Here is a 72,089-nt window from a genome sequence, read left to right as displayed (position 1 = left end):
CTGCATCCTCATGTCGTTGATCATTTCTGATTCTTCCGCCTTTAGGGGCAATTTCCCACTCCTAGGACAAGAGAGTGCCCTGAACCTCTATCCGCTCCTCCGCCCTCTTTGACAAGGCCGTTGGCAGAATGAGGCTGACTTCTTATGTTGGCTGATTATTTATCAGAGTGTAGGCAGTGGTGGGGATCGATCCCGGGACCGAAGACGTTTTGATTATGAATCAAAGACGCTACCCCTTTTTTTTTTTAATCTCATTTTGTTCGTTTTCGTTCGTTGTATCTGCTCTAGGCGGACGTGGAAAGACACCCGTTTTAGTTCGTTGTTGATCGATTAACTCAGTTTTTTTATTACAGGGAGCAGCTGGCCCTCTGACCGAACACGCTGAGCTACCGTGCCGGGTCCCCTAGACCACGGGTCCACGTTATATGAAACTATAAATTCCACAAAGGCTACACACTGAAACCTTATACGTGCGGCTTGTATCACATACAACCTAAAAAGTGACCAGTTCATCAAATGCCGAAAAAATATTTACGTCCGAAAGTAGGAACTCTGAATAATGGACACACGGAAAGTAGCGGCTATTTCAACTATTTGGTACCGCTACCAGAACCATCAACTTCGTCCCGAAAACACTCACACACACATAGTATAAGGTGAAGTTCATGGGAGGGATCAAGACTGGCGTGCGTCACGGGGACGGTCTGTCACAAGGAATGTCATAAGAGAATGGCGCACGGAGCTGGCATTGGCGGACCATGGCGTGTCGATGGGAAAAGGAAACAGGAAAGAAGTCCAGATCTGCTGTTCGACATTCGCTGATGATTTTGTCATACTCTCCAAAAACTGCGTTCACCCATATCGAAATCCTGAAGAAATGTGCATAAAAAAAAGGAATCGGATTGCAGATCTCCTTCAAAAAGACAGAATTCATGACCGACAAAATACTATCATCATTGACCATTAATTTGACTCCATCAAACAAGTTCCAGAATTTAAACACCTTGGTGAAATTACTACAGAGAAAGTGCAGAAAAAGAGACAACCAAGGGTGACACTGCTAAACTAGAGACAGCATGCAGAAATGTCAGAACTGTCACTGAACTCCATATCAAGAAAAATACTAGCAGAAACGCCACTACAGTTATCAGGTCTCTGGTGCTTTATGCTGAAGTGACACTCACATTAGACCACGAAGTCCTACTCAACCCAGTGGTGCTCAGAGGATGCTGATTTTTCATAAACTTATCAGGAGACAGAGAGTGCTATAACGGCCATTGGAAAATCAGAATCAAAGTGGAAATGTATCAACACATTGAACACCTAAACGACGTCATATGGAACTGACGCGTGAAAACTTACAGTCCGTATAAAACACATGAGCTCCAGCAGATCGAAAAAGAGTATACTCATGTAATATGAGGAGCTCCATCCGAAACATTTCTGTATCCGATACGTCGACCAAATTAGAGAAGACCTACTCCAGTCTGGCGACACGGGACACTACACAAGATACGACCATATACAGAACTAATACTGAGAAAGGGCTGACAGAGAGCACGGAAAATAAGAAGAAATCTCCAAAGAACAGAGACAGTAGGTAAGTTAGCACAGGAAAATTTCTGGCAAAAGCAGAGGAAAGGATAGTCTGTTCCACAGTAAGCTGACTACTATTACAACTGTTTAAATAAAAACCAGTTTTAATCCCATGTATTTAAATCAGACTAAAAAGTACAAAATAATTTCTTCTAGCCTCATATGAATTCCTAATCCACACGGACAAACAGCACTGAAAATCTATGATTGCGAACTTTTAATAGCTATGGATATATTTGTATAGCTTGAAATGAAAACTTAGGGTGGATGCAACAGATAATACTAAGGATGTGAACTATTCATGCATCGGTTAATAACTGCTATAACAGCAACTGGTGAAATAAACATGCATCGGTTATATACTGTATGCTTATGTACTGCACGCACCCGAAGTTTATCTTACAAGTATTCTCATAGCTGTTAGGCTCTAAATCGCAGATTTTCAAGACTATCTGTATGATCTCAGGAATCTGTATGGGGCTAGCAGAAATTATTTTATATATTCCAGTCTGATTTACAATGGTGATTTATTAAGAATTAATTTTATTTAAATAATTATTTTCTTGTTTTTAGTGTTTGGAAAACTTTTCAACCGATTTCAAACATTCTGAATAGATTACAAGATAGATATGTGGTTAATTTTACGCGTAATTCAGTTTTCCTTCAGCTGATTCGACAAATAAATCTCTTCCTCCTATGTGTATCTCGCAGAAAGATTTAAGGTAATAATTAGAGGTATTTGATATCACATGGAGGCTTGCCAAGCATTCCTGTGAACTATTTGCAAGTGGAACAGGAAAACTGTGATATGGCAGTGGTACACAAAGTACTCTCTACCACAAACCGGGCAAGAAAGCGGGTTAATACTGCATTGCCATCTGGTTCTGAGCTACTTTGAATGTTTCAGGACTGGAGCTCTTTGGGAAATGACAGTGGTAAGCGAAGAATGATCAGCCACAGCACTAAAGCAAATCAGCTAAATTTCTATTACGCGATAAGTCACACAAATCTGAGGGCTGTAAATTCAGCTAAATGCTTATGGATTACAATTACTAATACCCTAAATTGGAACGATCACATAGATAATATTGTGGGTAGAGCACACCGAAGACTGCGATACATTGGCAGAACACTTAGAAGGTGCAACAGGTCTACCAAAGAGACTGCTTACACTACGCTTGTCCACCCTATTCTGGAGGATTGCTGTGAGGTGTGGGATTCGCATCAGGCGGGACTGACGGACGACATCGAAAAAGTACAAAGAAGGGCATCTCGTTTTGTATTATCGCGAAATAGGGGAGATAGTCTCACAGACACGATAGCTGAATTGGAGTGGCAATCATTAAAGCAAAGGTGTTTTTCGTTGCGACGGGATCTTCTCATAAAATTTCAATCACCAGTTCTCTCCTCCGATTGCGAAAACATTCTGTTGGCACCCACCTACATGGGGAGAAATAATCATCACTATAAAATAAGAGAAATCAGGGCTCGCACAAAAAAATTTAAGTACTCGTTTTTCCTGAGTGCCGTTCGAGAGTGGAACGGTAGAGAGACAGCATGAAGGTGGTTCATTGAACCCTCTGCCAGGCACTTTATTGTCAATAGCAGAGTTATCACGCAGATGTAGATGTAGACATAAGAGAGAGAGTTAATATTGCATTGTCATCCAGTTCTGAGCTACTATTAAGATTTCAAGTCTCTAGCTCATCATGAAGTTACTTTAAAACCAATTTTAGAATTTGGACCAATCACACTGACAGACAGGAATGAGTAATCCATCTCTTCCTCCTCCCACGCCGGCCGCTGTGGCCGAGCGGTTCTAGGCGCTTCAGTCTGGAACCGCGCGACCTCTACAGTCGCAGGTTCGAATCCTGCCTCGGGCATGGATGTGTGTGATGTCCTTAGGTTAGTCAGGTTTAAGTAGTTCTAAGTTCTAGGGGACTGATGACCTCAGATGTTAAGTCCCATAGTGCTCAGAACCATTTGAACCTCCTCCCACTCTGTGTTGATCCATGCCAGCCCGCTTACATGCCGCCTGGATCGCATTCCAATACTACCCCCGTAACACGGCAGTAGTGAAGGTGACCCTAGATGACGGGCGTTACGTATTTATTCAATCCCACCCATATCTAATAGAATGAGGAGAAAGCGAGTTAAAATTGCTATATTCAAAACCTTCAGGTCTCTGCTTCATTGGGAAGTTAGTTTAAAATCAAATACAAAAGCTGTACTGAAGAGATAGACAAGAAAGATACCTAATAAAAACTTGGTAATCAATAAGTATTACAGTCAAAGTAGACACTCATCCAATAAACTTGTACACTACATCATCTAGCACTCCCATTATGTTACTGTTTGTAAAGCGTCTACAGCGACCGAACTGTGACCGTAAGTTGAACACAAAGTCAAGTGTCGTCCTTCCTCGCCTGCTGATCGATATGGACGCGCTATTATAATTAGCTGCTCCACATGAGGCTTCATGTGCAGCAGTGTTTTCTACACAGCTAATGACGACATAGTAGAGCTGGTATTACTAACCACTGACCGCTGAAAAATGGTACGTAATCCAGTCATCCGACAATCAGTTCGGGAGAGGGGGTACAAAATTGCTGCAGTGGTTAACGAGCCTCCACGGGCTAAAAAACAAAAGAGGAATTGAAGGGGACTGAGAGCATCAGCGATGCTAATTACACAGGTTCGCCGACAGCGGGGTGCATTGAACGGGAAGTTCATGATAAAAGGGAAAACAAAATCCACCCTGCACGCTCTCTCTCTCTCTCTCTAAATATGAATGTCAATAAGCTTAAAAGCATGTCAAACAAAAACACATCTAATAGCTGTCAAATCTGGTCGTGTAGGCGCGGCCATTCGGGCGGTGAACGAAGTACCGCGGTGGCGGCACCATCGCGAAAACAGTGTTGCGGTGGCGGGGCCGTCCCGGCGCGCCCGCAATGGATTCGCCAGTTTTAAATACTAATAACTCCGGAGCGGCTGCAGGGGGCCGCACGGGTAAACTGCGCTGCAGCAGCGGGCGGCGCTGGGTGCGGTGCGGCGTGCGGAAGGTTATTACGCGGCCGGTGGCCGGCGAGGGCCGGAAATTGGTGGCGCAGCACGGCCGCCACCACCTCGGCCCCAGACGTCAATAATGGATTAGGCGAGCGTCAGCTGCCAAGTGGCCAGCGCGGCCCCCGCGGACGCGTCTACCTGTTGCGGTGAGGTGGTGCCGGCGGAGCTGCGCGGCAGGGGTACGATTCGACCCTCTGCGACTCGCCGTCCATTCAATTTTTATTTTTCTCCTTGTAGCACCGTAAAAGGCGTTTGACTGTGGCCTACGGAATACAGAGCCTGAGGTAATTGACTGGTAGCCCATGTGACGTCACGAAGTCGGTGCCGCACCAGGGCAAGCTCTTTTACGTTGATGCTTTCGCATGCTGCTATTCTTGTTATTAATGGGGGAAAACTGATAGCAGCCGACCTCGGGGAAGATGAGTTTGGATTCCGTAGAAATGTTAGTACACGTGAGGCAATACTGATCCTACGACGTATCTTAGAATATAGATTAAGGAAAGGCAAACCTACGTTTCTAGCATTTGTAGACTTAGAGAAAGCTTTTGACAATGTTAACTGGAATGAATTTGAAATGAAGTCCCATCCTTCTTTACAGAGCGTAGGGGAACGATGCGGGAGACCCGCACCGCCTTACTAGGCAAGGTCCTAATGGAGGTGGTTTGCCGATGCCTTCCTCCGACCGTAATGGAGATGAATGATGATGAAGACAACACAACAACACCCAGCCATCTCGAGGCAGGAAAAATCCCTGACCCACCGGGAATCGAACCCGGGACCCCGTGATCGGGGAAGCGAGAACGCTACCGCGAGACCACGAGGGGCGGACGTTAATTGGAATACTCTCTTTCAAATTCTGAAGGTGGCAAGGGTAAAATACAGGGAGCGAAAGGCTATTTACAATTTGTATGGAAAGCAGATGGCAGTTATTAGACTTGAGGGGTATGAAAGGGAAGCAATGGTTGGGAAGCGAGTGAGACAGGGTTGTAGCCTATCCCCGATGTTATTCAATCTGTATATTGAGCATGCAGTAAAGGAAACAAAAGACAAATTCGGAGTAGGTATTAAAATCCATGGGGAAGAAATAAAAACTTTGAGGTTCGCCGATGACATTGTAATTCTGTCAGAGACAAAAAAAATGGTTCAAATGGCTCTGAGCAATATGGGACTCAACTGCTGAGGTTATAAGTCCCCTAGAACTTAGAACTACTTAAACCTAACCAACCTAAGGACAACACACACATCCATGCCCGATTCAGGATTCGAACCTGCGACCGTAGCGGTCGCGGGGTTCCAGACTGTAGCGCCAGAACCGCTCGGCCACCAGCGGCCGGCTATCAGAGACAGCAAAGGACTTGGAGGAGCAGTTGAATGGAATGGACAGTGCTTCAAAGGAGGATATAAGATGAACATCAACAGAAGCAAAACGAGGATAGTGGAATGTAGTCGAATTAAGTCGGGTGATGCTGAGAGAATTAGATTAGGAAATGAGACACTTAAAGTAGTAAAGGAGTTTTGCTCTTTGGGGAGCAAAATAACTGATGATGGTCGAAGTAGAGAGGATTTAAAATGTAGACTGGCAATGGCAAGGAAAGCGTTTCTGAAGAAGAGGAATTTGTTAACATCGAGTATAGATTTAAGTGTCAGGAAGTCGTTTCTGAAAGTATTTGTATCTATGGCAGTGAAGCGTGGACGATAAATAGTTTGGAAAAAAAGAGAATAGAAGCTTTCGAAATGTGGTGCTACAGAAGAATGCTGAAGATTAGATGGGTAGATCACATAACTAATGAGGAAGCATTGAATAGAACTGGGGAGAAGAGGAGCTTGTGGCACAACTTGACTAGAAGAAGGGATTGGTTGGTGGGGCATGTTCTGAGGCATCAAGGGATTACCAGTTTAGTATTGGCGGCCAGCGTGGAGGGTAAAAATCGTAGAGGGCGGCCAAGAGATGAATACAGTAAGCAGATTCAGAAGGATGTCGGCTGCAGTAGGTACTGGGAGATGAAGAAGCTTGCACAGGATAGAGTAGCATGGAGAGCTGCATCAAACCAGTCTCAGGACTGAAGACCGCAACAACAACAACAAGGGGGGTAAGACGTCAAACGGGCCGACTTGGAGCAGTAGAGGCACCACAGGACATTTTTGATTTTCACTGTCTATACTTTTACAAATAAATTCATAAAACTTTGTCAGCAAGACCAGGAAGGTTTCAGAATTCACACTCATAACAATGGAAGTTCGAAAACATAAAGAAATATTTTTGTTTTTCTTGTTAAATTTCATCATTTTCTTCAGTTACTGATGGCTGCATTTGTTGCTATAGGTACGCTTTCCGTCATAAGTAAGAGAGATTCTTCGATGAATTTTGCACAGCATACAAACCATACTTAAAAGTGAATGAAACTCTAGCATTTTTAAAATTATTAAAAACTGTGGTAAATATTGAGGTAATTAACTAAAAATGTGTGTTTTTTCTAAACATGAAGTTTAAAATATAACAGCTCATTCATTTTTTCATAAATGAAATAAATTCTAGAGTTTCATACACCTGTAAGTATGGTATGTATGCTGTGCAAAATTCATCGAAGAATCTCTCTAACTTATGAAGAAAAGTGTACCTATAGCAACAAATGCTGCCATTAGCAAGTGAAAAAGATGAGGAAATTTCACACGTAAAATAAGTTATTTCGATATGTTTTCGAACTTCCACTGCAATGAGTGTGAATCCTGAATCCTTCCTGGTGATGCTGACAAAGTTTTATGAATTTATTTGTAAAAGTGTAGACACTGGCAATTAAAATGTCCTGTGAAGCCTCTCCTGCTCCAAGTCGGCCCGTTTGACGTCCTAACCCCCTTAAGGCTTTATTTCTCTATCGTCATTTTTTATTTGTAGTTCACTGTCGCTCTATGAGTTAACGTATTTTCATTTTGTCATTTAGACATAGTGAGTGGAGCAGTGAACGCTAAATTATAAAGTGCCATGTGGAGAAATCGGAACATTTCCGACATATTCTTCCGCTTGAATACAAAAGGGGAGGCAGCCAGAAACATCTGTGCCGTGTATGGGAATAATGCCATAAGACAGAGCACGGCAAGAAAATGGTTTTCTCGTTTCAAGGGGGATCGTTGTGGCATTAGTGACTCTCCACGTTCAGGAACCGCTCTGTGGTTTGATGAAGGTCGTTTAAACGCATTAACCCCTAACTCGCGGGGGTGACTTTTCTGTAATATATACCACAAGGTGGGATCTCTGGGACCCCTATGTTTAAACCGAGATTTAAGCCAAAAACCGTATGAAATTTTTAATTTGCGCTGTATAACATTTATTAACACAATTATTTAAGTGTTGTTTAAATGCTTCTAGTTTATTTTTTGCACTAAACAAAGCCTGCAGCGTTTTACTATTTATCACACGAAAGTCCATAATTTTGTGTGGTTATTTTAAATAGTACACGTAAATGGACTGTTAGAAGCACTTCGTCTTCAGGCCACAAGTGGCCCATCGGGACCATCCGACCACCGTGTCATCCTCAGTTGAGAATGCAGATAGGAGGGGCTTGTGGTCAGCACAACGCTCTCCCGGTCATTATGACGCTTTTCTTTGACTGGAGCCGCTACTAATAGGTCGAGTAGCTTCTCAATTGGCATCTCGAGGCTGAGTGCACCCCGAAAAATGGCAACAGCGCATAGCGGCCCAGATGGTCACCCATCCAAGTGCCGGCCACGCCCGACAGCGCTTGACTTCGGTGATCTGACGGGAACCGGTGTATCCACTGCGTCAAGGCAGTTGCCAAATGGACTGTTAAAGTACTGAATTTTGGATTCTGAAAAATTATGCAATCCCTGTAGCAAATAAATTTCCATATAGAACTAAACTCCACGATTTAAATTTTGGGCATAAAGATTCCACCCGGTAGCTACAAAAAGAATCTATGTCAAATTCACATGGATAACTGGGAACTACATTTTTTTATCACCACTCAGAATACATTCGATTTTAACAGACACTTCAGGTATTTCATTGAAGAAACAGACAGATCCCCATCCCTTCTTTTCTGAAGTTTTTCCTCTGAATGACACTCTTGTTGGATAACACAACTGTGACCACTGGATAATGTAAAATCTTTGTCTCTTTCGTTTGTTTCTTGATATATATCACTGATTCCTTCCTCCACAGACCGACTAACAATTTTATCAAACTCGAAATGTTAAAACTGCCTCATTCGTGTGAACACATTTCGATCTATACGGTACCGTACTGAGGAAAACAGGTACGTAGTTCACGAGGCGCGATCTAGGAGATTCCAACACTTATCGGTAACACTGGTCAACAATAAACGCAGAGCCGGCCGCTGGTGGCCGAGCGGTTCTAGGCCCTTCAGTCTGGAACCGCGCGACCGCCACGGTCGCAGGTTCGAATCCTGCCTCGGGCATGGATGTGTGTGATGTCCTTAGGTTAGTTAGGTTTAAGTAGTTCTAAGTTCTAGGGGACTGATGACCTGAGATGTTAAGTCCCATAGTGCTCAGAGCCATTTTTGAACCAATAAACGCAGAATCCGATAACGCAAGTGACAGTAAAACATCGTAGGCTTGGCAATTTAAGGAGGGTAGGGAGAGTATAGAAGCATTCCACCACAACTGGCCTTGGAGAGCGAGTTCGAAAATTTTCACGCGGTCTGGGGGACCACACCTCGTGATTTGAGGGTTAACCCACAATGATCCACGTCAGTGGCGAAAGTGATGAATTATGACCAGTCCATTATCGTGCAGCATTTGTATGCAACGAGGAAGGTTAAAAAACCGGTTGTATCGGTACCACATACTCTAAGTCAAAATCGCAGACCATTCCTGTTCTGTATCGTGACGAGAAAAGGTGCCTTTATGCTAACTTGAAAAGAAGAAAATGGTTGACACAAAACATAGCAGCAACTCTCAGTATAAAGAACTGCACCCATCGACAAAAGACAATTTTGTGCACTTGGTGGAACAGAGACGGTTTGGTGTACTAAGAATAGATTCCCCGAGGTGTAACGCCGGCCCGCATTCTGCTAGACTGACGAAGAAACGCTATGCTGGAGTTGCATTGGGAAGGCATTGCGCACTGCTTATTCAACTGACCTTACGCTCTCAGATTTTCACCTTTTTTACTGTATCGAACAATCTTCAAGAAACTTTTTTCCCTGATGAATGTGCACTCCCAACATGACTCGACGATTTCTTCGCTTGCACAGTCACAGAATCAAGCAGACTTGTAAACAGAGAAGGAGAATATATTACTGATGACTAAAGTCTTGTTATGTGTATCTGTTGTGTTTATGAAATTTATGGAAAGAAGTTACTAAATTATTCATCAAACCTGCCTCTAGATGACGGAGTGTTTGTGTTGTCCTCCTCATTTCATCATTATTCTTGGAAGTGGCGAGTTTGGACTGAGCAAAGGTTTGGAATTCATACAGGCGCTGATAACGGCGCAGTTGAGCGCCCCACAAACCAAACATCAAAATCATAATCATCATCATCATCTAATTCATCAACCCAGTACATGAAGTTCTGCTGTAATCTCGGAAATATCGTAAGTTAAGACTAGTACTTTGAACGTTCTTTCCGCTAAGCTTGAGAAGCAAGAACTAATACAATGTGCTGATGATATCGACATTCATTACTTGAGAAATTTTTTCAGGTCTGTGGCGCACCGGGATTGCTCACCCATCACTAAACCAGGGATAGTCACCCTTTTCACACCTACTGTTCGCTTTTGTATCCCTGCAAACAGCAGTATTTTCTACCCCCTTCCCTCACTCTCAACGATTACACAGTAATGGTGGTAGAGAAGCAAAATTACTTTATAACATTTGTAAGCAGAGTTACAGCAAGTTAAATCGTATGGCCATAAGTACATACCAAATACTTTATGTCGAACTTCCGATAAGTTTGGCAGAATAAATCTAAGTACAACAACGCACTGTACTTAAATCTATATTTTTATTTACACTCTGCTTATTTGTAAGCATGAAGGCCGCTGAAATTAAATTTAGGGAATTAAATTATTAATGTGAATTCTTAGAATGATGCTCAAAGCTAAATATACCTGGCACAGTTCCGGCAGTGAACAAATGGTGGTCTCCTCTTTCAGAAATATTATGAGGTTTCTCTCTTTGGTCATAACAAACTTAACAGTACCAAAGCCGTATTCCAAAAGACATGAGGCAGGGAAAAATGTCAGTGTACTGAATACCATTTTCCACATTTGATGTAAGACTGACTTTTTTACTTTGGCATAATTTTGCTATCCACCACTATAAAAATTTGTGTTTACTTTTTTCATCATATCTGATTTCTAACTATTCTTCTTGGCGTGTTGTATCAGCCTCTTCAGTGCTTGGAGCAGACAGGTTTTTCATCCAGTCTTGTAACCCTCTATTCCAAAATACATCAGAATCATTTTTGCATGTCTCACTTAAGTTCGTTCGGGTGGCTATTCTGTCTGTCAATATCATATGCATCACATTTTCCTGACCACAAAAGTGATAATACTCTCTCATCAATACATTATAATGAAGTAATTCAAGTTTGCGAATAAATAATAACACAATACTCTGTCAGTCTACAACAGTTTCATTAGATCTTTGAAACTGATAACTGATATCATTGGATCTCTTGAAAACATCTTCCGAATAAAAGGCTGTTTCTGAATGTCTACGTAGAGTAGTTTCATAATTATTTCAAAAAATTGTATAACACTGTGGTAAAATGCAGTCGAGCCATAGGTGTACTCTCTGCCAGTCACCGAACTTCAGCGTGCAAAAGTAACGCAGTTAAATCTTAGTTACTGTCCTGCTTGACTTCGATTTGATCTTGTTTATGGCCTGAATTATTGTAATAAACGATGAAAGGAGACAGTTGTTTTGCTAAAAGATGTTGTCCGTGCACCATACAACGAACACATCGAACATGTGGCACTTCTTCCTTCAAATAAGCAACAAATCTTTGACAGCGACCTATCATTTACGGTGATCCATCTGTAGAAAATGCTTCAATATTATTCAGTGTAATATTATTTGTTATACACTGTGATTACACGGAATTATAAATAATTCTGTTGTATTTGCAATTAGATGCATTGTGAATAGCATATCTAGTCATACTATATTTTTTCATAAAAATAGTGTACATATATGTATGCCGTCAATAAAGCATTATTATCTGCAATGTTAGACTCGTTGAGTTGCGTAGAAAATGAAGAGTTTTGAAGTTAGTCACAACTATTTTTTCCAACTTTAACTGCCAGTTCTTCAATTCGTCACTTGACTAAGTTATCGCTTAGGGCAACGTTTTGAGAATTTCCGGTGTATGACGATGCATTACTATTGAAATAAATTCTTTTCATACAGACTGTTGTTACAGTTTCTCCAACATTATAGCTTTTACTACTTTTAGCAATTAATTGTGAAACGCAGTAAGCAGCAATTCTATCTACATCTACATCGACATGGATACTCTGCAAATCACATTTAAGTGCCTGGCAGAGGGTTCATCGAACCATCTTCTCAATTCTCTACTATTCCAATCCCGTATAGCGCGCGGAAAGAATGAACACCTATATCTTTCCGTACGAGCTCCGATTTCACTTATTTTATTGTGGTGATCGATCCTCCCTATGTAGGTCGGTGGAATCAAAATATTTTCGCATTTGGAGGAGAAAGTTCGTGATTGGAATTTCGTGAGAAGATTCCGTCGCAACGAAAAACACCTTTCTTTCAATGATGTCCAGCCTAAATCCTTTGTCATTTCTGTGACATTCTCTCCCATATTTCGAGATAATACAAAACGTGCTGCCTTTCTTTGAACTTTTTCGATGTACTCCGTCAGTCCTATCTAGTAAGGATCCCACACCGCGCTGCAGTATCCTAAAAGAGGACGGACAAACATAGTGTCCTGCCAATAAAGCGCAGTCCTTGGTTAGCCTTCCCCACAACATTTTCTATGTGTTTCTTCCGATTTAAGTTGTTCGTAATTGTGATGCCTAGGTATTTAGTTGAATTTATGGCTTTTAAATTAGACTGATTTATAGTGTAACCTAATTTTAACGAGTTCCTTTTAGCACTCATGTGGGTGACCTCACGCTGACTTTATTAGTCGATAAAGGACAGCGTCATCTGCAAACAACCGAAGACTGCTGCTCAGATTGTCTCCCAAAATGTTTATATTGATAAGGAACAGCGAAGGACCTATAACACTACCTGGGGGAACGCCAGAAATCACTTCTGTTTTACTCGATGACTTCCCGTCAATTACTGCGAACTGTGACCTCTCTGACAGGAAAAAATCACAAATCCAGTCACATAACTGAGACGATATTCCATAAGCACGCAATTTCACTAAGAACCGTTTGTGTGGTACAGAAATCCAGAAATACGTAATCGACCTGAGATCCCTCGTCAATAGCACTCAACACTTCATGTGAATAAATAGCTAGTTGTGTTTCACAGGAACGATGTTTTCTAAACCCATGTTCACTGTGTGTCAATAGACCGTTTTATTCGACGTAATTCATAATGTTCGAACGCAATATATGTTCCAAAATCCTGCTGCATATCGTCGTTAACGATATGGGCCTGTAATTTAGTGGATTACTCCTATTTCCTTTCTTGAATATTGGTGTGACCTGTGCAACTGTCTTCGATAGTATCTCCGTTGGTATCGTGCAGAGAAGGCACTGATTGTTTCTTGCTGCTAACAGTCTTCACATACAACCAGAATCTTTCTGGATTTTCTGCCAGATTTCGAGACAAAGTTTCGTTGTGAAACTGTAAGCATCTCGCATTGAAGTCCGCGCTAAATTTCGAGCTTCTGTAAAAGATCCCCAATCTGGGGATTTTGCGTCTGTTTAAATTTGGCATGTTTGTATCTTGTTTCTGCAACAGAGCTCTAACCCGTTTTGTGTACCAAGGAGGATCAGCTCCGTCGTTTGTTAATTTATTTGGTATAAATCTCTCAATTGCTGCCGATACTATTTCTTTGACTTTTTCCCACATCTGGTCTACTCTTACAATATTAGTTTGGAATGAGTGAAGATTGCCTCTCAGGAAGGCGTTAAGTGAATTTTTATCTGCTTTTTTGAATAGATATATTTTTCGCTTATTTTTCGAGGATTTGAGGATTACAATATTCAATCCCGCTACGACAACCGTGAGATCACTAATCCCTGATTCGGTTTTGATTATCGTTATTAACTAAGGATTATTTGCTGCTGGGAGGTCAAGTGTGTTTTCACAACCGTTTACTATTCGCGAGGGCTCATGAATTAACTGCTCGAAATTATTTTCAGAGAATGAGTTTAGCACAATTTTGGATGATATTTTAATCCATTTTCTTTCGCTGCATGTAGTCTCTTAAGTGATGTAGCAAATGTTGAAGGATTTTGAAATTTTTTGTATAATCCCTGAAAATATCCAATGGCTCGTCCTTTGCTTTGCAGGAACATGCTCTCGCCATAGATTTGACTGCACTGCCATTTTGGACAAGGCTTTGTGACGCAAAAAACCCAATGGATGCTGTGTGTTTACAATAGATACTATGAAACTGATGTTCGAGTCCAATGCAGTACCTTTTTGGAGACATGGTCCCACAGCATTTCACAGTATTTTGTTTGAAGCTGTAGCCACATGCTCATCGTATAAATCTAAATGCGTACTGACCAATGTGACTTCAAACAACAAACAGTGCCATGTATCGCCTCTTGCGCATCATGGATTGGCTTTCGAGTGGGGGCGGCGCCTGCTGCCTTGTTTTGTTTATAGTCGCGCTATAGCAACTTTTAGTTTCACTTACGTAATGTGAAGTAAACTTACGTGCGGGCGATAAAACTTGTATGTTTTCTGAAAATTTGAGTGTCACAGGGATATTTATGAAAACTTGATGAAAATTTATTTCAAAACCCTACGGTTTTTGGGCGGCAGTAGGCACTAAGCTGATGACCACCGCTGTACAGCTGTGAAAGTACCAGAAAACTTTACATATTTTCTATGCCACGTACGACAACAACACCAACAACAACAGCATATCATTGATTGGAGATGTTTCAGTACTTTATCAGCCAGTAAATATTTGTTATTGGGTACGTTTGATACTGATCCCTTACAATAGTTTCGATGCATGTTACCATGCGTTAGCTTGGCCTGTCTTAGACTCTGAAAAAAAACTGAAAATACTGAGAATATTCGAAATGGGATGTGTGTTGTTTGGCTATTTCTAAGTAGGAGATCTGATAATCATTTCTGTAGAAACACCTTATGAAGAAGCGTCTATTATGTAACTCCACAGGTTACTTATTGAATTTTTAACAAAATTCATGAACAGATCCCATGAAAATAAAACATTTTTACCAGTGGTGATGGGTTAACTGCAAATGGGGTAAGCAGTGGCATTAAGTTTTTTTTTCAATTAGTACTTCCAACTGTCGTTGAAGGATGCATACTGTTTCAACCACTTATGTTGATGACTTTGTAAGCTTGTTCCAAAGCAGTGTAAATCATAGAGAAGTATCCAATAGCTTCCGAAAATGAGAGTCGACCATACTCGGGTTTTTTAAATATATACTTTTGTTAAAAATGCATAGGGAATCTCTTCAAATATATAACACATCTTTGGAAATATTCTCAGTAATAACCATTCAAATAAAGAAAAATGTCTTGCAAACAATGGTAAACAACTAACATTTTGAAAGTAAATGCAGATTACTGTGTCGATGTGTGTATTTTCCTAAGTAGTTTCTGATTCAGAAGTTCTGTTTTTGACAACTGGTGAAGCTCAAACGATATACATTTCTCAAAAGCTCGAAAATGGCACAAGTTATCGCCTTGGACGTAACACGTATTTAATGTAATATTGCTGAAGAGTGCTCATAGTTGGTAATCTGCCATCAACTGTTCATCTACACCCTACAGCTTAATGTTTACTCCTTGAAATTCACAATGTATGACGGTTTATATGTATGTACGAAACTTTCGCACTGTGATTCACACTGTGAACCGCTAGCGCAGTCAACGCTTGTGCCTGTGAGTAGCTCACGGAATGTGATCCCACGAAGGCGAGTGAGTGGTCTCCTTTCACAAAGACCACGACGTGACTATTGGACGTAGAAATGAAATGGCCACCTCATCTTGGTAATCATTTGGCACGGCATCCAGTGTGAAATCCAAAATCGGAGGACAGAATTCCTGTGCGTTAAATCTCGCTACAGAATTACTGACACCGAAAAAGTCGATACTTTTGTTAAATAAGCCACGAAATCTGGATTTTCCAGCGACCTTAGACTTTCACTTTGAGATTTTTACCATATGGACCACATAGAATTTCTTCCAACGAGGACAATAAGAGGGTAGCGTGTCTCAGTTCTTCTGGGGAAGAGCTTAGGCTTACGTTCAGCTTGATACTCCACATAGAGACCGGGTTTTGCGATGTCCACCTTCCCAGGTGTCTTGTATCTACGGTCTGCGTGTGACATTCGATGGCTACTCTAACAGTACAGAAGATGATATCAATCACATCCCCTTTGTAGAGCCACAAACAATCGTTTTTGCGACAGTTATGGGTCTGGAAGTAGTTTGCTACTAGTGGCGCCATTCTAATTTCTTTGAATAATGTTGCATATACTAAAGAGCTCTTTAAATTTATATGCAATTCCAATATACCTTTGTAGTAATCACGCCGCACTGAGAAATGTGGTAACCGTAATTTTATTTCAATGTGTATTTTATATGTGTAGTTATTTCATTTTAGGATCTGAATATTTGTTTTTCCATTGTTCCTAGTCTTCTCGTTTTATTTCTTAAATGTTTGTGCCAGAACTATAAATTCTCTTATACTACGGTGTACAACTTTTCGCAGCGTATCATACATATTTACTATACGTATCCTTGCAAATTTGTTTTTATTTGTACCACAAAACCATTGCTAATCGTTAGTATTGGCATCTCATTCTTCCATATTTTTCTTTAAATTAACGAAAGCTAATGTCAAATATCTAATGTGCACCTCAGTCAACAGCAGGGCTGTAAAGAACTTTGTTAAACTTATATCTGTATGTTCTCATATTACGCCATCAGATTATGTTTCTTACTATATATCAGTTTTTTACCTCTTAGCTGGCTAAGTGACTGTTAACTATCAAAGGCTAAATAAAGAGTGGAAAGCCGGCCGTGGTGGCCGAGCGGTTCTAGGCGCTTCAGTCCGGAACCGCGCGACTGCTACGGTCGCGGGCTCGAATCCTGCCTCGGTCATGGATGTGTGTGATGTCCTTAGGTTAGTTAGGTTTAAGTAGTTCTAAGTTCTAGAGGACTGATGACCTCAGATGTTAAGTCCCATAGTGCTCAGAGCCATTTTTGAAAGAGTGGAAAATAAAGAAGGGCGAGTGGTAGGGCAATGAAACAATACAACGAATGCACAACTGCCGTCATACTAATTTTGTAACACTGTTGATGATAATGATAGAAGCTGAAGAAGTTAATTAAAATTTGTGGTGCAGCCAGCACTTGCAGCCAGGTCTCCTTGCTTATTAGACCGTTGTGCTAGCCATGACACCACAGCAGCAGGGTACGTAACGCAACTGCATGCACTATTATTATCGTAGATAAAGCTGAAACTGAAATGTCTCAAGGAAAATTTAATTATATCAGAACTGTTAATGATGTTTCTATTAGTCTTCGATGTCCAGGCGGGTGCAGTGGTTCAGAAACACGATATTTAGATAGTGCACCACGCTGTCACCCTCAGGTGACACTTGTCTAAATATCGTGTTTTGTAAACGACTGCACCTATATGGGCAGCCGAGAGCACTACGGACGGTATATTAGCCCGGAAATCTTAAAAACGGACCTTCAATCACGTCTGGATGATGTTACTTATGGTGAAAGGATGCGTCATTCGCGCATGTGTAATGGCGTACTGACATATTTTCATGTGGCTGTTTGGGAACAATCTTCCACAATCGGTCGTGGGTCGCCAATACTATAGCGTACCAGGTCTCCTAACCTAAACCCGTTGCTTTTATGTGTGGGGATATTTAAAAGTTTAGGTGTATTCCAGCTATGTTGTTACTGTCGATGAACTCTGGGAACAAGTCAATGCATCCAGAACATGCCAGGGATTTTTGAACTCGGAAGAAGCGCTGAGGCCTGACTTCGCGGTAAATGATGACCATATGGAAGTCTTGTAATATGTCTGTCCTCAAGTGGGTGTCTGCGGTTTGACCTTGGGTGCTTGGGAATTCTGTTAGAAGGCGTTTATGTACTCCGTCGTAATACATCACATCGGGGAAACAGAACCACAGACACACACACACACACACACACACACACACACACACACACACAGATGCTGGTAAGAGCTCACTGTATCTTCATACTACCATATTATATATTTTCAACATCAACCTCAAAATAGTACAGACCTTATGTCTATTGTGCTTCGAATAGGCTAATTATGACTACGTCTACATGTTTACAGCGCGGTTCATACTTAATTGTCTGGCAGAGAGTTAGCAGAACCTCTTTCAGACCAATTCTCTGTCGTTCGACTCTCGACTAACACGTGGGGAAGATACAAAATTCTTTCCGTTCATGCTCTGATTTCTTCTATTTTAATACAATGGTCGTTTCTCCCTAAGCAGGTAATAGGCAATAATACATGTTGTCATTTGGAGAAGAATGCTGATGATTGTAGTTTCGTGGAAGGACACTCTGTAACGAAAGACGTCTATTTTTCCGCTAATTGCCGGCTGCGGTGGTCTCGCGGTTCTAGGCGCGCAGTCCGGAACCGTGCGACTGCTACGATCGCAGGTTCGAATCCTGCCTCGGGCATGGATGTGTGTGATGTCCTTAGGTTAGTTAGGTTTAAGTAGTTCTAAGTTCTAGGGGACTGATGACCACAGCTGTTAAGTCCCATAGTGCTCAGAGCCATTTGAACCATTTTTTTCCGCTAATTGCTACCCCTACTTGCATACTATATATAAAACGAGCTGCATTTCCGTTGACTTGTGCTCCATCACTATTATCTGGTAAGGATCCCATAACGCGTAAAAGTTCTCCAGAAGAGGACGGACAAGTATAGGGTATGGAGTCCCCTTATTACATTTGTTGCATCTTCTAAATGTTTTGCCAATAAAATGCAGTCTTTGCTTTTCTTTCCGCATAAAACGTGCAGGTGATGGTTAAAATGTAGCGTATTTTGCTGTTTGATAACGTTTAAAGTTGAGAGATTTGTTCTGAAATCGTGATTAGAAGGATATTTTTTAGTACTCGTGTGGAGGACTTAACATTTTTGTTGCTCGAGCTCAACTGCCAGTTTTCGCAATTTGCAGACACCTTGTATGAATCAATTTAGAATTTGTTTCAATCAGTTGGTGACTTTACTAGACGCTCAACGACAGCATTATCTGTGAAGAACTGTCTTCTAATCATTTAAATGTGTTACAGCCCCGAGCTGAGGAGTTTTAATATGTCAGAACGACCGAGAGGTATTGTTTGGGATAAAGGGGTGACTTACGCCGAGCGTGTAGAGAAACACCGGCAAATGTGTCACTGACTATATTGCATCGAAGGTACACAGCCGGCCTTACGCTGATCCCGGTGAAGGTGCCGAGTAGCGTGCTTGCATGGGTCAGCGCCAATGCCAATCCCGGAATCTGCTTTGTCGGCGTCCAGTCGCCCAGCCTTGGACACACGGCGCTCCTGCTCACGCCATGGCTAAGTGGCCGCTATGTGTGTTGGCTGCGCCAGTAGCCCGTGACACTGCTCCTTAAAGCACAGCTCGTGGAACCCACGTAGTGCGGTGAAGGAAACAGCCGTCTGCCGTCTTTGTAGTGATCCTAAGGAGCTCCGGCCGTCCGCCCGGGGCAGCTCGCTCAATGCCCACAGACAGCTCTGCACCCGGGAGGCCGCGAGTTCACACCCAGGCCCCGCCCCTGCGGACGGCAGCTTGCAGTCTGCCGGACGTTGTCACCCAGAGAGTGGGGCCCACTCGCTCCTTGCACCGGTGCAGCTCCAAGGTGCAGCCCGCCCCATCCACAACTATGGCGCGTCCGTGCAGCGTATGTTTGTGGTACTTTCAACGGGCCGGTTGGTCGCCGGTATCCATCGCAGATGTCGTAGTGGTTGACCTGCAGCTTAAATAATCGTCATTCTATCCGCTTCTGTACGCTGACAGAATGGCGACACGACTGCCTGATTTGACCCTCCGAGCTCACTTATTTATACGTCTTTGCCATACGCCTCTGAATTAGATCTTCTGGAAGCGAGAAGTGGGATGCTCTTCAATTATTATAACGTCAGCTCTCTTCAGCCCTCTTCAGCCCTTACACACAGCTCACTAGACGCTGTTGTAACTGCTACGTGTGGGTTCCCGACAGCGCCCTGTGCCGCCATGATTACTTCACATTTGTATACAGTGCCAGCGGGGCCGTACATTATCTCCTGCGAGCGGTGTCTTAAGCGTGCCAAGCAGAATCGTTTGCAAAATATCAACAATGCCTACGCCTGCCATCCGATGTGACAGTTGGCCCCTCAGCTACTACCTAGCAGCCATAGTTGCGTCAAAATTTACAAGAATTCCCCAAATCTACACCTGTCCTTATTTGTGGCGCAAGAAATGGATTCACAGAAACATAGGGCCTATACCGCTTCACTGGAGAACGTCAGGTATAATTTAGGTTTTGCTACTTAAGTTACACTCGATTAGAACGAATTGTGACCTTTCTGACATCCAAACCACAAAACTGAGATTGTACGCACGCAGTTTGATTGCCAGAGGAACCGTGTAAAAAACCCTCTAGACGTTGAGAAAATTGTGATCATCCTAAGACTTCCCATCAATATCACTCATTACTTCGTGGGAATAAAGAGCCAATTGTGTTTCACAAACTCAATATCCTTATAATCATTGCTGGTTATGTGGCAGTATATCGGTTTTCTCGGTTACAGTGACGACATCGGTGTGTCTAGTATAGCATTATTAGATGTTATCAAAGGTATTGTATCAAATAAGTTAAAAAGATCATTCTTCTCGCTTTGGAGCGGTGTGTGAGGGGGTAATGAAAAGTAATGCCACTGAATTTTTCATGTAGAAACTGTTAAGGCTTTTAAAATGGAAAAGCGTTATTATCATTCACGTCTTTATGCTTCGTGATTACATACTTATTTCTCAACATAGTCACAGTGGCGACGAACACATTTCATCCGAACGAGAAGACGCTTTCTTTATACCGTTACTGTAGAATGTTCGACTTCCTTAATGGAGCCACAACTTCATCTCTGTTTGCATCGCTTCTCCGCTATCAAAGTCTACGAAGAGGTTCTTTAGGAAACTTGTACTGTACTTGCCAGCGAAAAGCAACGGTCCCGAGATCAAGTCTCGGCCCGGCACACACTTTTAATCTGCCAGGAAATTTCATATCAGCGCACACTCCACTGCTGAGAGAAAATCTCATTCTGGATATTCTTTAGGTTTCGGAAACATGTGGAAAGTGGATGGGGCAAAGTTAGGACTGTATGGAGGATTATCGATGACACTGAACACAAGGCATCGAGTTGTCTTATATGTTGCACGCTCGTGTGTTGTCTGGCATTGTCATGGTGAAGTATAGGGTGTTTTTGTGTGGCCCAACCCTTCAAATTCGTACTTTGTTTTCTGGGGGTCTTGCACTATCGTGCGTAGTTTACGGTAGTACCTTTAGCCACGAATTCCGAATGCACCACGCTTCGAACATCTCAGAACGTTGTGAACTCGAAGGCGTCTGTTGATGGTACGGTCTTGAATATTTCTTACGTCTGCGTCAACCTCTATCACACACTTTGAGGTCAGCACCACCGTCTCCTTCGTTCGAGCATGAACAACCATACGTTTCACATTAATGATGTCGCTACAATCATTATCGTTCATAGAGTTCATCCGTCTGTGGATTTCAATTGGAGGCACGTGTTTGGATATCAGAAACTCGATTACAGCACGCTGTTCCTTACGCACCGACATGGTTACCTTCTACACCGCCATGTTACATGCTACTATTGAGCTCTCTAGCTGCAGAGGGTTGCAGCGAATCGGAAATGTAGTCCGTGTAACATGCATGACATGTAGTACCTCAACTGATATTGAAAACAGAATAAATATTCAAAGTATTTTCTCATGAGCATGCCCTTGTTGATGGTGCTGAACTGGTACCAGGCGGTCACATGACTGTCCACTGCTGACAGAATCCGTGACAGCGAAATGCTGTGTGCAGGTTGACAATATTATCGAACTACATAAAAAAAACGTAAATTAGTTACAAACTACGGCGTGCGTACACTTTATCCAGTATGTAAACGACGCTACAGATATTCTGATTGAGGTTATGACATGTTCGATATGCCTGGCATCATTGGCGATGATGTGGCGCAGACGAATAGCGAAATTCTGCATGAGCAGCTGAAGTGTCCAAATATCGATGCTGTAGATGACCTCCTGAATGGCTGTTTCCACCTCAGGAATCGTTTTGGGATTATTGCTCTACACCTTGTCTTTAATATAACCCCACGAAAAGGAATGGCATGTGCTCAGACCCAGAGAATATGGCGGCCAATCGAGACACATGGCAGTGGTCTCTGGATACCCCAGAGCCAGAATGCGATCTCCAAAGTGGTCCTCCAGGACATCAAACAGTCTCCTCCCTCCTTGGGGTCGAGCTCCGTCTTGCATGAACCACATCTTGTGGAACTCAGGGTCACTTACGATAATGGGAATGAAATCATCTTCCAAAACCTTCACGTACCTTTCGGTAGTCACCGTGCCATCAAGGAATATCGCTCTGATTACTTCGTCACTGGGCATTGCACCCCTCACAGTCACCCGTTGACGGTGAAGAGACTTCTCGATCACGAAATGTTGGTTCTCTCCCGCTCCCCCCCCCCCCCCCCCCCCCAATGCGTTAATTTTGCTTACTGACGAACCCACCCAAATGGAAGTGGGCTTCATCGATAAACCGAACCATATTCATATACTAAGTCTCATGAGGCTCCACGGCTAACGGTGCAGTCTGAGGGTCCTAACGCTAACCGTTCAGACGTTGACGGTGAAGAGACTTCTCGATCGCGAAATGTGGAATCCCATCACCCCCCTCCCCCCCCCCCCACCCAATTGTGCCAATTTTGCTTACTGACGAACCCATCCAAATGGCAGTGGGCTTCATCGATAAACCGAACCATATTCATATACTAATGCTCATCAGGCTCCGCGGCTAACGGTGCAGTCTGAAAGTCCTAACGCCAACCATTCAGAAGTTACGACGATTTTATTTCATACAGTTCAGTAATTGTCACCCTGTATGTGACAGGTGTTTGTATGGGATCGAAGAAGTAGCTTTTGTTGACGTGAAACAACGGAAATAATTAAGCTTTCGTGTTAGGACGTGCCTGTGACTGCACCGTTAACGGAGTTGCACCGTTTGTTGATGCATCACAGCAGACTGCTCGACATGTATGCAAATGGCTTACGATTAGCAGCCATGTAACATGGTGTAACAACAGTGGTCGTAGAAATAAAACTGCTCAGTAACATTTTTCTTGTGTTGCTATCACCAGTTTCTCTTATGTAATAGAAGGGTGATGATCTGAGATCATTTTTTCTGAAAGCTCCAGTCTTTTTGCAATTGAAAAAGTTAGTTTTTTATGTATTTATCATTAAATCATAATGTAGGTGGATAAATATTAAAGTCTCTTGAACTTAGGTTGTAGTATAAATTAAATTAATCACCGATTAAATAGAAACACAGTCTATATCTATTCGGTGGTACGAACGGAAACACACAGCGTCATGAAGAAAGTAACAATCTGACAAAAGCTACTTATGACTAACTAACCCTCCCTGCTGAGGCAGAAATTTTCGTTTAATGCTCTTCCGCTTGTGAACTACTTCAGGGACATCTCGTTTAATATCGCAGCAATAGTTTGCCATCATACATTTTTTCCCATCTCCCTTGTCAGCACTCACGCTTGCTTTGGGGTGCTGGAGGAACCGTTCGCCTTACTGGCCATTGACCTTTCCTAAGATGGCAGAAAATTTATCAAGATGACGGTATAGGAAATGGAGTATGACACTCATATTACACTCGAAGACATGAATACGTCAGTATATCAACTAAGAAAGTTTTATATCTAATGAAGAGTTTTTGATGTTGCTGAGCAACAGTCATACAATAATTTTTAAATGAACCACCACCATTTGACTGTATTGTTTCTTATTTAATTACGACCCAAGTTTCGGCCTTTAATGCCATTTTCAAGTGATTGAGTTTATGCCATTAACATATATTGCAATATGGCGGTGTGCTCATTTAAAAAGCTTTATAGTTAGCAGCTTCTTCATTACCAAGGAAGTTTCGCGTTAGCGCCACGAGTGACATTCATGCAGAACTCTCCTTCATATTCATCTTTGTGATAACTTGAGGATGTTAGGATATGAAACTTCATGTCTGTCTTTCGTACCAGTTCCCTTTGTATTAACGATGCAAAAGTAACAGACACTTGTGTGATGTACTGGTTCTCTCAAGAAAATGGGGATTCCCAAAGGTAAATACTTAGGCTTTCCTTTCGTCCAGTCACACAGCATTTCCTCGTAGTTTTGACACACAATATGTGGGACCCACGCTTCATCTTGGTCGCCAAAACTAAATCCAAAGTATGCTTTACAAGCGTTCCTCACGAAGGACGTTTACTGCGTCTTTCATGAATAATGGTGCAGTGTCCAGAAATGTAACATAAAGTGTCTGTATGATTGTTACATAGACGTCTCTTCATAACCGCGATAAAATGACGTCACATCTGAAAGAAAAAGGATACAATGTCATAACTGAGTAGGTAACTTAAACACGTAATTGACTAATTTAAACGCAAAAGACTGCAATGGAAAAGCTATAATTGCATGAAGACGAGATCATGCAGTGTCCACGGGTACTGACATGACCGACACTGAAAATAAAACAGAGACACGGCAAAAAGAAAATTATGAAGTGATATGTCATACAAAGGAACTGTGGACTGTAATATGTGTTGAGAATTGATTTACCTATGCTTGTCGTCTATCTCTATTTCCTGTCGTGAGCAAAGTAATACTTATATAAGCAGAGAAGGTGACAAACTTATTGCAAGCGGGTGACAATCATAATGAAATGTTTCCACGTGGTTCCATACGTTTTGACACAGTGCATCTAAACTGTCTGAAGCCTTACTAACGATAAATCTAGTGGCTGACTGGGCTGCGTTCTTTCTCTGTCCCACATCATCTAACTGCTCTTGCAACATTCTTTTCGAGATCCATCTTTTGTCCTCGTGTGGACATAAAAATAGATTTGTAGGTCCTGTTTCAGATAGCAGCCACTAAAATACTTAAATACGTATGTAAAAAAGGACTGATCTACTGAAAGCTTCATCAAGAGACCTGTAGGGGAACTTCTGCAAGCGTGAAATGTAGAGGAACTCTTCCCCGATTTGTACTTCTTAAAAATTGTTTCTCCGTCAGGGTTCTTGACATTAGTGACTATCGTACCCGAACTTTTTCTGACAATCAACACCGAAGAGAGATTTCAGACAAAAACCGAGCTGGAAAAACAGGTCTTGAACCTAACCTCAATGTTGACATAGAAAAACATTATGCACATATAAAATAATAATGCAATACTTGGGATATGGACTCCATTGAATAATGCATGAATACTGGGATCTAATTATCCCAATAAATGAACATTTGCAGCTGGAAAATCATGAAAACGCAAGTAACATACAGGAACTGTCTCGCCAGCGAGAAACTTACAGAGGTCACGTTCAGCTCTTCCCCCCCCCCCCCCCTTTCTGTCGTGTTTGAATATTCACAATATTATTTGTTACCCGGGCTGTGAATAGACTCAATGATAAGAGAGAGAGAAGATGCGGAAGTATTCTGCTTTTGTTGTTATTTTATTCCATTTTAGGTAGTATTATTTATCCCGCTTCCCTTGTCAATGAATGTAACAGATGTGGAGGTGTTCTTATAATTCATCTACGTACATTTGGAACTGTGATAGGCAACCTGCACGTCAATATTTTACTTGAACTTGAAATACTTTTTCGAAGGACTGTTGCGGTATTTCGAGTAAACCAGCGCAAAGTGAAATTCACCCATAGGATGCTAAATAAATTATCTTCAGGTCCTGTCCAAGAGATGCCAGCATCAATGGACCCTATCAATTCTCCTATCATCCTGTTATTAAGTCTGATATATCAGACCAATGGCCTCTGTCTTCATACAAAATAACATTCCCTTGTGCACATTTCAAGCTGCAGTGCCAGCCGGGGTGGCCGAGCGGTTCTAGGCGCTACAGTCTGGAACCGCGCGACCGCTACGGTCGCAGGTTAGAATCCTGCCTCTGGCATGGATGTGTGTGATGTCCTTAGGTTATTTAGGTTTAAGTAGTTCTAAGTTCTAGGGGTCTGATGACCTCAGAAGCTAAGTCCCGTAGTGCTCAGAGCCATTTGAACCAAGCCAAGCTGCAGTACCGTTGTATGAATACCATACACGTCCTTTCCTCCTGCTACTTGCCAAGACGCTGGTTGGTTCATATTGGGATTCTGCGCCCTGTTATTCACTGCTGTACACATGCATCTGCTGACCAGGAAATGTCTTTGTCTTGTGTCGAACTCTGCCCTATTTTAGAGTGAATATAGACTTTACGATGCCTAATACGAAGGTTATAAAAAGAAATTTGCTCTGGCCGTTAAACGTAACAGCGTTAGTAAGAAATATTTGTTTCAATAGCTACAGAGACGCACCAACATGAAGGATGCCTGGAAAATAATTTCCGATTGCCGACAAGGGAAACAACGTTGATAAGGAATATTTGGTACATCGCTTCAGAGATGTTCTCGGGGCTACTCGGTTCATCGTACTGGTAATGCGGGTCCATTGTCAATGTCTTGAACCGCAACTTAAGAGTTGTCTGTACCTCACGATCGTCGTGAAAACCTTTTCTGTATGAAAATGCTGTAGGCGATGGAACAGATGTAAGTCATATGGCGTACAGCCAGGGCTGTGGGGTGAATGGTCGATGATCTTCCTTCAAAAACGAAGCAAGTGCTTCCGCCTGATGTGGGATACTTCACTCAGTATTCTACATCACTTTTTCAGGATTTCCTTTGGCAGATTTCATAATTTCCGACAATAAAGATCAACATAAAAGAACAAAAATTCTATCAGGGAGACATATTTTATTTTCGACAGACTTACTGCTTATCCTCCTTAGAAGGAAGGTTTAAGGAGCGGAGTAACGCTACACAAAACAGCAGTTTGTGCGGCAGAGTAAGTCATCGAGGACGTCATCGATGAGTCATCGCATTTCTCTCCCTTCCCTCCCACAGGACTGCCAAAGACCAATTTCCCTATGTTGTACAAAATAGCAGGAAATTCAAATGCAAGATCGTGCATTCATCTACATCTACATGGTTACTCTGCAATTCGCACTTAACTGCCTGGCAGAGGGTTCATTGAACCATTTTCATACTACTTCTCTACCATTCCACTCTCGAATGGCGCGTGGGAAAAAGGAACTCCTAAATCTTTCCGTTCGAGCTCTGACTTCTCTTATTTTGCTATGATGATCATTCCTCTCTACGTAGGTGGGTGTCAACAAAATATTTACGCATTCGGAAGAGAAAGTTGATGATTGAACTTTCGTAAATAGATCTTGCCGCAAAGAAAACCGCCTTTATTTCAATGACTACCACCCCAACGTGCGTATCATATCAGTGACACTCTCACCCGTATTGTGCGATAACACGAAACGAGCTGCGCTTCTTTGCAAATTCTCGATATCCTTCATCAATCCTACCTGGTAAAAACCCCATACCCCACAGCAATATTCCAACAGAGGACGGACAAATGTAATGTAGGCTGTCTCTTTAGTCGGTTTGTCGCATCTTCTAAATGTTCTGCCAACAAAGTGCAGTATTTCTTTCGCCTTCCCCACAATATCATATGTGTGGTCTTTCCAATTTAAGTTGCTTGTGATTGTAACTCCTAGGTATTTAGTCGAATTGACAGCCCTGAGATTTGTGCGATTTATCGTATACCCAAAACTTACCGGATTTATTTTAGTACCCATGTGGATGACATCGCATTTTTCTTTGTTTAGTGCTAATTGCCACTTTTCGCACCATACAGAAATTCTCTCTCTCGTTTTCTTCAAGGTGATTCATAATGTTCGAGTACAGTATACGCTCCTAAATCCTACTGCAAATTGAGGTCAGTGATATGGGTCTGTAATTCAATGGGTTACTCCTATTTCCTTTCTTGAATATTGGTGTGACCCGCGCTACTTTCCAGTTTTTAGGAACAGACCATTCGTCAAGTGAGTGGTTGTATATGATTGCTAAGAAAGGCGCTATTGTGTCTGCATACTCTGAGAGGAACCTGATTGGTATACCATCTGGACCGGAAGACTTGCTTTCTTAAGCGATTTGAGTTGTTTCGCAACACCTAGGATATCTACTTTTATGTCACTCATGCTAACAGATGTTCTGGTTTCGAATTCTGGAATATTTACTCCGTCTTCTTTCGTGAAGGAATTACGGAAAACTATATTTAGTAGCTCCACTTTAGTGGAATCATCATCGGTAAGATTTCCATCGCTATCGCGCAGTGACGGTATTGACTGTTTTTTGCCACTGGTGTACTTTACATACGACCAGAATCTCGGTGGGTTTTCTACCACATTTTGAGACAATATTTCATTGTTCAAGATGGCTGACCTATAGCACTATGACAGGCTCTATGGTGCTAGAATCCATGACCTGGAATATTGGCACTGGGTCCATAACGTCAGAATCCAAGATCTGGAATTCTGACATTATGAAGTCTGATTACAAGCCAAAGTCAAAGAATATTTGTTCTCCTTGCACTTACAGCAATGCCTGTTGGGCAAAGAACACGTAACATGTGTCTCCGAGCTACTATTCACTCAGTGCTGTATGGTTACTTATAGAATTCTTGGTCGGCCGGAGTGGCCGTGCGGTTCTAGGCGCTACAATCTGGAACCGAGCGACCGCTACGGTCGCAGGTTCGAATCCTGCCTCTGGCATGTATGTGTATGATGTCCTTAGGTTAGTTAGGTTCAATTAGTTCTAAGTTTTAGGCGACTGATGACCTCAGTAGTTACGTCGCGTAGTGCTCAGAGCCATTCGAACCATAGAATTCTTGCAAGAATAGTGCAGAACTTGGATTGTGACGTCATAGGTAGAGCCTGTGCCAGTACTATCTTGGATTCTGACTTCGTAGAGCCTGTGTTAGTATTCCAGGTCACTCATCTTGAATTCCAGCATGACAGTGTGAATTCTTTGATTTCTTCTTATTACCTGCCAATTTAGGCTCAGGACGCCCGCCTACTCAGACGAGTGGTCAACGTCTCTGACTGCCATGCACCGTGCCCAGGTTCAATTCCTAGCTAGGTTGGAGATTTTCTCCTCCCCCCCCCCCCCCCCCAGGACTGGGTGTTGTGTTGTACTCATCATCATTGACTCGTAAGTCGCCCTATGTGGCGTCCTTTAAAACCGCATGCTACTCGGCTGCCGAACTTCCCCAGGTGGGGACTCCTGGCAATCACGGCCATTTCATATTTTTTATATACGTAGGAAGACAACCGTACTTCTCACGTTGGGGGGGGGGGGGGGGGGTAGGGGGGGGGGGGGGAAGCCGCATCAACATTTGAGTTTCTAGTCAAAATTTGTATTTCTCGAAGTTTTAAACATACGGCAATTGGCCTTTAACATATCACGGGAGGGCGGGGAAATCAGATGGCTCACTAATGATGTTATCGGTAACGCCATTGATTTAGTCATCAGTCATCTGCTCTGTCCCAGAAAAGGCGGTGTTATGTTATTACTCTGATAGTATCTATGACATTTGAGTTTCTAGTCAACATTTGTATTTCTCGAAGTTTTAAACATACGGCAATTGGCCTTTAACATATCACGGGAGGGCGGGGAAATCAGATGGCTCACTAATGATGTTATCGGTAACGCCATTGATTAAGTCATCAGTCATCTGCTCTGTCCCAGAAAAGGCAGTGTTATGTTATTACTCTGATAGTATCTATGACAACAGAAATGTAAAGAAAGGAACGAAAACATTTTTTTTTTTAATTGCCAAGAGTGGCACGATACAAATTGCGGAGTGCCTGAGTAGTTAACACCACATAATTCAGGGCAGGGTGTGAAGGTATTGCTGATTAGGATACATATTTCTTTCCTTTCTTTTCTTTTGCTTACTTTTATTCTGTACCCATATTTTTGATGATCTAGAATATTTTTTGTTTTCTTCTGTCATACGAAATGTGACTGTGTATTGTTTTATTGACGTTGCTACATGCATCTCTTATTAATTGAGTATGCATTTTTTCAGTGTACGTTTGATCCTCTCTGTAATGCTTTCCAGAAATGCACCGTGTCAATCTAAATGTAATATGCAAATGTGTAATGGATACTGTTATGTGGGAGAGTCATATAGATAGTTGCAGTCGAATAGTGATAGTCGGTTGTGAGCACTGGCATGGCGTATGCGCGTGTGTTAATCGTATTAGAGAGAAACACGCGAACATTTGTGGCTGCACTCTCAATTTTCGTTCACGATTTTAAGTTAAATCTCTACACGGACACTGTGAAACAAAATATTAGACTGCGTGAATACTGTAAGCTGCGTGCAGCCCTATAATCAGCAACGACAATGTGTACGTAAATGGACAGTGATTATCGATGTTAGAACCGAGGAGTGTTACATATAACTGAGTTGCATAAACGAACGTACTTTGATTTTATTATAATGTGTGCAACTTAAAGAGCTGGCGCTCGCGTTGAAACCTTACCTAATGCGGTGGAGACTCTTAAACTGTTTGTAATGTGTTGTTTTGTTTGCCCCAGAACTTCGATTCACCATCGTGATTGCTAAAAGCGGATGAACTGTAGGTGCGCGATGAGTTAAAGTGCGCGTCATTTATGTTGGCGGCCGAGTTTAGGTTCGTTCTGCGCATCTGGCGTCACAAAACACAGTCAGCCAATGAACAGAGAACGACGTTGCCAGATCTCGACTGCAGTGCAGAGCATGGACGAATGTCTTCAGTTTTAGAAACGTTCAGTCATAAATAAAGTAATAGAACAAAAGCAATGTCTTGATAGCAGACTTTCTTTTACACTGCTTTTTTGCAATAAAGAACAGCAGTAATTGTTTATTTCCTATTGTACTTCGACGAAGCGTGTGTAATTCATAGTTATACCAACAGTGTTTGTCAGTATTTTGCGTGACATGTTAGAGTCCTCATGGCATCCTGTACGTGGACAAGCTGTGATAGCGTAACAGTTAAGGTGTTTGGTTTCTATGTGAACGGTTATGAGTTCAAACCTTGTGTGGTGCTTCATATTTTCATTATTTAAAAACAATGTCGAAGTGCCTTACTGCACGAATTATATTCGTTTGAATGCAACTTTTTGAAATTTCTAGTGCTTTGTCTCTTCATTAACCCTTTCGCTGCTGCAGACACGTGCTCCCCGTATTCCGCGCTGTGGGCGATTTTGTCATCACTGTACTGCTCGCCTGTGCAGACACATGGTGTTCCCACTGCTTTGACACGCTTATCATTCGATTTCACAAAAACTATTTGGCCCAAAAATTTGATTTTTACACGTCTTCTTGACTGATACCTTCCCCCCATAAATGACAATTTTGTTTCGATGTTCAACGCAGTTATTATGCAGCATTAAATGTAGTAAACCATTGCACGAAATTTTGAAGAGTTTGCAGAGGTAGAAGTCCATAGCGTATACTTTCCGTATGGTCGATTTTAGTTGCCACAATGTTGAGAATAAAATGTGGACATATAAAATTTACTGTATAACAATATCTCAAAAATGGTTCAAATGGCTGTGAGCATTATGGGACTTAACATCTGTGGTCATCAGGCCCCTAGAACTTAGAACTACTTAAGCCTAACTAACCTAAGGACATCACACACATCCATGCCCGAGGCAGGATTCGAACCTGCGACCGTAGCAGTCACGAACAATATCTCATTTAATTTAAGTACCACATAGGTGTCGTATGTAATATTGAGAAATTTCCGTCTTTCGCGACTGTAATAAAAGTTTTATTTACACCGGACGCGTTTGGCATTATTTTAAAGCACTTCAATCAATGAAAGGTATGGCACATACACAATGGTACTCATGTTCTCTTTCTTGTTTTTGTTCCACAGTCGCAGTTTTAACAATGGTACTGAAATATATTCCTCTTCTGCAACTGTAATAAGTGACTTATTTAGACCAGACGCGTTTGTCTCCTCCATAGCCAAGTCACCTTTCCTAGTTTTGTGCTGCGATAACACAATATTCAACGTATGTGTTGGCTGATCAGTGTTTTAGCAAATAAATGATGTTTGTGTGTGCCACACACAAACATTATGTTTGACATATCTCAGAGCACTTCACTGATACACGGTATATTCGAGTCCTAATGTTTTTGTAAGTCCACAGTTTTGTTTAATGTATTTTGTCTACTTCCTTTCGATTGATTGAAGTGCTTTAAAATCAAGCCAAACGTGCTCAGTGTAAATAAAACTTTTGTTACAGTCGCGAAGACGGAATATTTCTCAATATTACATACGATATCTATGTGGTACTTAAAGGAGATATTGTTATACAGTAAATTTTATATGAAATTTAGGTATCTTGTCCACATTTCATTCTCAACATTGTGGCAACTAAAATCGACCATACGGAAAGTATACTCTATGGACTTTTACCTCTGCAAACTCTTCAAAATTTCGTGCAGTGGTTTACTATATTTAATGCTGCATAATAACTGCGTTGAACATCGAAAGAAAATTAAGTCATTTGTGGGGGGAAGGTATCAGTCAAGATGTGTAAAAATCTAATTTTTGGGCCAAATATTTTTTGTGGAATCGAATGATAAGAGTGTCAAAGCAGTCGGAACACGATGTGTCTGCACAGGCGAGCAGTGGAGTGACAAAATCGCGCACAGCGCGGAATGCAGGGAGCACGTCTTTGTAACAGCGAAAGGGTTAATGCGGCCATGGTGGCTTTACTTCATGAACTGCGCGCTCCCCCCTAAACGTAAGCTTGCGAACTATGCTATACTATGGCGCTGCTTCTATTGGCGCGTGCGTCGTGTGCAACTGGCAACGCAGCAATCTCCCGCGTCTGGGCGGGCATGCGCCAGCCGCCAAGATAAAAGAATTGAACTATAGTAAAAGTGAACTGTATGTTTTCTAAAACTGTTTACGGGACGTTAAAGAACTGAACAGTATGTGTAAGGAATGTCGTAATCGCTCAAGTACAGGTGTAGATTTATGCAAAAACAGTTACGTCCTACAGGCCTGTGACTAAAAGAATGCAATGGAGGATAATATTAATAATATTACCGTCTGGAGAAGACTATACTAAGGAAGAGGCATCCATGGCAATTTCGGGATGGAGTTACAATAATTACAGCAGCAGCATGAAAGAGTCGCAGCTGACGTCATAACTTAGCAGCAATAAAAAGATAAGCTGCAACGCCAAGCGCATTCCTTCTATGAAGACTTGAAGCATATCATATAGCTCGAAATTAATTTCTTTCTCTTTTGTGACAAACAATTCTTAACATTAGCTTTCTTTAAAAATAAGTGTACCTTCAGTAAAGTCTTTTATAACCTACATCTACATCCATACTCCGAAAGCCAGGTGATGGTGTGTGGCGGAGGGTACTTTGAGTACCTCTACTGGTTCTCCCTTCTATTTCTATTCAAGTCTCGTATTGTTCGTGGAAAGAAAGACTGTCGGTATGCCTCTGTGTGGACTCTAATCTCTCTGATTTATCCTCATGGCCTCTTCGCGAGATATACGTAGGAGGGAGCAATATACTGCATAGCTCCTCGGTGAAGGTATGTTCCCGAAACTTCAACAAAAGCCCACACCGAGCTACTGAGCGTCTCTCTTGCAGCGTCTTCCATTGGAATTTATCTATCATCTCGGTAACGCTTTCGAGATTACTAAATGATCCTGTAACGAAGCACGCTGCTTTCCGTTGGATCTTCTCTATCTCTTCTATCAACCCTATCTGGTACGGATCCCGCACCGGTGAGCAGTAGTCAAGCAGTGGGCGAACAAGTGTACTGTAACCTACTTCCTTTGTTTCCGGACTGCATTTCCTTAGGATTATTCCAATGAATCTCAGTCTGGCATCTGCTTTACCGACGATCAATTTTATATGATCATTCCATTTTAAATCACTCCTAATGCTTACTCCCAGATAATTTATGGAATTAACTGCTTCCAGTTGCTGACCTGCTATATTGTAGCTATATGATAAAGGATCTTCCTTTCCATGTATTCGTGGCACATTACACTTGTTGACATTGAGATTCAATTGCCATTCCCTGCGCCATTCGTCAATTCGTTGCAGATCCTCCTGCATTCCAGTACAATTTTCCATTGTTACAACCTCTCGATATACTCGTACTACAGCATCATCCGCAAAAAGCCTCAGTGAACATCCGATGTTATGCGCAAGGTCATTTATATACGACACTCCCCTGCGGCACACTGAAATCACTCTTACTTCGGAAGACTTCTCTCCATTGAGAATGACATGCTGCGTTCTGTTATCTAGGAACTCTTCAATCCAATCACACAATTGGTCTTACAATCCATATGTTCTTACTTTGTTTATTAAACGACTGTGGGAAACTGTATCAACCGCCTTGCGGAAGTCAAGAAACGCAGTATCTACCTGGAAACCTGTGTCTATGGCCCTCTTAGTATCGTTGACGAATAGCACGAGGTGTGTTTCACACGATCGTCTTTTTCGAAACCCATGCTGATTCCTACAGAGTAGATTTATAGTCTCCAGAAAAGTCATCATAGTCGAACATAATACATGTTCCAAAATTCTACAACTGATCGACGTTAGAGATATAGGTCTATAGTTCTCCACAGCTGTGCGACGTCCGTTCTCGAACACGGGGATGACCTGTGCCCTTTTCCACTAATCAATACTATTTGCTGCCTTTCTTTTCCTCTTTTGTCTTGTTGTAGGTGTTATTGCATCTGTTTTACCTATCTTTTGGAGGGACTTGTTTTCAGGAATGTTTGCAGTGTTTCATAAGATGTATTTACGTATTTTGTTGTGGTATGGGGTACTCTGAGCAATCTGTGGCTTCTGCCATTAGGTTCCGAACTCCGGCTATTCATAGCATGGCTGGTATTTCGTTATTGGTGCAAGACACGCTATCGGCGGAAATTAAACTGTAACTGCATACAGTTGCACGTCATGTTACGGTATATTCCTGACTAAGTGTGAATTTATTTGTCTTTTATACTTGCACTTCAACAAAATTACAGCCATTCCCTTAATTATTTACGAAATTATTTATGGGATTTCTTTCTGTTTAATATTCTTTTGGAAACTCTGGTATGGTTACTTTTAGTTCATTTTCGAAGTAAAAAGGGTTCTTTACAATTTTTTGCGTAACCAAAATTCACGGTCAGAGTTACACAAAGTAATATTCAAAATGCCTTACACACGAATGTACCGAGCAAGGTATTGAGGGGTAGGAAAGACCTACCGCGGTTTAACAGCAGTCTTAGAACACTGCTAGGTAAAAAAAAGAGCTTCATCACAGATTCAAGAGAACCTCAAACCTACTGGCGAATAAAGGCAGAGCGTAGCAAAAATGAGCACAATGAGAACAATGAGAGAGGCGTTTAGTAACTTGGGAGCTAAAAACCGGAAGAGGTTTTGGTTTTACGTAAGTAAGTAAACATCTTCTCACTCACACAGTGATCATAATGGCACCAAAACGAGAGATGACCGAGAGGAGGCCGAAATACTGACTTACGAAACTGTTTCCTTGTGAATGATCGAAGCGCAGTCCCTCATTTCAATTATCATACCAACTTCGAAATGGCAGATACTGAGATAACCGATCGCGCTATACTGAAACGACTACAGTCGCTGTGTAATGATACGGAATCAAGCCCGAATTAGATACTTGTATGATTCTACGGCGATTACGGGATAGAACTTGTCTCCCTCTATTGGCAGTTTATCGCAGTTCATTTGAGCAACGCGGGGTACCTAATGACTAGACACAAGCGCAAGTCATTCCCATTTTCAAGACAGATGCACGTAATTATACGCCTGTATCATTGATGTCAATCTGTTGTAGAATGATGGCTTACGTCTAATATTCGTGTATTATGACGTTTATGCACAATGAAAACTTCTTATTTAAAAACCAACGTGGATTCCGGAAAAAGAGATCATGCGAAACTCAGCTCGCTCTGTTCCCCCATGAGATCGCAGCTCTGTAGGCGTCGGCTTTCAGATTGATACCGTGTTCTTCAGATTCAGGAAGGCGTTTGACACTGTCCCACTGCCGTTTAGTCGAAAAAAATACGAGCTTACCGACTGTCTAACCAGATTTTCAACTGGATTCAACACTTCCTAGCTGACAGAACTCAACATGTCGCTCTTGAAGAAACAAAACCGACAGATCCAAACGCAATTTCGGGGGCACCGCAAGTAAGTGTGATAGGACCGTTACTGTTTTCAATGTATGTAAATGAGGTAGTACGAGGGTTAGAATTTTAATAGTGGCAACTATTTACGAGTGATGTCCAGAAAGTAAGTTACCATCGGTCGCGAAATGGAAACGACAATGAGAATCTGATAAAACGTAGCAAAGATGTGTTGGGCAGTGTCTCTAGTATGACTCTAGGTACAATTATGTCGCTCTTTTCATTCCTGAGCTCTTAGTGAGCGCGTAAAGATGTTATAGAAAATAGTGTCTCCCGCCAAGTACGAGGGCCTGGTGAGAATTTTCCCCTGAAGCTATGCAACCAACATTACATAACTGTAGTGCGGTTTCTTCTTCAAGACAATTCTCAGCCTCATTCTGCAGGGGCAATGAAGATGTTCCTGCATCGTTTCGATTGGAAATGATTGGTTACCCACAATACAGCCCGCAATTGTCTCCCACTGAGTTTCATCTCTGCTCAAAAGAACCGCTGGCTATGAAGACAACATTTTGGCACAGACAACGAGCTTTAGGCCAGCGTAGAGAATTGGCGGAAAGCACTGGCGGCTGCCTTCTATGATGAGAGTATTGGAAAAATGGTACAACGCTACGACGAATGTGTGAGTTAGAACGGCGACTACGTAGAGAGGTAGCTGAAAGGTATAGCTAACTGTTACAAATGAAACATTTCTGATTTTCACTGCGATTTTCATTTCGCGGTCAATCGTAACTTACTTTCTGGACAGCCCTCGTATTTGCAGCTCGTACAAAATACACTCCTGGAAATGGAAAAAAGAACACATTGACACCGGTGTGTCAGACCCACCATACTTGCTCCGGACACTGCGAGAGGGCTGTACAAGCAATGATCACACGCACGGCACAGCGTACACACCAGGAACCGCGGTGTTGGCTGTCGAATGGCGCTAGCTGCGCAGCATTTGTGCACCGCCGCCGTCAGTGTCAGCCAGTTTGCCGTGGCATACGGAGCTCCATCGCAGTCTTTAACACTGGTAGCATGCCGCGACAGCGTGGACGTGAACCGTATGTGCAGTTGACGGACTTTGAGCGAGGGCGTATAGTGGGCATGCGGGAGGCCGGGTGGACGTACCGTCGAATTGCTCAACACGTGGGGCGTGAGGTCTCCACAGTACATCGATGTTGTCGCCAGTGGTCGGCGGAAGGTGCACGTGCCCGTCGACCTGGGACCGGACCGCAGCGACGCACGGATGCACGCCAAGACCGTAGAATCCTACGCAGTGCCGTAGGGGACCGCACCGCCACTTCCCAGCAAATTAGGGACACTGTTGCTCCAGGGGTATCGGCGAGTACCATTCGCAACCGTCTCCATGAAGCTGGGCTACGGTCCCGCACACCGTTAGGCTGTCTTCCGCTCACGCCCCAACATCGTGCAGCCCGCCTCCAGTGGTGTCGCGACAGGCGTGAATGGAGGGACGAATGGAGACGCGTCGTCTTCAGCGATGAGAGTCGCTTCTGCCTTGGTGCCAATGATGGTCGTATGCGTGTTTGGCGCCGTGTAGGTGAGCGCCACTATCAGGACTGCATACGACCGAGGCACACAGGGCCAACACCCGGCATCATGGTGTGGGGAGCGATCTCCTACACTGGCCGTACACCACTGGTGATCGTCGAGGGGACACTGAATAGTGCACGGTACATCCAAACCGTCATCGAACCCATCGTTCTACCATTCCTAGACCGGCAAGGGAACTTGCTGTTCCAACAGGACAATGCACGTCCGCATGTATCCCGTGCCACCCAACGTGCTCTAGAAGGTGTAAGTCAACTACCCTGGCCAGCAAGATCTCCGGATCTGTCCCCCATTGAGCATGTTTGGGACTGGATGAAGCGTCGTCTCACGCGGTCTGCACGTCCAGCACGAACGCTGGTCCAACTGAGGCGCCAGGTGGAAATGGCATGGCAAGCCGTTCCACAGGACTACATCCAGCATCTCTACGATCGTCTCCATGGGAGAATAGCAGCCTGCATTGCTGCGAAAGGTGGATATACACTGTACTAGTGCCGACATTGTGCATGCTCTGTTGCCTGTGTCTGTGTGCCTGTGGTTCTGTCAGTGTGATCATGTGATGTATCTGACCCCAGGAATGTGTCAATAAAGTTTCCCCTTCCTGGGACAATGAATTCACGGTGTTCTTATTTCAATTTCCATGAGTGTAGATACTTGTTTCAAAGTTTTACTGACCATCAAAGTAGTCACCAGCATTGTGTATAACCCGCTGCCAGCTATGTGGAAGTCGTAGGATACTCTTAGCAGTGCCACTTGTGTTGACAGTTCGAGCGGCGCAGTTTATTGCCTAACGAATTTGTAGCAGTTCTGAAGAGAATGCCATGAAGTGCTTCCTTCAGTTTACAAATCGAGTTGAACTCACGAGGGCTTAAGTCAGGGGAGTGCAGTAGGTGGTATAGCTCTGAGCAGCCCCATCAGTGAAACAAATCAGCAACAGCTTGCACTATATGTTCTTGAGTATTGTCCTGCAAAATGATGGTCAGGTCCTGCAGAAAGTTTCATTCCTTCTGTCTCCAAGCTGGTCGTAGGTTGTGTTCCAAAAATTAACAGCATAGAGACGGAAGTGGTGACACTTTCTGTAGGAACTGACCATCATTTTGCTGGACAGTACCCAAGCACGTATATTGCAAGCTGTTACTGATTTTTTTGACTGATGGGGCTGTTATGTGCTATACCACCGACTGCACTCCCCTGACTTAAGCCCTCGTGAGTTCAACTCGATTTCTAAACTGAAGGAAACACTTCACTGCATTCTCTTTAGAACTGCTACAAATTCGTCGGGCAATAGACTGCGCCGCTCGAACTGTCAACACAACTGGCACTGCTAAGAGTATCCTACGACTTCCACATCGCTGGCAACGGGTTATACACAATGCTGGTGACTACTTGGAAGTTCAGTGAAACTTTGATACACGTATCTATTTTGTACGAGCTGTAAATAAATAGTTGCCACTGTTGTAGTTCCAGCCCTCGTAGAATGCATCGGAAGGGCTTTAAGGTTGTTCGTGGGTGATTCAGTTGTCTATAGGAATGCAGCAACTCCAGGACAGAGTATCGATATGCAGAAGGTCCTACAGAGTGCTGATGAAAGTTGCAGGGACTGGCAGTCGACGCTGAACGGAAATAAAGGTAACATTTTGCGCGTAGATAGGAAAAGAAATTCACTGGAACCAATGGCAGGTAGAACAGATAAGAGATAGAAAGGATTCAACGAAGAGCGGCGTGTTTCGTCACTGGATCGTTTAGTCGGCCCGAGAGTGTTACAGAGATGCTCAACAAATTCCAGTGGCAGACGCTACGAGAGACGTGTTGGGGGGGTGACAGAGAGGTTTACTGTAGAAATTTCGATAGAGTACTTTCCTGGAAGAATTGGACAACATACTACTTCGTCTGACATATGACTTCCTAAAACGACCATAATACGAAAATTTGAAAATTGTGAGATAATACAGAGACTTAGCGACAATCATTCTTCAACGCGCCCGACAGAGGTATCAAAAGTACCTTCCAAGACACACCGCCAGGTGAATTGTGGGGTACTGATTCAAATATATATGTTGGCTAAGAGGGCATACTTCCCTAACAGAAATTTAGAAATGTCAAGACATGACCTTAAAGTTGAAGTAACTGGTGAGGGTGAACATCTGGAACATAGTGTTGCACGACGGTTTTTGTCAAAAGTGACACGCACCATAATCACGCTCACCATTAAATTGATAAACCCATTTCATATAAATTTATTGCCAGCTAGAAACGAACGTACGAGTATGGTTAAGGTTAACGCCAGTGACTAACATGTTTAATTGGTAAAATTTAATATTAATAACATATTCTGGAAGATTATTTAAATGTGACTTGGAAATACTATTGAATACAATGGAGACGAAGGAGGCAGACACGGGGAGAGATCTACTACTCGGCAGATAAGTTCCACAAGAGAGGCACCATCTGTCTTTGCGTCCTAAACGACATGTATCTGTCGTGCACTGTTTTTAAAATGACTTGTCCACTGGCCCCAAGAAGGCGTCTTGCGAGCTAACTCCAACGGATTTTGTTGTGACTGGGCAAGACAGCCAAGCCACTATGAGATAGCCGAAAGGCACGCGTTTAAGCTCACGCAGACTGGCGTGAGGTCTGGAACAGTTAAAGGAGTCTAGTAAAAAAAGTACGTAGCTTCTGGAATACTTAACTTTAATCCATAATTGGTGAACATCGGTCTGACGGTACATGCATCACAAGATAAATAGCAAATGATAATGGCGCCTTGCTAGGTCGTAGCAAATGACGTAGCTGAAGGCTATGCTAACTATCGTCTCGGCAAATGAGAGCGTAATTTGTCAGTGAACCATCGCTAGCAAAGTCGGCTGTACAACTGGGGCGAGTGCTAGGAAGTCTCTCTAGACCTGCCGTGTGGCGGCGCTCGGTCTGCAATCACTGATAGTGGCGACACGCGGGTCCGACGTATACTACCGGACCGCGGCCGATTTAAAGGCTACCACGTAGCAAGTGTGGTGTCTGGCGGTGACACCACATTCCTCCCCCGCAAATCGGCGTACGGTTGTGTTATAAGGCTTCCGCCCGCCGTGGCGAGGACCCCATGTAGACGCATGCGACGAGGTGGGGAGCCTAACAACAGGCGAGGTTGTGCCACCCGCACCCTGCCATTCGGTCCGAGGGGAGCCAGGAAACGCCTGAAAACCTTGTCCAGGGTGCACGCCAACATGCGGTGTATGCGCCCGTAAAGAGACAGGACGGGCCGAAGGGTCGACCTCCATCGGGCCGGGGCACCCGACGGGCGAAGACGCCATGTGGTCCGGAGCGGGCAAGAAGTCCATGGCGGAGGACAACGGGTCACGGGAAGCGATCGGCTGCGCGTGACCCAGGGAGGGGCCCGGCGGTTGCAGCGACGCGTCCACTGCGGGCGTCGCCGGCGGGAGAACAGGCGGCGGCGCGTCGCCATGGGGCAAAATGGAAGGCAGCGTCGGTAACGCCTGGGGACGAGGCGAGCCAGTAGTTGGGTCCCCAGGGCGCTGACCGGACGGCGCCGTCGCTGAAAGCAGACGAGGAGCGGCAGAACCCGTGCGACGACAGAGGCGCAGCTGATTGAGATGCCGACGCACCTCACCAGAGGCCCCCAAAACCAGATACATAGCGCGGCCGAGGCAGCGAAGAATGTGCCCTGCGGGCCAACGCCGTGAACCTCGATAGTTGCGATAGTATACAACGTCGCCTGGGGCAAAAGCAGGTGTCTGCCGCTGCACAGGAACCTGATGCGGCGGATGTAGCAAAGACATCAAGGTGCGATGACGGCGACCTTGGAGCAACTCACCCGGCGAGCGACCATCTCGGGGCTGAGAGCGATACGAGGACAAAAAGAGCAATAACGCGTCCTCCCGAGAATGTTACTCTTTCAACTTCAACATCTGGGACTTGAAAGTCCTGACCAATCGTTCAGCGGCACCGTTTGACTGTGGCGAAAACAGCGCGGACGTCAGATGTTGAATACCATTGGCCTTGCAGAATGACTGAAATTCTGCGGACATGAATTGTGGGCCATTGTCGGAAACAATAGTCTGTGGAAGACCTTCAATGCAAAAGATAGCAGATAACGCTTGGATGGTGGCAGATGACGTCGTGGAAGACATCCGGACAACAAAAAGAAAATTACTGAATGAATCTACCACAACCAACCATCGAGCATTCCAGAATGGACCAGTAAAATCGATGTGTAAGCGTTGCCAAGGGGAAGTGGCTTTTGGCCAAGCAAAGAATTTCCGCGGTGGTGCTGATTGTTGTTCGGCACACACCATGCAAGAAGAGCACATATTCGTAATCGTGGCATCGATTCCGAACCAAGTACAGTGCTGACGAGCAAGTTGTTTCGTTCGCACTATACCCCAATGTACTCGATGGAGAAGCCGTAAGACAGAGGACTGTAACGAACGTGGGACCACGACCCTGGACTGATCATTATCAGAACGCAACAGCGAAACACCACGTCGAACAAATAGTCTCTCCTTGTGAGCAAAAAATCGGTGAACCAACGGATCCTTGATCCGTGACTTTGACAAGGGCCATTGCGTAGCAACAAAACGCAAAACGGTAGCAAGGACAGGGTCAGCAGCTGTGGCTGTAGCTACACGACGAAAATCAATCGGAAACGATTTGACCACGTCATCGGTTTCCGAATCAATGAACATGCAAGCAAGTTCGGAGGAATCGAATGCTCTATCCTCAGCAACAGGCAAACGGGACAACGCATCGGCGTTTCCGTGCTTAGCAGTGGACCGATTCAAGATATCGTAGCGGTACTGCGAGAGGAAAATAGACCAGCGAATGAATTTCTGCGCTGTACGTGGAGATACAGGCTTGGTCGGATGAAAAAGCGATGTCAAAGGTTTGTGGTCTGTGATGATGGTAAAGTGACGACCATACAAGAAATCATGAAACTTTGTAACACCAAATACGAGAGCCAAAGGTTCTTTCTCGATCTGTGAATAATTTCTTTGCGCGGACGAGAGCAATTTGGACGCAAAGGCAATAGGGCGATAATGCGATCCATCTTTGTGCGCAAGCACAGCTCCGATCCCGAAATCCGATGCATCTACCATCAACAAAAGGGGTTTCTGGGGATCGAATGGCGCAAGGCAAGTATTTGAAAGCAACGCCGATTTCAACTGGCGAAAGGCGCGTTCGCATTCCGTCGTCTAGACGAACTGAACACCTTTACGGCGTAAGCGATGAAGCGGAGCTGATATGGAAGAGGCGTGGCGCACATAGCGATGATAGTAATTTATTTTTCCCAGCACACTCTGTAGCTGCTTCAAATTCTGCGGCGAAGGCAAGTCTTGTATGGCACGGAGGTGCTCTGGACTGGGATGTATGCCTTGGGCATTAAGTACATGTCCCAGATATGGCAAGCCACGAGCAAAAAACACGCATTTGTCCTACCGCAAGCGAAGACCATTTTGTCGCAAGACCTGAAATAATGTTCTGAGATTGGCTAAATGTTCTTCTTCCGTCTTTCCGGAGATCACAATATCGTCGAGATAGTTTGCTGCAGTAGGGACCGACGCACAAACTGTTTGCAGATATTGCTGAAACAATGCAGGGGCGGATGCACACCCGAATGGCTGTCGTTTGAATCGATACAAACCAAGATGCGTGTTAAACACCAAAACGCGCTGGGATTCGTTGTCCACCGGTATTTGCAAGTACGCATCTGCTACGTCCAACTTCGAAAAATATTTACCCGGGCACAGTATGTCAAAAAGATCTTCCGGGCGAGGTAAAGGAAAAGTTGCAATCACTAGTTGTGGATTCATTGTGGCCTTGAAGTCCACACAAAGTCTCAATTTTCCGGAAGGTTTTGGCAAAATTACTAAGGGTGAGGCCCAGAGAGAAGCCTGCACACGTTCAATGACACCTTGTGATTCCAAATCGTGTAATGTTTTTGCGACCTCATTAGGCAATGCGTGGGGAACATTGCGCGCTCTGAAAAATTTCGGTTGCGCGTTTACTTTCAGTTCCAAATGTGCTTTATAGTTCTTAGCGCAACCGAGGCCCGGTGCAAATATGTCTGCAAATTCGTCACATAGACGAGAAACACTGTCTGAAGGCACAGTCTGGTTCACTGATAGGACCTGATTGACTATAGACAAGTTAAACAACTGAAACAAATCGAAACCAAACAAGTTCAATGCAGAAGAAGAACAAAGGACGTACAATGACACAAGTTTTGTTTGTCCCTTGTATGTTGCAAGAAGGCTCCACTGTCCGAACACAGGGATCACTTGTCCTGAATAACTACTGAGCTTAACATTTGCGACACGCAACGGAGGTGTGCCCAGCTGTTTGTACGTGTTGTGTGATTGATCAGTGAAACTGCAGCTCCGGTATCGAGCTGGAATGGGATCAATTTGCCGTGAATGTCCAAATCTACAAAAAGTTTATTGTCCTGCTGAAGACAAGAGCGACTGTCTCGTGCAACGTGAACTGACACTGGTACAAAATCACTTTTGACATGACGGGATTTCCGTCGCTGTCGACGCACACTATGTGTGGGACGAACACAGTCACTGTTAGAGAGAGTGGCACTGGACGGAGTGGAATGAACTACATAAATTTCCATGGGCGACGGTTAACGAGCCTGAGCATTCTTGGTTCGATTCCGATTTTGGCGCGAAGCAAAGGTCCTGAATGGTTTTGAGCTTCCGATCGGAGCTTTTTCTGGCAAACACTTTGAACATGTCCTTTTTTATTACAGAAAAAGCAAATAGCCTGGCGTGACAGGCAATTCTCACGCGAATGTCTAGTAGCACACTGCAGGCATGATTTCACTGCATTTGCTTGCCGACGTGGGACACGTGGCTGAGAGCCAGGCGGCTTTGGCGCGGCCGGGCACGAGGACTGTTTACTGTTCCGTGCAGCTCGCCCAGCGGGCCGGTTAACCTGACACACGGGTCGCGAAGTTTCAAATGATTCCTGAGCAAAGTCAAGTGTGTCTTGCCGATCCAATATGTTCATCACATGTTGAAGGGAGGGATTGACTAGTTTTAAATTCTGTTGCCGTATACGAACATCAGAAACGTTCTGTGCAATTGCATCATGTACCATAGTATCTGAGTAAGGGAGTCCACATTCACACTCAAAAGCACAATCCCTAGTAAGGCCTTGCAAGGTTGCAACCCACTCCCTATTAGTCTGACCGGCCGTACGTTTTGTACGAAAGAAGGTATATATTTTTGCAACTACATTGACTGATTCTTTGAAATATGCATCCAATGCAGACAAAATTTCGTCGTAGGACAGAGTTGCTACGTCGCGTCGGGGAAATAATTTCACTATCACACGATAGGTGGACACGCCGACACACGGTAATAATAAAGGCTGCCGCTCATCACCTTGAATTCTGTAGGCGGCGAGATGGAATCCAAATTGGCGTGACCACTCCGTCCAGCTTTCCAGTGCCGCATCAAAAGGACGGAAAGGTGGTGCAACTGCGTGTTGTGGCTGCGGTAGCGGTGGAGCGGCGGCTGCCGCCTCGTTGTGCATTGCATGTTGACCCTGGACGAGCTGTCCAAGGGCATCCAGTAAGGCCTGCGTCTGCTGGTTCTGTAAGCGATAAAATTCGGACAGTACATCTGGAGATGGTGGCGAAGCCATTACACAAGTAAATCAGTCGGTATCAGTACAAACGCGAATTGGCTCGTCGCCAATCCTCGGTGCCAAACTGTAGTGACTTGGCAAGACAGCCAAGCCACTATGAGATAGCCGAAAGGCATGCATTTAAGCTCACGCGGGCTGGCGTGAGGTCTGGAACAGTTAAAGGAGTTGAGTCTAGTAAAAAAAGTACGTAGCTTCTGGAATACTTAACTTTAATCCATGATTGGTGAACATCGGTCTGACGGTATATGCACCACAAGATAAATAGCAAATGATAATGGCGCCTTGCTAGGTCGTAGCAAATGACGCAGCTGAATGCTATGCTAACTATCGTCTCGGCAAATGAGAGCGTAATTTGTCAGTGAACCATTGCTAGCAAAGTCGGCTGTACAACTGGGGCGAGTGCTAGGAAGTCTCTCTAGACCTGCCGTGTGGCGGCGCTCGGTCTGCAATCACTGATAGTGGCGACACGCGGATCCGACGTATACTACCGGACCGCGGCCGATTTAAAGGCTACCACGTAGCAAGTGTGGTGTCTGGCGGTGACACCACAGATTTTGAAGTATCCCAACAGCCAGAGCTCTGGATTCTGGGAACGGCTAGGCCCATGACGGTGCGAAGGTAAGATACATAAGGGGGAGCAAGAGGAGAGACCGTCCAATTCTTTTGTGATTACGAGCATGGGACCCACACCTGCCAGCCTCCCACGAGGATAACTGAATTGTTGTGGTATCCTAAGGAACAGTATGAGCAGCTACACTATGTGATAAAAAGTATCCGGACACCTCCCAAAAAATATGTTTATTATATTAGGTGCATTGTGCTGCCACCTACTGCCAGGTACTCCGTATCAGCGACCTCAGTAGTCACTAAACATCGTGAGAGAGCAGTATGGGGCGCTCCGCTGAACTCACGGGCTTCGAACGTCGTCATGTGATTGGGTGTCACTTGTGTCATACGTCTATACTCAAGACCTCCACACTCCTAAGCATCCCAAGGTCCACTGTTTCTGATGTGACAGTGAAGTGGAAACGTGGAAGGACACGTATAGCACAAAGGAATACAGACCGATCTCTTCTGCTGACTGACAGAGACCGCCCACAGTTGAAGAAGGTCGTAATGTGTAATAGACAGACATCTATCCAGAACATTACACAGGAATTCCAAACTGCATCAGGAACCGCTGCAAGTACTATGAAAGTTAGGCGGGAAGTGAGAAAACTTCGATTTCGTAGTCGAGCGGCTGCTAATAGCTACACGTCACACCGGCAAATGCCAAACAACTCCTCGCTTGGTGCAAGGAGCGTGAACATTGGGCAATTGAACTGTGGAAAAATGTTGTGCGGAGTGACGAATCACGGTACACTATGTGGCGATCCGATGGCAGGGTGTGGATATGACGAATGCCCGGTGAACTTATCTGCCAGCTTGTGTAGTGCCAACAGTAAAATTCGTAGGCGGTGGTGTTATGGTGATTTATCGTTTTGCGTGGCACTATCACAGCACGGGCCTACATTGATATTTTAAGCACCTTCTCGCTTCCCACTGTTGAAGAGCAATTCGGGGATGGCGATTGCGTCTTGCATCGAGCACCTGTTCATAATTCACGGCCTGTGGTGTAGTGGTTACATGACAATAACATCCCTTTAATGGACTGGCCTGCTCAGAGTCCTGACCTGAATCCTATAGAACACCTTTGGGATGATTTGGAACACCGACTCCGTGTCCGCCCTCACTGACCGACGTGTATACCTCTCCTCAGTGCAGACCTCCGTGAAGAATGGGCTACCATTCCCCAAGAAACCTTCCAGCACCTGATTGAACGTATTCCTGTGAGAGTGGAAACTGTCATCAGGGCTAAGGGTGGGCCAACACCATATTGAATTCCAGCATTACCAATGGAGAGCGATAAAAGAAATAAAGTCTGGAGTGGGAGAACAGAATCAGTTGTGCACGTAACGAGTAGGCGACATTGGTTGAAACACGAAACAGACGGGCAGTGGCAGTTAAAAGTTGCCTCTTCCACAGCTCTAGCGCCAAAACCCCCACTATTAGCTAATCATACGAAAATGTAGCATGAAAAGGAGACTTTTGACTGACTAGAACGTCTCTGATTAGTAAGTACTCAGAAGAATCAGTGTCACTGGTTATCAAAATCATGGACAAGGCTCACATCACTCCCCCCCCCCCCCCCTGCCCAAAATGAGAGAGAGAGAGAGTACAAATCTTGCTTATTGCCGGGAATATAAACTGGACGTTTATCCAAGACTGGCCGGAGGAACTAAGCTAATAGTGTGCCTTCGGTTCCAGAATCTGACGGAGAGCGGTCTTCGATGCAGGCCACTTGATATAGGTTTCTTCAGCCACCACTGCTGCCACTAGTAAGCACCAGTAGCGCCAAGAATAATCAGTAACGGCCTGTAAATCCTGGCCCATTGTTTGAACTGGATGACTGATGGGCTGTGGTGTTCTTTTGGGTGTCACTTTTCCCTCACGGGCAGGAAGTTGCACTCACCTGCTGATTGCAGTCTTTGGACCGTAAAGACGTCAGACTTCTTCCCTCTGCATGTGGTTCGCTGCCAAATTGATAGCTTGATTTATTGACAAAGGGACAGTGGGAAAGTTACGTAACATTGTAAGCAGCAAATATGATCTGGAAAAGACATATATTGCAACAATAGACAGGGACATGAAATAGTCCTGTCACAAGTTTTATAAAATGCTCTCACCAATCTGAGTGACTTGGGACGAAGCCACCTTGCTGTACAACAAGGAATTAAAACAATAAAATACATAAAATATTGCGGCCAGACATAGACAGCGAGAAACGGTTGGACGATAGAATGGTAAGATGTTAACTATGAATTGCATATAACGAAAGCAGGAGCAGGGTCCGAACGAGGAAGCTTACCGCATTACGACTTGTGGGGTCACGATACAGGGTACTCGTTGCAAAAACGGTGTAATAGTTCGGTAGCAACTAGCGCGACTACTTCGAGCTTCCGAAAGCGAATCACGGTGATCTACGTTGACGGCCCCGACACACGGCCACTCCCAGAGCTATAAGAGACACCATTTCAGTAAGAAAATGGTGCTGCCTTCCGCAGCACTGCTGTCTGCGAAGTGTAGGCGTCCGAGATCTGCAACCGAATGAGCTGGAGCTTGGGTCTCTACGCTGCTTGTAATCTCGGGCACAACATCTCAGTATGCTTCCACATTTTCACAAGTACCTTTACCTTTAATCCAAATAAATACACTTTCATTTACAGATATCTTACGTCTATTACGTGTATACAAGGAAAAGGGTGAGGGTGACATGTATGATGATTTCCCAACGTCTTTATTTGCATTTTCACATATGTGGAATGTGCGGTAGGCTATGACGTCACGGCCGACGAAGCTTTCCAGTCCCGATACATTGGGTACGCCTGTACCACCTCGTACAATTGCGAAGGTTAGCCAACCATTACCATGGGAGAATGTATCGTTCAGATCAATACTGAAGTTAAGTCTACATCCACAAAAGACAGCAGGTCCATCTAGTAGAGAGTGTGCAGCGACAGATTTTATGGTATTTTTCTTCTTGTCAGCGGCAGATGTTGTCATTTCGACGTCTTCAATTGTTTTATATATTGTCTGTCTTGCACGGCGACGATATCTTCTGTATGGCATCTTGGCAGCGTTCAATGCAGTTGCTATTGGTATTGTAAAGAATGTACAGACAAGAGCTACGTTCAACATTAATGGATTAAAGTTAAGTATTCCACCAGCTACATCCTTTTTTTCTAGTCTAACTTCCATGTCCTGTTCCAGACCTCACGCCAGCCTGCGTGAGCTAAAACGCGTGCCTTTCGGCTTCTTCCAAACTCGGTGGGTTGGCTCCTGCCAATCCACAACACTGCCTCTACCCGGAGGGTCACCAGTTTGGGCGCGAATTATCCGAACGAGGAAATCTGGTGTGCCTATGCCAGCACGTAGTTTCACCTTACATTCAAACGTATCGGTCAGGTACTGTCAAGGAAATTCGCCGTTTAACCATTTTTTGACATTAAGCAAATGCAGAATGTGAAAATTAACCTGCACCTTCCATTTGATGGTTCTCCATGCCAGTAATCATTCGGTGATACTCGTCGGCTATAGAAAATGACTGTAATCGCATAAATTGACCGACTTATTTTATGACTGGTTAATTAAAGACCCGTCCGGTCTCAGATTATTATCACCGAGTTCAAAAAATTATAGACAACTCGAATATGTTTCTGTGTGATGGGAACTGGCCAGTACAGCCGCTGTGGCCGCGCCCTAAACGTTGCACGCCGTCGAGAAGCAGGATTCGCAAATCGAGTTGTAAGACACACACGAAGACTTCAGATTGTTGTTAGGACTTTCACATTTTTAATTACAGTACCTTTATTAGCAGTCCCAAGCTCAACATGTGCTCAGTGAAATTATTAAGTGCAAGTATGCTTCTTTTTGTAACTCTTACGTTCCCTATCTTTAACAACAGCTAATCACTGTGCGACTTCCGCAGATTTAGTTGTTTCACCAAATGTTGTGCTGACTTCACGTATTCGCCACAGATTCATTACCAGAGCTTCGCCTAAGTATAGATCATTTAATTCATTTTAATCTGCGTTACACTTTATGTCGAAAGCCTTCGGCCAGTTTTACTGATAACTTTTAGTCAAAAGTTAGACTGCAGCAGGGGTTATCACAATTTTCAATTACTTCTGTGTCTATTTTGCTCAAGAAAGTGAGGAGATTATCTAACCACTTTATGACTAAAAAGAACTACTCAGGGAGTCTTTGCTGACAGTCGTCTTGCACACTTTCACTGGCGTTTTGGCAGATATTAGCAATTTTATTTTTCGCTATGTAGCTGGGATCAGCCTAAACCAAAATTATTCATCACGTCTTTCACACGACGCCCACTGTCAACAGAAAGCGTCAGTTTTTTCCCCATTACAAACAAAACGATTTTTAAGGTGGAATTTCACATGTCCATTCGATAGAGCGGAGACATATTAGTATAGTTCGATATTCGTTTTATAGATACATATTAAGAAAGACAGTAAAACACGACGAATACACTGTACTACAGCAGCGAGTCGTGGAAGAGCTGGGCCTCGCTGACTGCTACAGACATTCAGCAGCGCTGCTTTCAAATCTGGTGGTGTTCGTGGTTGTCTGTTAAATGACGTGTGCTGTTTATTCTTGGTATGGTGATATCCAGAAAAGTCAATGTCTTGTCCGTCTCTTTGTAATTTGAAGTAAATTTTTTGATGTATATTGTTTATTTCATTTTGTATCAGTGATTTTTCCTTGCAATCTGCATCCTCATGCCGTTGATCACAGCTGATTCTTCCGCCTTTTAGGGGCAGTTTCCCACCCCATGGGCATATTATGTCATCGACACAGTAGTTTCTGCATAGGCTTCGTATTTTCTTGGTTTTATTATGTGTCTTAAGATCTTGTTCTCTACGCTGTCGATGGATGTATTGGGTAAGGGGCTACTAATATGCCATCCCATTCGTAGTCCTGTAGGTTTAGAATAATGTTCTCTGTTGAACATAAATCAATTTGTTCTGTCATGGTACCAGTATGATTGGTAGTTCATCGGTGTGTACGTTTGATGTATTGCCTTGTTTCAATCCTTGCGTGACGATGTTGAGTGTTTCATCTATTGAACTGTAAGCATAAATTTACGTGGCATCAATTAATATAAGACTTTTTGTGTCTGAATTGACACTGTTCTTGATCCTGTCTCTTAATTCCACAGTTTTTTCTGGTTCCTGCTGTTTCCTAAGCGTGCTTTTTCTCTGGTAATATGTGGATGTGTTGTTCTAGGCGGCAGTTTGCAGCATTTCAAACGATAATGTCTAGTTTCATTGGAATATTATGTTCCTGCACGTCTGGTAAGAACTTTAGTGTGGATGCCTTTGAAATTCTTTGTCATTCTTTGTATCTGGCCTTCTATGACTGTAGTTCTAATGTTTTCCTGTATTTGTTGAATGTTTCGCTGGTACCCTGCTGCTAGGTAACTGGTTATCTTGATGATGTTGTCCTTCAGAAAATCTAATGTTTTGTTTATGTTCTTCTTCTAATTCATGATCACCGTTTTTGTCCTCTTTTGTTTGAATGGTACTGTCTTGTTACAGTTTTGGTTGTAATTTCCTTTTATGTAATTTCTTCAGGTGTGTTGCTAAGTATGGTGGATTTGTGTGTTTCGGTTACTTGTTATTTCCATAGCTGGTAATTCCCTTTCCAAGACTGCGTTAAAATTTGGTTCATTGAGTCTTTCTTGTTCCTTGTTCTGATTCTGTAATTAGGTCTTCCAATCTTTCGTGTCATATGTATATGTTAAAGTTGTGGCTTTGACCGTTATTAGGTATTTACGTTTCATGTTTATATCAGTCAGGTTGATGATTCTGTCATGGAAGTGGTATATTTGACACTGATTATTGTTTACAGTGGGCGTTCTTTTACTTTTGAGTTTTTATTTATTTTTCCTCCTGATTTCCTCAGATCACTTTTTGTACTTGTGTTTTTTCTTCCCATTTTGTTATTTCATCAAAGTGAGCTGACATTTTGAGTTATTGGTCTGTTATAGATGTGTTTTATAAAGTTGTAAAATTCACAATAATCAAACCACTCACTGATACACCAAGGAGCACGTTTAAGGTTCATCGTCCACGGATTAAAGATAAAACCTAAAAACGTACAGAACTACGAAAAATACTAACTACAGTAAAACAAACGACAGTGGAGAATGGTTATGATATCCATATGATAGAGGAAGTAAACCAAAAAAATTTGTAAACTGACAACAAATGAACAGGTCACATGTACACAAGACCTTGCACAACAGCACATACACAATGACCACACAGAAGACACAACAGAACAGGAACCCAGACATTAGACAATGTGGTATGTACTTAACCTACAATACTAAAACAGTTCGCAAATGGGCAACATTTTAAAGAACCAGGGGCTACAAGTAGGATACATAATAGACAACGCAACACAGAAAGTTTGGACCTTTATGAGCTTATATGTAACTGTTGTCAGTCAGTATACGTTGCGCAAACATGCAGGAACTTAAAAAAAAAACAAAAAAAACAGATATTCAGAGCACGCCAGAGCTCTAAAAAGTGTCAGCTCCCGTAGCACATTTGCTGACTGGTTAATAGCCCATGTTCATCACCCAGCTAAAATAGAAACAGATTTAAAAAAATACTATAACAACTCACAATCTACACTATAAACACGTAACAGAAGAGAACTTCCACATTCAGAAAACATTAGCAGAAGGAAACCGGATTATAAACAACTGTACTACGCAACGACGTAAAATTAAACACATTAAAGAATCTTTACGAAAAAAATTGCACAAACCTGGAACACATACACACAAACAGGTGCGCGCTTGCACTCTTGCAAGAGAGAGAAAGTAAACCAATCCCAAATTTGGTACCAAAGTGACAGGAGAATAAGCGAGCATCTGCAGGGGCAAGACGCAGCAGGAACCTTAACATTTGTGTTTTGTAAAGTGGGAAAGGCTTATTTACGAGTGAGGCGCCGAAACATACACATTGGTTATGTGAGCATCATAACAATGAACGATAATGCACATGAGAAATGTTTTCCCAAAACTTAAAAGTAAATGATTGCAAAATATAGTATCGAAATACTATTATACAGAAAGATTACAGAGATAGAATGATTTGTTAAGTCGCAAACTTAATTCACAGCGACATCATTTAATTGCAGATGAGAAACTAGCAGTATCCGGTAATGTAGAATTGGCTGCTCGTAATCAAATAATGAGTAAAATTATGTTAATGGCAACAGTAAAACCCTTTCTTGTAAACCTAGTTATCGTTAGAGCAATAGTTACTAAGACCATGCCTATATTTTACAGAAATGTATGAAAAATGTCCTCTGACGGCGGTACAAAAATGCTAAAACATGTTTCGATTTAAATGAAAAAAAAAATCTTTTACATAACTGGCGGATATATCCAGTATTTTTATCTCTACCTCACTCTGTTAAGAGTTGTGAGCAGTACTAACGTGCATTAACGTGTGGCATCTACACGTTCTGGACGTGAAAGTTTCTTTTGGTCTAACATATTCGATCGGAGGAGCGTATTTGTCAACTTTTGGAGGAAACATGTTTTTTCTAAGTTCTGAACGGATTGAGGCTGGAACCGTTTCTGTGTGAACCTACCTTTACTTTTTCATTTGTAAAGGTATTGCTCAGTACACAGAGTATAGCGTTATTTTCTACTGATTTCTGTTACTGCTAGTGCTGACAGCAAGGATGTTTTGTGTCGAATTTTTTTGACTTGTTTTGATTTCTTATCGCTATGAATCTATTGTAGATGCCATGGACCTGTAGCCTGGCAGTTACGAACTTAATGATACTGCGTTCTTTTTGATGATAAACTCGTTTTAGTGGTATTTTACTCAAATGATTTAATGACTGAAATATGCTCTCTTATGTTGGTTTGTTGGCAGCATGTGTTGTTAATTCATACATCTATGGCCATTTGTTTTCTATAAACATCAAAATGACATATATATTCTATAAACATCTATAAACACCAAAGTGATATATATATATATATATATATATATATATATATATATATATATATAAGTGAATAGTTTTAGTAATTTTAAGTGTGTATTGTTTTAATGGGCTGTTAAGTGGTCAGCAAATGTGCTATGGGAGCTGTCACATTTTAAAGCTCTTGTGTGTTCTGAATATCTTTGTTAAGGTTCCTGCATGTTTTTCCAATACTGCCTGAAAGTAGTTGTATGTAAGTTCATGTACGCCAATTAATTAAATTCATTGTAATGTACTACAATACTGTATCGCTGGGACTACTACGTGCACGAGGGCTGCGTGCATATACCTACAAACAAACAAAAAATTAATTACGCACGTTTGTTTTCTCGATGTGACGGTTTCTTCCATTTCGTATTTTCATGAATATGTACCTCACATACAAGGAAGATCACTTGATTATACCAAGTCTTCTTTTTGAGCATTGGAATTACTTCGATACCCACAGCCGCAGGCGTCTGTATTATTCTCCCCCACTGTATTTGTCCCTTTTAATCGAAAACACAGGCTGGCAGAGAAATAAGGGTGAGAGAGGACTGAACGCGGCCAAGCCGGCGACCGCGCTACATTGACCAGAAAACCCAATTAATCTGCCGCCGGCCCGCGGGCCGGGTTTTAATTTCTGGTCGTTTAACTTCATATTTACAGCGTTTTTCGCCCTCCGCGGCCGGCAGCCAGACGCCAAGTAGCGGCAATAAATCAATCCGCGCCGGAGCCGGCTCGCGCGGCGCGGGTTGCCTGCCCACCAGGCGAGCGTCTGTTATCTTCCGCCAGCCGCCGCTCGCCCGGCCGTATGAATCGTGTTTTCTCATTTAGATCGTTAACAAGATTGCATTGTGCGGTCATTCAGCGCCACCGGCCCATTGTCCTTTCCAATTATCGGCTGCAGGGACGGCGGCGGAGAATGGACGGGTTGTTGCCGGTGGGGGAGAGTTCCGAGCGCTGCTCCTTACAACCTGCTGCTGCTGCTACCTTGATGACAGAGGCGGACGACAAAGGGGACGGACCTGCTGTTCTCTCTGCTCTAGCTGTGGAACTCGAGACAGTAACCATTGACAGAAACCATTACACGATGAGGCACCAGTCCGACAGTTATCAAACTTTGTGGTGACTTTCCTCGCATAACGGATATGAAATGATTGCATTTTCATTCAGTTCCAGACATCCGTTTCAACGTCAGCATGTGGTTGACTCACGGCCATGCATTCACACTTTTTCTTTTGGCATTAAAAGCAAACTGCCTCCAAAAGCCATTTTGAGAAATTTCTTCCTATAGAGACACACTCTAGATTGATGGGCTCCGTATCATAAGGCGAGCCACTTGGAGCAGCACGCTGACCCAGTACTGCGCCACCAGGTTCACCCGGCATTGCTGTCCGTCTGTCATTCAGCGCCCAAGCAATTGCCGAAACCTGGAGAACTTTGGCATGCGGCATACGTGACTTCTGCAGCTGCAACGCAACAGCAGACCTATTTTGCTGCAAACGTATACCAACCATCTACATCTGCATCTGCTCTCTACAAGCCAAACATCGGTTTGTGGCGCAGGGTATATCGTGCCCCACTGCGACTTTCCACTCCTGTTGTTCCATTTCTCACTGATTGGTAGGAAGAACAATTGTTGGTAAGCCTCAGTGTGCGCTCGACTCTGTGTAATTTTATCTTCACGGTCTTTCTGCGAGAAACTAATGTATTTGGTGACTCTTCCAGAAACATAAGCTCTCGGAACTTTAATAGCAGACTACACCGTGACGAAGAGCACCTGTCTTGCAGTATCTGCTACTGGAGTTGATAGGGCATCCTCGTGACGCTCTCGCGCTTGCCAAATCGAACTATAAAGACATGTGTTCCTCTTCTCTTGATCTTCTCTATTTCCTCTGTCATTTCTATCTGAAACGGATCCCAGGATGAAGAGCAGTTTTCATGCACCAGTCGAATGAGCATTTCGTAAGGTACTTCCTTTGTTGATGGAGTACATTTCCTGATGATTCTAGCAGTGGATCTCAGTCCGGCGTCTGCCTTAATTCTATGTGGTCCTTCCACCTAAATCACTGTGTAAATATATTGCTACATATCTCGAGCATGCGACTGCTTTCAGTAACTGTTCTCCGATGGTCTTTCTCTCTGTGTACTCAATCCATTAGATTTGTGTATGTTAAGTATCAGTTGCACTCACTGCAGCACCGTCGATCCTTGGCGGGCCTTCTTATAGTTTTCGAGTCTTGCGACTTCTCTTTATACAACAGCATCATCCCCGAAAAGTCAGATGGAAATTCCAACTTCATACACTAGAACATCTGCTGACTGACTCACTTACTGAGTCGTCTTCACCCAGTCCAAACCACTAAGGATAGAAACTTGAAATTTGCAGAGGATATTTATCTTATACAACATACTGAAAAGTTTTCGAAATTCCACCCCTTTTGGGGATGGAATAGGGATGAAAAAATGTTTTCAAATACCTCGCTATTTAGGCAATTTTGAAATTAGACCTACGAAAATTGGTACTTGGTTTCTCGGTCAGCAATAAAGAAACCCATGTTTCGGCATTTTTGAAAATTCAACCTCTATGTTGATGAAACAGTGGGTGAGTCTTTTTAAATAAAGATTTGTTAAACAACTGCAAAAGTATTTTTAAGGCTACATCTATCAAAGTTCGTATTCGATATCTCGGTTACAAATAAAAAATTCTTGTTTCGGCGTTTCTCAAAATTGAACCCATAAGGGAATGAAATAGGGGACCAAATATTTTATGAAAAAATTACATTACGAAAATATTTTTGAAGCTAAGGCTATGAAAATTTGTTTCTCGATTGTCGATCGGTAATGAAAAAAAGTGTTTCACTATTCTTGGAAATCAATCCATATAGAGTGAAATAAGACATGAAAAATTTTATGGAACTATTTCATGATGGAAGCATTTTAGAAACTGTATCTATGAACATTTTTATTTGGCTTCTTTGTCAGAAGCTTAACTATTTTTGGAAACTCAGTTCGAAAGAAGGTGAATAGGGATGAAGTGTTTTATGAAAATATTTCGTTATGGAAGCGTTTATAAAGGTACACCTCTAAACATTAGTGCTTGGCTTCTCGGTTATAAATGAAAAACACTTGTTTCACTCTTTTATGTAATTCGGTCCCTAAGAGGGTGAAATAGGGCCAGGATTACTCACTGACTCATCATAGCCCAGTACAAACCTCTAAGGATAGTAACTTACAGTTTGGAGAGAGTATTTGTCTTTTACTGTAAGCGTCGTGTAACAAGTGAATGTTCGAAATTCCACTCTAGCGGAGTGAAATAGGTGACGAAAGGCATTTTAAAGACGTGTGTCTATTAAGAAAAGTTTGAAGCTAGAACTGCGTGATTTGGTATTTTGTTTGCAGAAATAAAAAATATATGTTTCAGCATATTTGGAAATTCAACCACTGATGAGTAAAATAGAGGATGAATGCATTTTTGAAAGTAAATCATTATTAAAGAATTAATACGTGTTTCACTGTTTTTGAATATTGAACATCTAAGGGGGCGAAGTTGGGGACGAAAATTTTGAAAAATATATTTCGTTATATTTAAAAAAATTTAAAGCGAGATCTATGAAAACTGGTATTTCATTTCTCGATTAGATGTAAAGAAACATGTCTTACGAGAGGAATGTTACTATTGACATATATCCATAAGTACCTGAAGACATGATTAACAAAACCTTGAACTCCAGTTACCAGAATCCATTTTAGATCAGAAGGACATTCGGAAAAGACCTCTCTTCTATTGCGTTAATTAGCGCGAAAAGTCTAGAAGGTCTTGCATTCTGTGAAGAAGATAAGAAATCGAAAGAGAATCGAAAAACAGCTACGCAGACCATACAGTCTACCCAAGCGAAGCAGCGGGGACTAAGCTAGTTTATATGGAGTGTGAAAAATAAAGGTCCTATAACACTCCGTCACGGTACACCCGAAGTTACTTTTACATCTGAAAACTTCTGCCCATTGCGATTGGCGTCATGTGTTGTGATTGCTAGAAACTCTTCAATCCAATTACACAAATGGTATGACATTCCCTACATACGTACTTTGTTCACTAGGCGGCAGTGCGGAACTTTGTTGGATGCCTTACGGAAGTTGACGAACACGGCAGGTGTCTATTATGATCTGGGTCTCGTGGACAAACAGAGGGAGCTGTCTTTCACACAGTCGTAGTTCCCGGAGCCCAGAGGACCATTTCTGTCACCAGAAATATCACAGTACTCGAGCATGAAACATTTTCCAAAATTCTACAAGAGACAAACGTCAGTGATAAAGGCCTATTGTTCTGCGCGGCCGTTCGATTATCCCCCTTGCAAATGTGAATGACCCGTGGTTTTTCTCTTCTCCACACACCTGTGGTACACTGCAGATAGAAGAGGGACAAGTTCTTTCGCATAGAACATGCGTAATAGAACTGGTAACCTTTTCGTTATAGCGACCATTCAGGTGAACAGTTTCAGTGAGTCAGCTGCAGGCAAAGCTAGATGGTTGCATAAAGGTCATATAAAGCTTGATGGTGGTTACCCCAGTGTGGTCAGTCTGGGCAGGCGTAGAATCGATAATTTATCAAGTTGACACCCGTTACGATGTCAGCTTCTGTAGTGAGGCTGTTGCATACTACCAACAAATGGACTGGATAGCCTCCCAGAGGGTTCAGCTGCCACTGGATGGGCTAAGAGTCGAAAAGAGAATCTTCCAGCCATCGAGCCACTAGGGTGCCCATCAGCAGCAGCCGCCACCGTCCAGATGCACGTCGGTGTTTTGTACACAGGTTCCTCCATCGCCTCACATCTGGTCGATCAGCAGCAAGCTTCACCTACAACTGATCACCCCTGTGCCATTGCACCCTGCAGCTGAGCCAGCATCGCCATCCGTCTCGTTAGTAGCGTAACAATACCATTACGGTGCAGCAGATCCTGACGAAGCACAGCAACGCAGGGGATGTCTTAACAAGCTAGGGCGCTCTGCGCTTGGGCTGCAATGAGCGTAGTAACTACTGTCAAGCTCGCTGCCGAGGGGTGTGACATCGCCGCCCAAGTACTTCACGGATCGACGCTACTCTGGTAACTTATTGGAACAATATAATGTGTTCCTGTTCGCCGTATCTCTGGCTGCAGCCACCTTACCCTTCCAACAGTCATCTGTAGCTCTTAGCAGCCCATCGAAATTTACAAACTCTAGATGAACTGAACGCTATCCTGACAAACGGAAGAATGAATCTTGCACCCAACCGCAGTGTCTCTGCATTACAGGCGTCTACGTTGCTGTCCCTAAGACAATATGTTGTGTCACTTCATGAAGACTGCTGGCTGAAGGCTCGTGTGGAAGCACGTGCCTCCCATCACATTTTGGAATCTAGATTCGGTAGGTCAGTGAGGCAAACATACTTTTCTCAAAGCCTTGTCATGTGTAAACTACAACGTGTGGTCTAGTGTTTATCTCGCTGGAGTATACCATTTAGTTCCCTTATTATGAGGGTTACGACTACAGGATATACCTTTCTTGCCGTGTTCTGCCGATCATTTAGTCCCCTTCACTAGCTACTAGACAGGTGTCATTGTCATACCAAATAGCTCGCTACATCCCAAGTACAGGATTTCTATGGGTCTCGAAAATCTTTGCTTCCTGTGACCAGTTATTAGACTGTGTATTGTCAGGGTGACATCGATCAGAAGGCCCCAAATAGAAGCGACGCTCATAGCTGAGCAACACAGAATACCGTGCAAAGTCTCCCATGTGTCACGCTCTACGCCGTAGACGTCTCTGATACATGTGGTATATTGTCAGCGGTAAACTACGCATGATAATCGAGATCTCAGCCTGTAGTGCAGTAACATGGTCTTGACGGTTCGTGGTGATTGCCTTTTACCTCTTCCTCGATTTCAACTGTTGCCAGCCATCTACTTCTCAGAGACTGTCGAACATCTGGTGGTGCAGTCCTTCTGGAAGGAACCTGCCTGCCCTTCTTATCCCACTGCTATCCTGAGTCCTTCCTGTCATCACTCGTTCCCCAGTCATTGGAATGAAGTCTAATGTCTGTGCGGTCTGTTGCTACAGTGCTCCCATGTTCTACATGCCAATCATTCGACCGTCCTCATACTTCGAAACATAGCAATTAGCAGCACGTCAGCATAGACTTGGTATTGCGATCTCCACTTGAACGGGTCGAGTAACGTTTTGCAAGGGCAACAGTGTTCACGAAATCAAATCATTCTTCATCTGTAGGAATGAGTTTCCTCTGTACTGAAAATAATCTCGCATCAGGATGAGATCACCATATCCAACAGGTGTGGAACTGCTAAAGTAACAGACTGGCAGATTTCGGTCTACGTCTCGAAGATGTAAGACTTTCCAGTTCTCAGCAGTGTAGAAGCCTCTGCCTACAAATCTGTTACGTCAGACGTCATGAACGCGCATGCAATGCTAGTTATGAATAAAGACTTAAGTTATTACGCTTCACAAACTGCGGCCGGTATTTGGTGTGAAAAACGCAATTCACTGTCACCCTGGACCAGAATATTGATCTCCATTAGGATAATGTTTTGGTTTCATAGCTGTGTAACTTTTAAGGTAAACACGCACTACTCCGACGCTGTAAAGAATCATTTATCTCTACAGGATGCTCACCAGCTGCGGTCGCAACTAAAATACAGCGAATTATAACGACGTTCGCGTTTGGTACGCGCATATCTTAAAAATCGAATGTTCATGGATAGCACACGATAAATGATGCTACGAACAGAAAAACGAAAATAATATTGAGAAAACACCTGTAGTCCTGTAGCGACATGGTGCCGTGGTGCATCTACCCTAAGTCACTGGGAAATATAAGTGGTATACAATATGCATAAGAACCAAGATAAAACAATATGATCGGAATGTCAACAACGATGGGCTCGTCTTCAAAAGGGTGTAAGACAGGGAAGTAATCTTTCACCGCCACTGCTCCATCCGTACATCGAAGAAAAAAGACGGAAACGAAGGAAAGGTTCAAGACTGGGATTAAAATTCAGGATGATAGGATGAGAAAGGATACTGCTGATGACTTTGCTATGCTCACTGAATGTGAAGAATTACTGGATCGGTTGAATAATTCGAACAATCTAATGAGTGCATAATATGGATTGAGAGTAAGTAGAAAAAATATTCAGAAGTAAAAATAGCGAGAAACTTCATATCAAAATCGGTGGTCACGAATTAGATGAGGTTAAGGAATTATTCTACCATGGAAGCAAAAAAATGCTACGAACGAAGCAAGGAGGGCATGAAAAGCAGGCTAGCACAAGCGAAGAGGGCATTCCTGGGCAAAAGATTTCTATTGGTATCAAACATTGGGCTGAATTTGACGTACGAATTCCTGAGAATATAAGTTTGGACACAGCATTATATAGTAGTGAATCATGCATAGTGGGAAAACTGGAACAGAAGACAGTCGAAGCGTTTGAAATGAGGTGCTGCAGAAGGAAGTAAAAAGTCATGTGGACTGATAAGATAAGGAACGATAGGGTTCTCCGGTGACTCGGCGAAGAAAGGAGCACATGGAAAACACTGACAATAAAAAGGTACACGATCGTATGACATGGCTTACGGCATCAGGGATTGACTTCCATGGTAAAAGAGGAAACTGCAGAGGATCAAATCTGTAGGGAAAACAGAGACAGGAATACATCAAGAAAATAACTGGGAATGTAGAGTGAAAGTGTTACTCCGAGATGAAAAATTTGATGCAGGAGAGAAATTCGTGGTGGGCAGCATCAAACTAGTCAATTTTCCTTTTTAATTTTATTTTTATTTATTTACTTACTTCTTTTGAAGGAATACAGCCATCTCAACGTATATTTCTGTATATTTGCTGCGTACAATCGAGATTTCGTCTTTCTCGTAATGATCTTAGACCATTAACATATTATGCTGTGTACTGTGCTGGGTAACATACATCACGCCACTATCGAGTACAACGTTCTTAGACCATTAACATCGCTTTGCTGTCTATTGTGCAGATTTTATAACATGTTAGGGAAATGTGCTGAACTGTGTATATCTCGCCCTGCGCAGTACACAGCAAAATGATGTTACTGATCTAAGAACAGTGCTCGATAACGGAGTGAAATAACTTGTTATCCTGCAAATTACATAGCAAAATACGTTAGTGATCTAACAATAAGACCATTGCGTGGAAGCCGAAATCTTTATTGAACTGAGTAAACATACAGAAGTGTACAGCCAAACGACGGGGTATTCCTTCGGAAAATAGTGTGTGACTGTGGCTCAGTACTATCTGAAATTTCTTAGTAAATGTCTGTTTAATCATATATCGTTGAATTAACGTAACCCCACAACACAAAATTAGCAGCCCCTTTGGTATTATGTTGAAAATTCTTTGACGAAGACCCGTTTTCAGAGGAAGCCACTCATACTAGTGAAGAGCTCATATGCACAGTAGTGTCTTCTCTGAGACAGAAGTAGTCCTACGTTCGACAAAATAGGACCTGAAACACAATAGCTGAAAAACGTGGTAACTATGCGAGAATCTCAAGAGATATCTTCCGAAAGTGTGCCAAAGAGTCTCGGTAGTGACACCAAGAATCTGACTTTCCCGCTTTTATTACTTCCGCACTGTGCTGGCGCAGTGAGTTACAACAGCAATCAATTCGAAGAAAAGTTGTACATAAATATTTGCTGTAGATATGTATTTACGCATGAGAAAATTAGATACAGTAGAGGTGGAGGACTTCGGGATCTCCCTCAGGCTATCAACGAGATTGTCCAAATCATCCAGCCAGGACTTCGCTCTTCCGTAAAACGAGAGATTGCCTCCTGGGGACAGTTTGCGGTGTCGCGGTTCCTACCGTCCTTTTTACCAGCACCTCCCTGTGAACTCGTGGCAGCAGATCGCCGGTAGGAAAAAGAGCTGAAATCTACCGTACTGCGACTCGCAACAACCTAATACAACGTACCCATTCTAAAAAAACGGGGAAAAGGTCATAATTTTGAATGAAAGGAGGAAACATTGGCAAAACGTATTATATTCTGAAGTCGAGGAACGTCTCGTAATGCATGGAGCGATCGCGACTGACTGCCATGATGGTCAGTAGAGAAGATGGAGCTCGTTGCTGCCTAGACAGGCCTTGTCTCCTACGAACGCTCTGCTCTGCTTCCTTGTGGATGACGGTTTCCGGCAACGCTTTCTGTCTGCAGTTTATTTTTCTCCTGTTCATCGAAAGACATTGGAGATTTTAGAGGGCTCCGGAAGAAAAACAAACTGCAGATTGAAACCCATGTCCGAAACCGTCATCCACCGAGGCAACAGAGCATCGCATTCATAGGTGACAAGGCCTACCTACGCAGCAGGTAGCTCCATTTTCTCCACTGGTGATCGTGGCAGTCAGTCGCAATAGCTGAATAACAAACAACATTGGGAGACATCACGCCTATGATCCGTCAGCATACAGAGTCATGTTGGCTGCTGAAGGGATGATCTAGTGTCAGGCGCCGATGCCCGCATACATTACCTGCGGATAATGATGTGGGTTAATGTATAATAAAGTCGTCAGAAGATCAAAACAAGTCTCAGAATGATTTAGACAAGATATCGGCATTGTACGAAAAGTGGCAATTGACTCTCAAAAATAAAATGTGTCAAGTCCTCCACATGAGTACTAAAAATAATCCGTAAATTTAAAGGCTGTGTTCTCAAATAAATACCTAGTTATTACAGCTGCGAACAACTTACGCAGAAACCATCACAAAGAAATTGCAATGTAGGAGGAGAAACTAAAACTGCGTTTTATTGGCTGAATACACAGAAGATGCAACAAATATACTCCTGAGACTAAAGGGATATGATCCCCTACTGGGAAGGAAGGCAATCATTAAAGCAAAAGAACTTTTCATAGCGGTGACACCTTCACACGAAAATTGAAACACCTAGTTTCTCCTGCAAATGCGAAATTATTTTGCTGACCTCCACCTACGCAATAAGATTTAACCGTTGTAATGAAAGAAGAAAAATCAGAATTCACAGTGAAAGATCTACGTATTCGTACTTGTTTTGTATATAAAATTGCCTCTTCCTGCTGCTAGTTACTTTATTTATCCCATACGCGTTTCGCCTTCTCCTGTTCTAAGTCATCATCAGTGGGATCTATAACGATACAGTTTTGTTAGTTACAGATTATTAAACAGTTCACTTGGCGATTATTTGTAATAAAGTAAATACTTACGATTTTCTGATCTGCGTTTCCTCATATCTGGTCTGGAGGTCGCACTACCACTTTTATCACTGCCATATAATCACAACGTTGTGTTCTGGCCTTCCTCACATTGTTAACCACTTTTCTAACTCCTTTTTGTGGTGGACTATTGATCTTTTGTCACTCGATACAACTATTTCGTCGTACACTGTTTTTCGCAACGTAAATATTGCGACTCCATTACGTATTTCATCTTCTTTGGTATGTTTAACCATTTCATGTCAACCTAACGAAGTCTATGTTCGAGACACACTTTTATTTATGATGTTTATACCGTGTGTGTGTTTGAGTGAGAGAGAGAAGGGGGATAGAGCCGAAGAGATTTTCTTTTTTTGGGGGGGGGGGGGGGGATGGTAGTGGGTTGACTATCTGCTGGCGAGTGGTTGAAAACTTTGGTGACAACTGATTTGACTTTTCGTGTCAATATTCTGTGGAGGGGTTCATGGATGAGTGAGTGTAAAGATGTTGGGTTGGGCTCTATTATTACTATATTGGACAGTATCATTATATTAATCCTTTTTGTGAACGTTATTCTGTTATTTTATCTAGTGTTGTAAATAATGAATTGCTTGGCATGTGCACCTGGTAATTCAACAGGATTTTCCCTTCTGCTTTGTTTTTTTGTGTGTGATAATTTTCTTGCATGGTTAGGAGGTGTTTTTATCGTTGATTCTAATTATTTTCATGTCATCTTCTCTAGGGGTTGGCATGTGGTCATTTTCCCTTAGGTGTTCTGCAAATGGGGAGTGGTTTGTCCCGCATTTCCAGGCTCTCATGTTTTCTCTGTATTTGACATCAGATGTTCAACCTGTTTGTCCTATGTATGTGCCTTCATATTTGTTACACTGTAGTTGATATACACCTGCTTTCTGGTATATATCTCTGTTTTTTGTCACTTTTGGGGTGTATTTTGTATAGAATTGACTGTTGTGTATGTATCAAACTTGTTATCTACGTATTCGTTTTTACCACGTGATATTTGAGAATGACAGGGTAGAGAATTAGTCTCAGAGTGGTTCTGTGAACACTTTGCCTAGTACTGAAGTATGAATTGCAGAGTAGCCATGTAGCCGCGCGGAGTGGCCGCGCGGTTTGAGAAACCATGTCACGGACTGCGGCCCCACACATTTGAACATTTGAGAGTAGTCACGTAGACGTAGATACAGATTCAGTTGACCACTGCTCATGTTTATTTTGCTAATTGACTTGCATCTCTGTTTGAGATGCACAGATATGAAACACACGGTATAAAAAAGTGTACGTACACGTTTTTAGGTGAGCCGTTAAAGTGTACACTGTGTGACAACATTCATTGCAAATCCATTTTGAACGCGTTGTGTGAAGCATGGAAGTCATAATCCGAAAGGTACACCTTCAAGGGCACAATGTGCCAATTTCGCATGAGTGTTTTTTTTTTTTTTTTTTTTTTTTTTTTTTTTTTTTTTTTTTTTTTTTTTGCCATCAGTCTACTGACTGGTTTGATGCGGCCCGCCGCGAATTCCTTTCCTGTGCTAACCTCTTCATCTCAGAGTAGCACTTGCAACCTACGTCCTCAATTATTTGCTTGACGTATTCCAATCCAATTTCTGTCTTCCTCTACAGTTTTTGCCCTCTACAGCTCCCTCTAGTACCATGGAAGTCATTCCCTCATGTCTTAGCAGATGTCCTATCATCCTGTCCCTTCTCCTTATCAGTGTTTCCCACATATTCCTTTCCTCTCCGATTCTGCGTAGAACCTCCTCATTCCTTACCTTATCAGTCCACCTAATTTTCAACATTCGTCTATAGCACCACATCTCAAATGCTTCGATTCTCTTCTGTTCCGGTTTTCCCACAGTCCATGTTTCACTACCATACAATGCTGTACTCCAGACGTACATCCTCAGAAATTTCTTCCTCAAATTAAGGCCGGTATTTGATATTAGGAGACTTCTCTTGGCCAGAAATGCCTTTTTTGCCATAGCGAGTCTGCTTTTGATGTCCTCCTCGCTCCGTCCGTCATTGGTTATTTTACTGCCTAGGTAGCAGAATTCCTTAACTTCACTGACTTCGTGACCATCAATCCTGATGTTAAGTTTCTCGCTGTTCTCATTTCTACTACTTCTCATTACCTTCGTCTTTCTCCGATTTACTCTCAAACCATACTGTGTACTCATTAGACTGTTCATTCCATTCAGCAGATCATTTAATTCTTCTTCACTTTCACTCAGGACAGCAATGTCATCAGCGAATCGTATCATTGATATCCTTTCACCTTGTATTTTAATTCCACTCCTGAACCTTTCTTTTATTTCCATCATTGCTTCCTCGATGTACAGAGTGAAGAGTAGGGGCGAGAGGCTACAGCCTTGTCTTACACCCTTCTTAATACGAGCACTTCGTTCTTGATCGTCCACTCTTATTATTCCCTCTTGGTTGTTGTACATATTGTATATGACCCGTCTCCCCCTATAGCTTACCCCTACTTTTTTCAGAATCTCGAATAGCTTGCACCATTTTATATTGTCGAACGCTTTTTCCAGGTCGACAAATCCTATGAAAGTGTCTTGATTTTTCTTTAGCCTTGCTTCCATTATTAGCCGTAACGCCAGAATTGCCTCTCTCGTCCCTTTACTTTTTCTAAAGCCAAACTGATCGTCACCTAGCGCATTCTCAATTTTCTTTTACGTTCTTCTGTATATTATTCTTGTAAGCAGCTTCGATGCATGAGCTGTTTAGCTGATTGTGCGATAATTCTCGCACTTGTCAGCTCTTGCCGTCTTCGTAATTGTGTGGATGATGCTTTTCCGAAAGTCAGATGGTATATCGCCAGACTCATATATTCTACACACCAACGTGAATAGTCGATTTGTTGCCACTTCCCCCAATGATTTTAGAAATTCTGATGGAATGTTATCTATCCCTTCTGCCTTATTTGACCGTAAGTCCTCCAAAGCTCTTTTAAATTCCGATTCTAATACTGGATCCCCTATCTCTTCTAAATCGACTCCTGTTTCTTCTTCTATCACATCAGACAAATCTTCACCCTCATAGAGGCTTTCAATGTATTCTTTCCACCTATCTGCTCTCTCCTCTGCATTTAACAGTGGAATTCCCGTTGCACTCTTAATGTTACCACCTTTTAATGTCACCAAAGGTTGTTTTGACTTTCCTGTATGCTGAGTCTGTCCTTCCGACAATCATATCTTTTTCGATGTCTTCACATTTTTCCTGCAGCCATTTCGTCTTAGCTTCCCTGCACTTCCTATTTGTTTCATTCCTCAGCGACTTGAATTTCTGTATTCCTGATTTTCCCGGAACATGTTTGTACTTCCTCGTTTCATCAATCAACTGAAGTATTTCTTCTGTTACCCATGGTTTCTTCGCAGCTACCTTCCTTGTACATATGTTTTCCTTCCCAACTTCTGTGATGGCCCATTTTAGAGATGTCCATTCCTCTTCAACTGTACTGCCTACTGCGCTATTCCTTATTGCTGTATCTATAGCGTTAGAGAACTTCAAACGTATCTCGTCATTCCTTAGTACTTCCGTATCGCACTTATTTGCGTATTGACTCTTCCTGACTAATGTCTTGAACTTCAGCCTACTCTTCATCACTACTATGTTGTGATCTGAGTCTATATCTGCTCCTGGGTACGCCTTACAATCCAGTATCTGATTTCGGAATCTCTGTCTGACCATGATGTAATCTAATTGAAATCTTCCCGTTGTATACTGGAGATTAACCTGGAATTACGTGTATGCATGTAAACTGTCAGCAATGTTTCTGGGAAATGAAAAACCAAGAGAAGTTTAGAACTATTGCCGTTGCTCTGGAAGGCATGATACTGAAATAAAAACTAAAACTTATCTCCTCCCGCACATACCGCGAAGGCCCAAAGGTACCGACTGTCAGCCGTGTCATCCTCAGCCCACAGGCGTCACTGGATGCGGATATGGAGGGGTACGTGGTCAGTATCCCGCTTTCCCGGCCGTAGGTCAGTTTCCGAGCCCGGAGCCGCTACTTTTCAATAAGGTACCTCCTCAGTTTGCCTCACAAGGGCTGAATGCACCCCGCTTGCCAACAGCGCTCGGCAGACCGATTGATCACCCATGCAAGTGCTAACCCAGCCCGACAGTGCTTAACTTCGGTGATCTGATGGCAACCGGTGTTACCACTGCAGCAAGGCCGTTGGCATGATACAGAAATGTATGGGACCAAAGAGGTCAAAATTGTGTTATTTGAACCAGTCATAAGCACCCCTTGGTCTATAGCACATAAAATATAGGGGGAAACCTAAAACAACAAACGTAACATCAAAATATTTTGGAGGAGAGGTCTCTGTTTGATGAAAGAGAATGAAATAATCAACAGTGTGACAAAAAGTCAATAACAAATGGTGTATTTAAAGTGATAATAGTGAATGTTCTTCTGAGATGATGAACTCGGCACAAGAGATGAAATCGCTTTGAGAAAAAGTGACTGAGAGAGGGAGAGAGAGAGAGAGAGAGAGAGAGAGAGAGAGAGAGAGAGAGGGAGGGAGAGAGAGGGAGGAAGAGTGACAGCAGACAGACAAGGAGAATTCAGGAATTATCGTTACTGGATGATTCGTCAAGAAGGATAGGCGGCGAGACCGCTCAAGAACAGTAAAACAATTAGTAAATAACGAAACGTCCGTCTCGGCAGCTGTGCCGTCAGCGTGGCGTATTGCTAAGCGAAAGGGCCCAGGTTCGGTTCCCGGCCGGGTCGGGGATTTTCGCCGCTCGGGGACTGGGTGTTGTCCTTATGTTCGTCTCCTGATTACTGACAAGCAAATAGCTTCAATCACACCGTATCGTCTTTCCACTACTGAAATGGCTGGACTGACATGAACTGAAAGCCTAATAATAATAATGCTAAGCAGAGTCCCACAGATGACAAAACGGTTCTTTTGTAAAGAAAGCTATTGGCCGACAGCCCTGTAATACCACGGAAAAATTTTTGAAACAGTGTGTTTGTTGCGCAACTAGATATTTAAAAACTAGATAAATATATAAGAGTGGAGAAGGACCGATGTACGAAACGAGGCCTTAGAATAGATAGTTCAGGGGAAACAGGTTTGTGGAACACCAAGAAAATGGTTCATATCCTAAGGCTTCTGACGATAGTTACTTGACACTCTGAGGAGCAGTTTACGAGAAATAGTGGTAGAGGAAAGACTGCAGAATGTGATACATTATATTGTGGTCTCCACGTTTGATAGCTAGTTCATTTCACGGTCAGCTAACTAAGTTTTTTATTAAAAAGTAATCCACTTATCTATGGAAAATAAATGTCAATCAGTCTAATGAAAACAATATACCTGATGAGGTATATCGCATTAATTATAAGGAAACGTAATTTGCTTCAGTTGCAGATGCGTAACGAAGGTATATGGTAATTGTGTTTACATTCACAGATGACACTAGTGTTTTCTTTGACTAATCTTTATATCTAAGTGGAATTAGCAATACAATTGTCTGCAGCATTACGTCTATAAATTTCAGTCTTCTGTTCTGCATACATCATAACAATCTGCAAGTTTTTCATCTACAATTTTCGTAGAGGCTTTGCAGTTCCAAACTTCCGTGTAGTAATTTAACATCATGTGTTATATCGCTCGTTGTTCATATGATACTAAACTTCAAAGGCTTCCGGTTTCTTTCTTCGTGATCTTAACACTTCCTTGATTCATTTCCGTGCAGTATACTATTATAGACTCTTGTTTCTCGGTTGCATATTACAGCACTGATGGATTAGTCAGCTGAAAAGTTCCGTCTTATGATTTCCAAACTGTTCATGGAATACTCAGTAACTTCTTTGCTAAAATATCAGGATTCAGTAAATTCCACCGTACGTCCCTCAGCTCCAGCCTTTCATTGTTAGCCTTCTTCATGCTGCATCCTTAGTTTGGTCTGCATTTTGTTTGGCCTTCATGTAAATGCTGTTCTAAGCCATTTGTTTTTCCTTACATTTCACTCTACAGGCAGTACCACATGCTAACTTTAGCTCTGTCATCTATAACAGCTAGTACTCAAGTAGTGAGTTGAACGGTCTACGTAACTTTTCCTATGAATAAGCTGAATGGTGGCGGTAATCTGAACTATCGTCATATCATGTAATACCACTATTTTTTATATGTCGTAACAAATGACATTTTTTGTCAGACCAGGATTCCAAACCAAGTCTGCTGCTTATAGTAAGCAACGATTTTAACCATTTAGATTATCTGTATACTCCTCCTGAACAGACTTTCAACTGTCTCTCGTTGTACTAAGAATTATTAGAAGGTAAACACCAGTGACACTGAAACAATGAGGCGGTCTTGTAGAGGTGGTTGCACGACCTGAAGGGTTGATACTATGAAGAGCGGCAAGCAGGCGATATAAGTTCAAGGGCAATCTGCCATAGATTTTAACTTGTCAGCATTTCTAAACCTACCATACGGGTATACTTTCTATCGACTGAACTTCGTTCATATTGTTATAACTTCCGTGAATGTACTTCAATTAGGACACTTATTTTTCTCAAAATTACCCTTCTTGTATTTCGAATGTGTCGTTTTAGTTGTTACAGTACACTCTTCTACCTTTATACTTCAGACCATTCGTATAAAGATAACGAACTCTCATTACGTTTCATATTGTGAATAGCTTTCTCCAAACCAATAGAGAATAAGTGCACCAGGATAACGCGCTATTCTTATGTCTTTCACTTACTCTAGATCTTATTGATTATTTTCTTGTCTGACTTGGAGAATACTTTCCTGTTCAGCTGTATAATGCGTAACCAAAAAATTTCAAAAAGTACGAAATCAGATTAAGGGCGTCACAGCCTCAACATTTTACTGTTTTCCCAATAATAAAATGGGGGTAACGCATTTGCATGAATGTGATGATAAGAAGCCTGTTTCATAGATCTGGATCTCTGTTTTCAATAACCTTACCGTTCCTACGACTTTTCATGACGTCTAATGGTGTTTTTAGGCATGACAACGTAATTACGACAACTTTGCCTGACCGGCCAACATATATTACTGCACAGAGTTTGCATGTGAACTTAAACAGCCCACATTGTGTGAATAATACGTGAGGTATGTTATCGTTGTTGTAAAACGCACGTCAGTCTGCTGTATTTTAACTTTTTCTTGCTTTATGAAACAGCCTTGTAAGAAAACGTAATCTTTTTATGTTGGTTGTATGAGCTAAAATAGTGCGTATGGGGCTGAGAGTGCCTCGTCGGAATAGACAGCGAGAGGATATCGGAGAGCTTTCGATGGTAAGATCAGTTTCCCATGGGCTATGTGGAGTTTATTACTTGTTCGGGTACATTTGATCGTGCCCAGAATGGTTAGAAAGACATCAAGCAAACCTTGGCGGAACCGAGGGAGGACCACCTTATCATTTCGGACCAAGGTAGTACCAGGAGCCAGGAAGAAAATAGACAGTAGCGTGTTGGGTACTAGTCCAGTGAGACGGCATGCAACTTGTCCCGAAATGTTTCGTCGGCGTCCAACAGTCATCGCAATTACTCGCACTTATTCAGTAACGGGTAAATTCATAGTGAATAGGAGGCAGATTCGTTGTCATAAGTTCAGGGGAACAGACAACATTTTTCTGAGGGGAATATCTTACTTTACACAATGCGCTGTAATCCACCAGTGTGCTATTTGTAGTTAAAAAT

Source organism: Schistocerca serialis, chromosome 8, assembly GCF_023864345.2.
Source record: "Schistocerca serialis cubense isolate TAMUIC-IGC-003099 chromosome 8, iqSchSeri2.2, whole genome shotgun sequence".
NCBI classification, from domain to species: domain Eukaryota; kingdom Metazoa; phylum Arthropoda; class Insecta; order Orthoptera; family Acrididae; genus Schistocerca; species Schistocerca serialis.
The sequence above is the reverse complement of the archived record's forward strand: the minus strand, read 5'-3'. Positions refer to the sequence as shown.